At 48.0% G+C, this 63,292-nt stretch overlaps 1 protein-coding gene and 1 pseudogene across 3 annotated transcripts; one reads left to right on the top strand and one right to left on the bottom strand.

The window, feature by feature from the left end:
* Window positions 1-159: 159 nt before the first annotated feature.
* On the bottom strand, window positions 160-778 carry LOC100343693 (ATP synthase F(0) complex subunit C1, mitochondrial pseudogene; annotated as a pseudogene). Its single transcript, XR_016210590.1, has one exon. The product of XR_016210590.1 is annotated as an ATP synthase F(0) complex subunit C1, mitochondrial pseudogene (transcript).
* A 6,060-nt stretch (window positions 779-6,838) lies between these two features.
* DCAF12 (DDB1 and CUL4 associated factor 12) lies at window positions 6,839-46,889 on the top strand. Of its 2 annotated transcripts, none has more exons than XM_002708028.6 (9): window positions 6,839-7,238; window positions 8,276-8,530; window positions 30,660-30,866; window positions 31,784-31,844; window positions 36,761-36,954; window positions 39,227-39,292; window positions 41,117-41,279; window positions 44,111-44,289; window positions 44,763-46,889. In XM_002708028.6, exons 1-9 carry the CDS (start codon window positions 7,161-7,163, stop codon window positions 44,919-44,921), a joined length of 1,362 nt encoding a protein of 453 aa, XP_002708074.3. In that variant the 5' UTR covers window positions 6,839-7,160; the 3' UTR covers window positions 44,922-46,889. The 2 variants fall into 2 exon arrangements, with proteins under 2 accessions (XP_002708074.3, XP_089155991.1); XM_089299865.1 differs by lacking the exon at window positions 6,839-7,238 and adding an exon at window positions 7,246-7,377.
* The last annotated feature ends 16,403 nt before the right edge of the window (window positions 46,890-63,292 follow it).

Raw genomic sequence — 63,292 nt, 5'->3', positions numbered from 1 at the left:
CACACACACACACACACAAACAAAAAATTAAAAAAATAAATAAAAAATAACTAGGGCAGCCAGGACTTGAACTGGCACCCAAATGGGATGCCAGTGCTGCTGGCGGCAGCTTTAGCTGGTATATCACAGCACAGAACCCTCAAATTATTATTATTATTATTTTTTTTTGGGTGTAGAGAAACGTCGTTTAATGGTAAAGTTCAGCGCACTCCAGCACCAGGATCGGCATGGAGTCCAACCAGCAGGAACAGGTGAGCAACTCCCACGGAGCCTCACATGGCGAAGAGGATGAGGAAGGCGAACATCAAACAGAAGAGCCCCATGGCCTTGGACAGCGCGAAACCCAGAATGGCATAGGAGAAGAGTTGCTGCTTGAGAGACGGGTTCCTGGCGTAGCCAATGATCAAGCTGCCAAACACTGTGCCGATGCCAGCTCCTGAGCCAGCCACGCCGACTGTGGCGGCCCCAGCACCGATGAACTTGGCCGCCGTGTAGATGTCCCAGGAGACAATGCTGGTCTGGAATTCCCGCCGGGCGACCTGGAGTGGGGAGCTACTGCAGGGAGGCTGTTTAGGCAAGTCCTCTGGCCTGCTCAGGAAGGAGGCAGACACAGACCTGAGTAGGCCCCTGGTACAACAGCGGACCATAGCCGGAGAAATGAGTAGCGACCCGGTGGCCTGCATTGTTTCAGTCTGCACTCCCACTGCCCTGCAGCCCCTGCTCGGCCCACAGCGCTCGCCCAGCTCAAGGTCCAAATTATTTTTTAAGTTAAAAAAAAGTTACACATTATCTAGTGATCAGAAACCATTTGTTTCACCTATAAGCCATCTTATTTTTCTATCATTAGTTGATGCCTACATGTTTGTTTTTATACTGATTGGCTTGCATCTGTGTCAAAAGTATAGCTGGTAGAAGATTCTTCACCAAAATTCATAGGTACTGGGGCAGGTGTTTGGCCTAGTGTTTTTTTTTTTTTTTTTTTTTTTTTTTTTTTTTTTTTTTTTACAGGCAGAGTGGACAGTGAGAGAGAGAGACAGAGAGAGAAAGGTCTTCCTTTTGCCGTTGGTTCACCCTCCAATGGCCGCCGCTGCAGCCGGCGCACCGCGCTGATCCGATGGCAGGAGCCAGGAGCCAGGTGCTTTTCCTGGTCTCCCATGGGGTGCAGGGCCCAAGCACCTGGGCCATCCTCCACTGCACTCCCTGGCCATAGCAGAGAGCTGGCCTGGAAGAGGGGCAACCGGGACAGAATCCGGCACCCCGACCGGGACTAGAATCCGGTGTGCCGGCGCCGCAAGGTGGAGGATTAGCCTAGTGAGCCACGGCGCCGGCCTGGCCTAGTGTTTAAGATGCCTATATCCTACATCAGAGTACCTGGATTTGATTTCCCAGCTCCAGTTCTTGACTTTCTCCTATTGCAGGCAATGGGAGTCAGGGGTGATGGCTCAAGTAATTGGGCTCTTGCTACCCATATGAGAGACCTGGATTAAGTTCTTAGCTCCCAGCTTTGGCCTGATCCAGTTCTGGCCTTTGTAGGCATCTGGGGATTGACTCAAAAGGTGCTTCACCAATAAATAAAAGATTTTAAAAATCTGGCATCATCCTTTTAGAGTTCTTATATTTAATCCCACATTAGTCACTTGGGAAAAGTATGAAGAAAGTAGAACACCACCATGAGCCACTTTTCTTTTCAATTAGCCATGTTTTGCTCATCTTTTTCAAACACATTATGTAAAGTAGTAAGTAGAAATGTTTCATCACTTCACCTGCCTTCTCATCTCATTGAGATTACAAATAACAGGAGGAGGCCGGCGCCGCGGCTCACTTGGCTAATCCTCCAACCTGGGGCACCGGATTCTGTCCTGGTTGCTCCTCTTCCAGTCCAGCTCTCTGCTGTGGCCCGGGAAGGCAGTGGAGGATGGCCCAAGTGCTTGGGCACCTGCACCCGCATGGGAGACAAGGAAGAGGCATCTGGCTCCTGGCTTTGGATTGGCGCAGTGCGCCAGCCGTGGCAGCCATTTGGGGGGTGAGCCAACGGAGGGAAGACCTTTCTCTCATCTCTCTCTCTCTCACTGTCTAACTCTGCCTGTCAAAATAAATAAATAAATAAATAAATAAATAAATGGAGGAAAAGAAGACAAGGAACCTCAATAATGTGAAAATGCTATTATCAAGTCCTGAATGATTATAAATTGCCTATACTTACAAATTCTACCGGTGTGTGTGCCAAATTAGATCTAATCCATGCAAATACAGGAGAGGAATTACTGTTGCTAAGCAAATATACACAATTTGATTTGTCCACAGCATTTTATAGCCATGTTTATTCTTTCTGGCAAGAGGAAGGCAAAGAGGAGGTAAGAGGAGAGCAGGTCTTCCATCCCCAGCACATTGCACTGTGATCACAAGTGGTCACAAGCACTGAACCAGAGAGTGGGGACAGGAAAGATTGGGATTGTTAGGGATTTTGTTTAAAGCTACAAATAGTCCAGTCTAAAATCATCTTTAAAAACAACTAAATATGTGGGGCAGGCATTTGGTTTAGTAGTTAAGACATTGTTTGGGGGGCCGGTGCCATGACTCACTTGGCTAATCCTCTGCCTTCAGCGCCCGGTTCTAGTCCCAGTTGGTCCTCTTCCAGTCCAGCTCTCTGCTGTGGCCCAGGAGGGTGGTGGAGGATGGCCCAGGTGCTTGGGTGCCTGCACCTGTGTGGGAGACCAGGAGGAGGCACCTGGCTCCTGGCTTCGGATCGGCGTAGTTCCGGCCGTGGCGGCCATTTTGGGGGTGAACCAACAGAAGGAAGATCTTTCTCTCTGTCTCTCCCTCTCACTGTCTGTAACTCTACCTGTCAAATAAATAAATAAATAATCTTTTTTTTTTTTTTTTGACAGGCAGAGTGGACAGTGAGAGAGACAGAGAGAAAGGTCTTCCTTTGCCGTTGGTTCACCCTCCAATGGCCGCCGCAGCCGGCGCGCTGCGGCCAGTGCACCGCGCTGATCCGATGGCAGGAGCCAGGAGCCAGGTGCTTTTCCTGGTCTCCCATGGGGTGCAGGGCCCAAGCACCTGGGCCATCCTCCACTGCACTTCCTGGCCACAGCAGAGAGCTGGCCTGGAAGAGGGGCAACCAGGACAGAATCCGGCGCCCCGACTGGGACTAGAACCCGGTGTGCCGGCGCCGCTAGGCGGAGGATTAGCCTAGTGAGCCTCGGCGCCGGCCTAAATAAATAATCTTAAAAAAAAAAAAAAAAGACACTGTTTGGGATTGCACATCCCTTATCAGAGTGACTGGGTTTAAGTCTGTTTTCAATTCTAGCTTCCTGCTAATGCACACCCTGGAAGGCAGCAGTGACGGCTCAAGTAGTTGGGTCCCTGCTACTCATGTGGGAGACCTGGATTGAGTTCCAGGCTTCTGGCTTTGAACCTGTTGGCCTTGGGGATTAAGCCAGTTTATGAGAGCTCTTTGTCCCTCAAATAATAAATAAATGAATATATCTTAAAAATTTATAAAGAACTAAATGCAGATACTAGAACTAGACACAGGGGTTGGTGCTGTGGTGCAGCTCATTAAAGCCCCATCTCATATGGGTGCCAGTCTGAATACCAGCTGCTCTACTTCTGATCCAACACCTGCTAATGCACCTGGGAAAACAGCAGAAGATGGCCCAAGTCTTTGGCCCCTGTACCCACATGGGAGACCCAGAACAAGCTTCTGGCTCCTGGCTTTGGATTGGTCCAGCTCCAGCTATTGTGGCCATTTAGGGAGTGAACCAGAGGATGGAAGACCTCTCTTTCTCTCCACCTCTCTCTGTAACTCTACCTTTCAAATAAATAAAATAAATCTTAAAAAAAAAAAAAAGAACCAGACACAGATACAGGTACAAATAAAACGGAACTGGAAGATCCCACACCAAGATGTAAATAGTGGGGGTGTGCATTGTGGTATAGTGGGTTTAGCCCCCGCCTGTGGTGCCAGCATCTCATATGAGCACCAGTTTAAGTCCTAGCTGCTCTACTTGTGAGCCAGCTCCCTGCTGATGACTTGGGAAAGCAGTAGAATATAGCCCAAGTGCTTGGACCTGGCAGAAGCTCCTGGCTCCTGGCTTTGGATTGGCCTACCTCCAGTCATTGCAGCTATTTGGAGAGTGAACCAGCAGATGGAAGACCTTTCTCTCTCTCCCTCTCTCTGTCTATGACTCTGCCTCTCAAATAAATAAATCTTTTTTAAAAAATGTAAATAGTGGAATCAAGGATTTTTTTTAAATACCTTTATTCCCCATGATTTCCAAGTTTCTACTTTGAGCACATATTTATTTTGTAATTGGGGAAATATATTTTATAATTTTTTAAAAATACTTAATCAAAGACCCGCAATGTGGAATAGCAGGTTAAGCAGATGCCTGCAATGTCAGCATATCCCATGTGGGCACTGCTCAGCTTCTGATCCAGCTCCCTGCTAATGTACCTGGAAAGCAGCAGAAGATGGCCCAAGCAGTTGGGCCCCTGTCGCCACATGGGAGACGCAGATAAAGATCCTGGCTTCTGGCTTTGGCCTGGGCATTGTGGCCATCTGGGGAGTGAACCAACTGATGGAAGATTCCTCTCTTTCTCTGTCTCTCTCTCTCTCTCTCTCTCTCTGTCTCTTCCTCTCTCTGTAACTCTGCCTTTCAAATAAATACATAAATCTCTTAAAAAATAAATAGGGGCCGGTGCTGTGGCATAGTGGGTAAAGCTGCTACCTGCAGTGCCGGCATCCCATATGGGCACCAGTTCAAGTCCTGGCTGCTCCATTTCTTTTCTTTTTTTAAGATTTATTTATTTGAAAGTCAGAGAGAAGCAGAGGCAGAGAGAGAGAAGAGAGGTCTTCCATCCACTGGTTCACTCCCCAATTGGCTGTACTGCCCAGAGCTGTGTTGATCCAAAGTCAGGAGCCAGAAGCTTCTTTCAGGTCTCCTATGTGGGAGCAGGGGCCCAAGTACTTGGGCCACCCTCCACTGCCTTCCCAGGCCATAGCCGAGAGCTGGCTTGGAAATGGAGCAGCCGGGACTTGAACTGGCGCCCATATGGGATGCCGATGCTACAGGTGGTGGCTTCATTCGCTATGCCATAGTGCCGACCCCTGCCTGGGAGGACAGTGGAGGGTGATCCAAGTCCTTGGACTCCTGTACCTGCATGGGAGAGCCATAAGAAGCTCCTGGCTTCAGATTGGCCCGGCTCTGCCTGTTGTGGCCATTTGGGGAGTGGACCAGCAGAGGGAAGATCTTTCTCTCGCTGCCTCTCTAACTTTTTCAAATAAATAAATCTTTTTTTTTAAGTGTATAAGAGTTACTGTCATTCTACTTCACTGAAACTTTATTATCACTCTTTAAAAGCAACTGTGAACTTTTAAGCTTCTAAATGTGTGTCATTTCTATTTTATTTTCACAGAAATGATGAAATGATGAGCTATGCTTTGGGGGATGCTTCCTTGGGATGTCAAAATGATGTATACCAATTTTGAGAATGAGTCTGCAGCAGTGCCCAGTGTATCTTTTGACTTGGAGAGGGGAGACCAAGACCCAGACCCTGCCCAGCCTGAGCCTAGAGATTCTCAGAAGATTCTAGACTCTTGCCCAATGGGATCCTCTGTCTTCCAGAGCATTGTGAGGCGAGACAGAACTAGAACAAGACTCCAAAAGGAAAGCGACCCACTCCTGAGACACTCATTGTGTGCGTGCCTCTCAAGGGACAGGTCTGGCCAAGTAAGATGGGGATGCCTTTCCCAAGATGGCATTATGGGTTAGTGACAGTTGACTTGGGATGGTGGAGGATCCTGTCTCAATCTAGCCTTTGGTTTAGTTTGGAGAACAAATCCAGATCTCCTTGTAGGTAGAACTTCACAAGGGCCAACAGAGCTCCCTGGAGTTAGGAGGCCTGAAGCCTGAAGGGACCCGGTGCCACAGCTTGAGGCCAGTTGGCCCCAAACCAAGTGCATTCTCCTTCTTCCGAAGGGTTTCTTTGCCTGAGGAGTCTGGAGGCTGTCACTCAAATTCCCTCAGGAGGCAAGGGTGACCTCGAAAAAGCCCTCGTTGGGTGACCAATGCCAGTCCAAACTGGATCGAGAAGCCAAAAACGGCCCCTCTTTCCCGCGGTTCAAATTTCGCCCAGCTGCAGCACTGGAGACGCAACCTGGGATGTGAAAGGCAGGCAGTGACAAATTACAGCCTGAAGCCTACCTCATAAAAAGCACAAGAGGCTGTGGCTTTGACGGCAGGTCACTGGACTATAAAAGGGGGGAGGGGCAGGTGACAGAGGGGCTGTTGCGATCCGCCCAGGCAAAGAGGGTCAGGAGGGGTTGGTGGGCAGTGGCGCAAGCAATAGACAGCGGAGAACGTGGGGAAGAGGGTGGCCAGAGGCTCCCGGGGCAGCCTGGGCTGGTTCCCCGCCCAGAGAAAAGTCCGGCCATACTCCAGACTCCGTCTCGAGGGGCAGGGCAGGTGTCTGCCTCCCAGCCAGTGTCCAGCCTTCGGCTCCAGGGCACGGTTTGTGATAGGTTGGGGGAAACGTACGCGGCTAGATGCGAGGTAACCAAAGGTGTTCGGCGGGTGAAGTGTGGCGCTGGGAGGGATCGCGATCCTAGCAGAGCTGGTCATCCCTCACTTCCGGGTGCCCGCGAATGGGGCCAGCTAGGCTCCAAGGTCGGGTGACCAGAGGCCAGATTCTCCCAGCGCCTGCTCGTCCACCTCCAGCAGCAGTAGAACGAGTGTCAGGTCGCAGCTAGGCAACAGCCGGGAACTCTCCTCCGAGTCCTAAATCCCGCCCCTCTCGTCCCGCGGCGTTTCCGTAGCGACGCGCCGCGAAGTGCGGCTGCGCAGAGGTGACGAAGCGCGGGCGAGGGGGAGGGGGTGTTTTGGTTCTAGTCGCTCGCCGTCCTTTCCAGACTAGGTCGTCGGAAAGCTTCTGGTTCCGGCTTCCCCTTTCCCTTCCCTTTCCCGGCCCCGATCCTCCCCCTCCTTCCCTTCAGTCCGCCTGCCTTGTTAACTACTGCTGCCCCGGGTTCTGGGCCATTTTCCGGGCCGGACGCACTGAGCTGCGCGGCCCCGGGGCCCAGTATATGACCCGCCGTCCTGTTACTCCTCGCTTCCTACGCCCCATGCGGCTGCGGGACCGCGGCGGCGCTGCCCACCATGGCCCGGAAAGCAGTTAGCAGGAAGCGGAAAGCGCCTGCCTCGCCGGGAGCTGGGAGCGACGCTCAGAGTCCGCAGGTGAGGGCTGTGAGGCCGAGACTTAGGCCTGCAGAGCTGGGGACAGGAGTTCGAGGTTCAAGGTCTGTAGTCTGGCGGGACCAGAGGGCCTGGGTCTTTAGGGCTGGGGCTGGGCCCCCAGGAGTTCCCTGGAGGACAGGTAGGCCGGAGGGGTGAGGCGGTAAAAGGGGCCCTCAAAAGAGTGGCATTCCGTAGGAGGCCTTGCAGCCAGGAATAGGACTTGTTTAGAGGCTTGACTTTGGAGGAGGGGAATCGGGAACAAGACCGACCTCCCAGAATGTGCTGAGAGGGAGCGTGAAGTCCGTCCCTAAGGGGCCCCAGAAAGCGGGCATGACCGCGTCCCTCATCGAGGAAGGACACCCCCTGTGGTTGCCCACGGAGCAAGCTGGGCCTTTTGGTGCTTGGACCCCTAGAACAAACATCAGGTCCCTGTCGTAATCCTTACACCGCCCCCTTCGGAGGGGAAGCCTTCACGGGATAGGGTAGGGACTCTGATTTCCTGTGCCTCCCCACCCCGTTGGTGTTTGATTTTTCGAATTTTGCAACCGCCTGGAGCGCGGTCGCGATGCCAAGAGGAGCGGCCATTTATCAATGGCCCTGGAAGACCCGGGACCCCCGTCTGGCCACTTGAGCTGGGCTTTTCATGCTCTGCAGGGAGTTAAGGCTGAGAGGGAGAAGGGTGCGAGGTAGAGATGTAGCCCAGGTCGGTGTGGCAGTCACTCAGCCCCTCTTTGCCTTCCCTGCCCAGGGTAGCTAAAGGGGAATCTAAAAGAGTCTCTCTCCTAAGTCATCTGTCCTATTCTTTGCTCCATTCCCTTATCTTTCAGCCCTTGAACTCACATGGGTGGGTTTGACCATGAGCAATATCTCAGTGTTGGAAGAGTTACACTGAACTTAGTGGATTGAGATTCCTGTTCTTTTGTATTTCTGTTGGATATAAATCCTGAAGGATTAGTTCTTGTTTCCCTAATATGGTAGGATCGCTTGTTCTGAGGAAAGTTAGGCAAATCCCTGATTTCTCACGTTGCTTTCCACAGTTTGGCTGGGACCACTCACTTCACAAAAGGAAAAGACTCCCGCCAGTGAAGAGATCCTTAGTGTGCTACCTGAAGAACCGGGAAGTCAGGCTACAGAATGAAACCAATTACTCGCGAGTGTTGTATGGGTATGCAGCCCAGCAACTTCCCAGTCTCCTGAAGGAGAGAGAGTTTCACCTTGGGACCCTTAATAAAGTGTTTGCGTCTCAGTGGTTGAATCATAGGCAAGTGGTGTGCGGCACAAAATGCAACACGGTGAGTGTCGGGGGCACCTGAGCTTTCCCCTAGGTTCCGGATAGATGGCTCCACATGCTCTAGAATCTCTCTCTCACTGTATGTTTTCCAAATCAATTTTTAATGGAAGGGACTTGCTGTGTTTCTTTCCATTCCCTCCTGTTGATGACTTCTTTGTCATTTTTCTGCTCCTTTTCTCGCTTATGTATTTATTAAAAAATTTTACTTAATTTGAAATGCATAGCATCAGAGAGAGAAAAAGAGAGATCTTCCAGAGACATTGTTCATCCATTGGTTCACTCCCCAAATGGCTGCAACAGCCAGGACTGGGCCAGACAGAAGCCAGAAGCTAGGAACTCCTCCTGGTTATCCCAAATGGATGGCAGGGGTCCAGGCAATTGGGCCATCCTCTGCTACCTTCCAGGCCCATTAGCAGGGAACTGGATGGGAAACAGAGCAGCCAGGACAAGAACTGGCACTGTGATACGGGATGCTGGCATCACAAGTGACGGTTTAACCCATCCTGCCACAACGCCTGTCCCTACATTGATTTTCTGATAAGTATTCATTGCTGTATATTTCTTTAGTCCCTTTGCCCTCTTGGTAGAATCTTCTTGAGATTTTGGGAATTTGTGTGTATATTGTGTGTATATGTTTTCACCTTTTTTGTTGCTTTTTAAGTCAGAGTCATCAAAGAAAAGATTTAGGAAATAATGACGCTCAGAATATCATTCAGGATACATCGTAGTGAAAAACTAAGTGTTACCTGCCAACAGAGGGGCATATGAGTATGTGGAAGTATTTAAAATAGCACTTGGCTGAAGATAAGAATAAGGCTTTTGTGGGGGCTGGTGCTGTGGTATAGTGGGCAAAGCCACCGCCTTGGGTGCCAGCATCCTCTAAGGGCACCGATTCAATTCCTGGCTGCTTTGCTTCCAATCCAGCTCCCTGCTGATGTGCCTGGGAAAGAGTGGAAGATGGCCCAAGTCCTTGGGCCCTTGCACCCACGTGGGAGACTCAGAAGAAACTCTTGTTTCCTAGCTTTGGCCTGGCCCAGCTTCAGCCATTGCTGCCATCTGGGGAGTGAACCAGTGGATGGAAGACCTCTCTCTGTCTGTCTGTCTGTCTGTCTCTCTCTCTCTCTCTCTCTCTCTGTAATTCTGCCTTTCAATTAAATGAATCTTTTTTTTTTTTTAGTTTCTCTAAAAAAAGACTTTTTAATGGAATAAAAATCTAAGGGTTTTTTTTTATTATTATTAGAGATTTATTATTTGAAAAGCAGAGTTACAGAGGAAGAGAGAGAGAAATCTTTCATCTACTGGTTCACTCTCCAACTGGCTGCAATGGCTGGCCATAGGCCAGGCTAAAGCCAGGAGCCAGGAACTTTTCCCAGATCTCCCACCTGGGTGCAAGGGCCCCAGTACTTGGGCCATTCACCGCTGGTTTTCCAGGTGCATTAGCAGGGAGCTGGATCAGAAGTGGAGCAGCTAGGACTCAAATTGTTGTGCACATGGGCTGCCACCATCACAGGTTGCAGCTTAACCCACCATGCCACAACGCTGGCCCTGGAATCTAAGGATTTATAATATAAGAAAGTTCATGTAAGGGAGGCAGGGAATGTGTGTCTGGTGATATAATTCAGGGTGTAACCGTTTGTCCTTTGGAAAGTAACCTTCTGGGAAGGAGTCAGAGAGGAAAATTAAATGGCGTGAATAGGAGAATACTTAAGACAATGACATGAGACAGTTATAAATTAATGAAGGGAGAATTTTAATCAGTGTGCTTTGTAGCTTATGACCTGTGGTCATAGACAAGGATAAAGTTAAGTCAAACAATGAATATGCCTAAAACAGAAGAGCACAAACAGCATGAAATCAGAGGAATAACAAGTGAAAAGAGGCAGGACCTTGAGGTAGGAAATGATTAGACCTAGCTGTTCCCTCCATTTTCACCTCCCCCGTATGAATACGCAAGTAATGTCATAATGACTGAATAAATTGACCCTAGACAGAAACACATCTTGGACCAACTGAAAGGAGAGAAGATTGCTCTCAGTCAGAAAACCTATTTTCTGCAAAAAGCCATTGGATATTTGTAACGTGATTTGTGAGCCATACAAAATTATCAACTTAAAGATTATCCTTCTATAGATTGTGCAGGCCTTATGTGGTCTGTGGACATTCCCCACCCCTACTCTAGATCAAGAAAATCTCAAGTTAGAAGAACTGTTTATGAAGGACATATACAAAAATTCAAACAGTTTTAAGGAAGGAAATAAAACTATGGTGGTTGGGGCCAAGCTTTCATTTCCTCTTCCATTGAAGATTGCTTGTCTTACACAGAAGCCTTTCAGAGCTAAATAATGGTAGCTAGACTCAGCAAAACTTCCTTGTCTTGATCTCTCGGGCTGCCTACTCATGGTTTAGGAAAACTGTCATCGTTGTCACTTAGAATAGAAAAAAAATGCCCTGTTAGGAAGCATTCATTCCACTCTCCACTCATGGATCATTGATATTTTGCCTAGCAAATATTACTAAATTATTAGTTGAATCATCAATATCTGCTTCTTAAATTTATTGATATTATTTTGAAGGCAAACGTGTTAAATGATAATACTTTTTTTTTAAGATTTATTTGAAAGTGTTAGAGAGATCTTTATCTGCTAGTTTGCTCCCAGGTGGCCACAATGGCCAATGCTAGGCTAGGTGGAAGCCAGGACCAAGGAGCTTCATTCAGGTCTCCCATGTGGGTGGCAGGGGCCGAAGCACTTGGGCCATTTTCCACTGCTTTTCCCAGGCAATTAGCAGGGAGCTGGATTAGAAGTGGAGTAGCCAAGATACAAGCTGGCACCCATATGGGTTGCCAGCATCATAACTCACGGCTACCCACTTCACCACGATCCTGACCCCGTAATCTGCTCTTGATACCTACTTCTTTCTGTCTTGCTATATTCTTTTTTTTTTTTTTTTTTTTTTTTTTTTTTTTTTGACAGGCAGAGTGGACAGTGAGAGAGAGAGACAGAGAGAAAGGTCTTCCTTTGCCGTTGGTTCACCCTCCAATGGCCGCCGCGGCCGGCGCGCTGTGGCCGGCGCACTGCGCTGATCCAATGGCAGGAGCCAGGAGCCAGGTGCTTTTCCTGGTCTCCCATGGGGTGCAGGGCCCAAGCACTTGGGCCATCCTCCACTGCACTCCCTGGCCACAGCAGAGAGCTGGCCTGGAAGAGGGGCAACCGGGACAGAATCCAGTGCCCCGACCGGGACTAGAACCCGGTGTGCCGGCGCCGCTATGCGGAGGATTAGCCTAGTGAGCCGCGGCGCCGGCCATGTCTTGCTATATTCTTATGACCTCAAGTGTTTGGAGGTAGAGGAACTTTGCCTAGTTAGTGTTTGTTTCTCTTTGTTTAGTTTTCAGAACCAGATCAGGCAACCAGGAACACTGTTCTTCTCTGAACTTTGTGATATTTGGCAAATGATTCTTTTATTTATTCCATTTGCTTTTGCATGTGTTAACATGGGAATGATAATATCTGGTGAACAATATTGATCATTTATGAGGAATGTTGAGACTCCAGTTTAAAAGGGAGATTGACAGAGGATCTCCTATCTGCTGGTTCACTCCCCAGATAGCCATAAAAGCCAGGGCTGGCCAGGCCAATGCCAGGATCCAGGAACTGTATCTGGGTTGTCCATGTGGGATTTGAGAGTACTTGAGCTAATTATCTGCTGGTTCCCAGGCACATGAGCAGAGAGGTTGATTAGAAACCAGGATTCAAACTGGCACTCTGATATAGGAGGTGGGCATTCCACAGTTTAGCTTAACCTGCTTTGCCACAACCTCCACCTCTGATAAAAGCTTTAGATGTCTTTAAAGAATTGAGGCTGGCGCCGCAGCTCAGTGGGCTAATCCTCCGCATGCAGTGCCGGCACTCCGGGTTCTGGTCCCGGATGGGGCGCCGGTTCTGTCCGGGTTGCTCCTCTTCCAGTCCAGCTCTCTGCCATGGCCTGGGAAGGCACTGGAGGATGGCCCAAGTGCTTGGGCCCTGTACCCACATGGGAGACTAGGATAAGCACCTGGCTCCTGGCTTCAGATCGGCACAGTGCGCCGGCCATGGCAGCCATTCGGGGGGGTGAACCAACAGAAGGAAGACTTTTCTCTCTCTCTCTCTCTCACTGTCTAACTCTGCCTGTCAAAAAAATAAATAATAAAAAATAAGAAAATAAATAAATAATAAAAAATAAATAAAGCAATTGAAAGGATTGAATCATGGAAGCCTTTGAATGTGAAGCTAAGATTTTATCCTGTAAGGAATGAGGAAGAAATAGCCCAAGGATATTCAGTATGCAGTGATGTGGTTGGAGTAATGCTTTAGGAAGAGTAATTATGGGGGGCTAGATAATACAGAGGAGAGGTAATGAGGAGCTAAATCAGGATAGTGACCAGGAGAGACCATATAACATTTTGGGCTGGCTTTGTGGTGTAGTGTGTTTGAGCTGCTGCTTGCAACATCAACATCCCAAATTGGAATGCCATTTCTAGTCCCAACTGCTTTGCTTCCAATCCAGCTTCCTGCTGATACACCTGGGAAGGCAGCAGAAGATAGCCCAGGTGCTTGGGTTCCTGCCACCTATGTTGGGACTGGGATGAAATTCCCAGATCCTGGCTTTGGCCTGGTCCAGACCTGGCTATTGTGGCTGTCTGGGGTGTGAACCAGCCAATGGAAGGTCCCTCTGTCTGACCCATCCCTCTCTGTTGCTCTGCCTTTCAAATAAATATTAAATATAAAAAGAGGTAGAGTCTATGATTGATGAGATGCTCATATTTAATCTGTTATAGGGAAATAAGTCAAAATTGATACTGATGTCTTGAGCCTGAATATCTGGATGGGTGAGGGTATTCAGGAGCAGATTTGAAGAAAAACTGAAATTTTTTTTTTGTCCCCCATAAATTAATTGAAGTTTGGGCGAGAATAAGGATTGAAGTTAGCAATTTGGGAGTCATTTATGTAGAAGGGATTACTGAAATTGTTATGTTACCATGGGAGAAAGGGTGAAGAAGGCTCCCTTGACTTCCATAAACCTTTCCTGAAATTCCAAAAACTGTGATTATGTGTGTATTTTCTGGGCAGGATTATAGGAGGAATAGTTTGGGAGATAGTTCTTAGTTTTCATTAGATTTTGAAAGGGGATGTTGTGATCCAGAAAATGGTAAAGAATCAATACTCAGATATTTGGCCTAGCAGTTATGTCACCTGCATCCCACAGTGCCTAAATTGGGCCCTACCTCCTCCTGACTTCAGTTTCCTACTAAAGCAGATCTTTGGAGTGAGAAGGTGATCGCCCAAGTAATTTGGTTCCTGCCACCCACATGGGAGACGTATGTTGTTCCTAAGTCCTAGCTTCAGTGTTTGCCCAGCCCTGGTTGTTAAGGGTATTTGAGGAGTGAAGCAGGTGGGAGTTCTGTGTGTGATCTGTCAGTCAAATAAATAAAATAATCACTGGTAAGAAGAGAGGCTAAGGACAGAACCTTGGGGAGTGCCTACATTTATGGGGCAAGAAAAACTGCCGTTGGGCAAGTGGGGAACTCAGGAAGACAGAGTACAGGAAACAGTTCAGAAGGGGAGGTGTTGTGGAGGTGGGTGAAACTTGAGGGGAAAGTAGTAATAGGCAAAGATACAATGTACACAGTTTTGAGGTATTCCATTTTAGACATGATTCTTTTGTCCCATCATTGATGCCCTCTAGCCAAAGACTATCAGAGACCTACCTGCAGTAGAATAAGTCAGATACGTGTCCTGCATCACTTAATGGCAGGGATGTGTTCTGAGAAATGCATCATGGAGGCAGCTTCTTTGTTGGGTGAACATCAGAGTATACAAACCTAAATGGTACAGCCCACTACATGTAAGCACTATGCTATATAAATGCTAGTATGGCTCATCCAGCTAGGATGAACAAAACAACACGAGGTTAAATTAAGCACAAGAGAAAATGAAGCCATCAGCAAACATAGTGAACATGAGATATAGGACGCTACTATTGGCTTAACAGCGTTCTGTTTTACAGTTAACTTGAAGAAAGGGGAAGGAGTGCACTCTAAAATAAAAAAAGGTAGCAGATACTTAAGCTATATGGTAACATGGTCAGTTATTATCAAGTGTGTACTATAACTGCTATACTTTTATGCTACTGGCAGTGTAGTAGGTTTGTTTATGCCAGCTTGACCACAAGCATGTAATACATTGAACTATGAGGTACATTGGCTGTGATATCACTAGGCAGTAGGAATATTTCAGCTCCATTTTAATTTTAGGGGACCACTGTCATATATGTGATCCATCATTGACAGAAATGTTATGCATGATTAACTATTTGTTGCAGCTTGGGAGAGCCTACACCATAGGGAAGTGAGGGGCTTCTCAGAGGGTGTTAGAAAAGCAAAATGGGGGTGCTGGGGGCCTGCATTGTGGCACAGTAGGATAAGCCACCATTTGCAACACCAGCATCCCACATGGGAGTGTCAGTTTTGTTTGTTTGTTTGTTTGTTTTTTGTTTTTTTGACAGGCAGAGTAGACAGAGAGAGACAGAGAGAAAGGTCTTCCTTTTGCCATTGGTTCACCTTCCAATGGCCGCCACAGCCAGCGCGTTGTGACCAGCGCACCGCGCTGATCCAATGGCAGGAACCAGGTGCTTATCCTGGTCTCCCATGGGGTGCAGGGCCCAAGGACTTGGGCCATCCTCCACTGCACTCCGGGGCCACAGCAGAGAGCTTGCCTGGAAGAGGGGCAACCGGGACTAGAACCTGGTGTGCCGGCGCCTCAAGGCGGAGGATTAGCCTAGTGAGCCGTGGCGCTGGCTCGGGAGTGTCAGTTTTTGTCCTGGCCACCATTCTGCTTCTGAACCAGCTTCTTTTTTTTTTTTTTTTTTAAGATTTTATTTATTTGAAAGAGTTAGAGAGAGAGGTAGAGACAGAGAGAGAGGTCTTCCATCGGCTGGTTCACTCCCCAGATGGCCACAATGGCCGGAGCTGCCGATTCGAAGCCAGGAGCCAGGAGCTTCCTCCAGGTCCCCGACGTAGGTGCAGGGACCCAAGGATCTGAGCCATCTTCCACTGCTATCCCAGGCCATTAACAGAGAGCTGGATTGGAAGAGGAGCAGCCGGGATTAGAACCAGTGCCCATATGGGATGCCGGCGCTTCAGGCCAGGGCTTTAACCCTCTGTGCCACAGCTCTGGCCCCTCTGAACCAGCTTCTTGCTGTGTCTGAGAAGGTAATAGATCATGGCCCCTGCCACCCACATGGGAAACCAGAATGGAGTTCCTGACTCTTGGCTTTGGCCTGGCCCAGAGCTGGCTGTTGGAATCAGGTGGGGAGTAAACCAGGAGGTAGGAGATCTCTGTCTGCTGTCTCTCTGTCTGCCTTTCAAATGAAAATATACCAGTAAGCTCTAAGGCAATTTTTATATACTCTAACATTTGAAATTGCTGACATTAGACTTTATACTGAAGAACTAAGTTTACGTTTGCCACCTTGTTGAAAATAGAAGTTGTTTGCTTCCGCCTCATATTTTCTAAACCACAGAAGGGCCCAGGTAGGGCATCAGCGTTAATGGATCTGAAAGTTTCTTTGTAGGCACCTGAGTTAATATCTGTTCAGCAGCCAGCAGGGTGTAATGAAGTCTTACTTGAGCATTTTGAGGAAGCCTTTGACAGTTATTTTCCTTATTTGCCTGTTGGTCTCATTTAACCGTCATGAAACTTAAGGGAAGATGTTGGCCAGTTTCTTTTTATTTTTAGATCAGTTCTTAGCTTAGGCCCTTAGTTTCTGAACATTTTGGTCTCTTTTTAGAGAACAGTATGCAAATAGGTGTTTAAAATGTCATATTTATACCAATATATTTGATTAGGCCGTTTTGATTTATGTATTTGCATTGAGATGGGTGGGTTGAGTTTCAGCTTTGTGCCCTTTGTCAGCCAGTTATTTTCCCCTAGTCCTTTCTTCTCTCCCTTTAATACAGAGAGTGTTAACTGCCCAGCAGAGTCATGAAGATTAAGATGCTGATTAGCACAGTGCCTGAAAATATGTGAGTGCTTAGTAGTTTATTGATGTGCTTAATGGTAGTAGTTATTGGTGGTGGTTTGATGTTTCTAGACTTCAGATATATTTCTGTCCAAATTTAGGTACATTTAATACAGGAGGACTTCAAAAGTCTAAGGAAAAGTAGAATTAAAAGAGGAGTTTAGGAACTGGCATTGTGCATAGCAGGTTAGGACACTGCCAGCAATGCCAGTAAACCATATGGGCACTGGTTCAGGTCCTGGCTGTTCCATTTCCAATCCAGCTCCCTGCTGATGTGCCTGGGAAAGCAGCAGAAGATGGCTCAAGTCCTTGAGCCCTGGTACCCACGTGTCAGATCTCTCTGCCTCTCCTTCTCTCTGTAACAGACTTTCAAGTAAATAAATCTTTTTTAAAATGATTTGGCCAGCGCCGCGGCTCACTAGGCTAATCCTCCGCCTAGCGGCGCCGGCACACCGGGTTCTAGTCCCGGTCGGGGCGCCGGATTCTGTCCCGGTTGCCCCTCTTCCAGGCCAGCCCTCTGCTGTGGCCAGGGAGTGCAGTGGAGGATGGCCCAGGTGCTTGGGCCCTGCACCCCATGGGAGACCAGGAAAAGCACCTGGCTCCTGGCTCCTGCCATCGGATCAGCGCGGTGCGCCGGCCGCAGCGCGCCGGCCGCGGCGGCCATTGGAGGGTGAACCAACGGCAAAGGAAGACCTTTCTCTCTGTCTCTCTCTCTCACTGTCCACTCTGCCTGTCAAAAAAAAAAAATAAATAAAAAAAAATAAAATGATTTATGCAAGGAAAAAATTATATACAAGTTTTTTTTGTTTGTTTTTTTTTGTTTTTTGTTTGTTTGTTTGTTTGTTTGTTTTGACAGGCAGAGTGGACAGTGAGAGAGAGAGACAGAGAGAAAGGTCTTCCTTTTTGCCGTTGGTTCACCCTCCAATGGCCGCCGCAGCTGGCACACTGCGGCCAGCGCACCTCGCTGATCCGATGGCAGGAACCAGGTACTTATCCTGGTCTCCCATGGGGTACAGGGCCCAAGGACTTGGGCCATCCTCCACTGCACTCCCTGGCCACAGCAGAGAGCTTGCCTGGAAGAGGGGCAACTGGGACAGAATCCGGCGCCCCGACCAGGGCTAGAACCCGGTGTGCCAGCGCCGCAAGGCAGAGGATTAGCCTAGTGAGCCGTGGCGCCGGCCTAAGGTTTGTTTTTTTTTTAAATGCACAAGTATTTTGCATTTTAGGCATAGTTTTTTCATGATATGCATTTTTCTCATAAAATTTTTAAAGATTTATTTATTTATTTATTTATTTGAAAGGTAGAGTTACAGAGAGATCTTTGATCCCCTGGTTCACTCCCCAAATTACATTAACGGCTCCATGTGGGCCAGGCCGAAGCCATGAGCCAGGAGCTTCTTCATGGGTCTCCCATGTGGGTGCAGGGGCCCAAGGACTTGGGGCTGTCCTCTGCTACTTTCCTAGGCGTATTAGCAGGAAGCTGGATCAGAAGTGAAGCCGCTGGGTTTCCAACTAGTGCCCATGTGGGATGCCAGCACTACAGGTGGTCGCTTAACCCTATACACCACATTGCTGGCCCACCACCTATTTTCTTTCTTTCTTTCTTTCTTTCTTTCTTTCTTTCTTTCTTTCTTTCTTTCTTTCTTTCTTTCTTTCTTTCTTTCTTTCTTTCTTTCTTTCTTTCTTTCTCTTCCTTCCTTCCTTCCTTCCTTCCTTCCTTCCTTCCTTCCTTCCTCCCTTTCTCCCTTTCTTTCTCCCTTTCTTTCTCCCTTTCTTTCTCCCTTTCTCCCTTTCTTTCTTTCTTTCTTTTTTTTTTTAAGATTTATTTATTTATTTGAAAGGCAGGGTTACAGAGAGGCAAAGAGAGAGAGAGGTCTTAAATCCTCTGGTTTACTCCCCCGATGGCCGCAACGGCCAGAGCTGTGCCAGTCTGAAGCCAGGAGCTAAGAGCTTCCTCCAGATCTCCCATGCCCTCACCTATTTTCACACTTGGGAATTTATCCAAAGGAAAAGAAAAGGTTTTGTTTTGTTTTGCTTTTTAAATGATAATCATTAGCAACTGGGAATTTTTGTTTGTTTGTTTTCATGTTTATTTATTTTCATCTACTTAAAAGAGATGGAGTTAGATCTTCCATCTGCTGGTTCACACCCCAAATGCCCACTACAGTTAGGGATGGGCCAGGCTGAAGCTAGGGGTCTGACCTCCATCCATATCATCCATATGAGTGGTAAGGGCCTAAACACTTGAGCCATCATCTGCTGCTTCCCTGGATGCATTAGCAAAAAGCTGGGTCGGAGTAACCAGGACTGGAACTGATAATCTAGAATGTAATATGGGCATTCCAAGAAGTGGCTTAATCCACTGTGCCACAGTGTTTCCTGTTGGAACCTGTTATTTCTAAATGCTAACAAGTAAATTGTGGAAAATCCAATCTTCGTGGTACTATGTAGACATTAACATAAATTTTGGAGATTATGATGTATTTATCCTAATTGGATGCTTGTAAGTGCATAGAAACATCATATGGTACCCCATGAATGTGTGCAATTTTATTAGGTTAGCTAAAATAATATTTAAGTTTATTAATTTTTATTTATTTGAAAAGCAAAGTGATAGGACTCTTCCATCCACTGTCACTTCCCAAATGCTCACAACAACCGGGGCTAGGCCATTAAGAAGCTAATTAGGAAGACAGGGTACTCTGGTATGGGATGCAAGCCTCCCAAGTGACAGCTTAACTGGTTATATCACAGTGCCCATCCCAGTTAAAATAGGAACATGGGTTTGGCCCAGCAGGTAAGATGCCATTTTGGACATCCATATCCCATGTTGGAGTGCCTATGTTTGAATTCCAGCTCTGCTCTCCATTCCAGCTTCGGGCTAATGTGCACCCTGGGAGGCAACAAGTAAATGACTCGAGTAATTTAGTCCCTGCCATTGGCAGGGGAGGCTCAGATGCAGTTCTGGGCTCTTGGCTTTAGCATGGCCTAGCCCTAGCTGTTGTGGGCATTTGGTGAGTGAACTAGCAGCAGAGAGAGCTCTTTGTCTGTGTCTCACTGCTTTTCAAATAAGTGAAGATAAATAAGGATTTTAAAAAATTTGGAAAAAGTAGAAAATACAAAAAATACTAATGTGTGAAGCATTTGATAGATGAAACAATACAAAATTCTGGGACGGGCATTGTGGCATAGCAGGTTAAGCCCCTGCTTGGATACCAACATCCCATATTGGAGTGCCTGATTCAAGTCCCAGCTACTCTACTTCCAATCCAGCGTCCTACTAATGGGAAGGCAGCACATGAGGGCTCAAGTACTTGAGTCCCTGTCACCAACCTGAGAAATCCAGGTGGAGTTCCAGGCTCCTGGCTTCGACTTGGCTCAGTCTCAGCTGTTGCAGGTATTTGGGAAGTGAATCAGCAGATGCAGGATCTTTCTTGATTCTCTCTCTCTCTCGGTGTGTTTTTCAAACAATAAACACTTAAGTAACTGTCCTAATCCACCATAATTTATATATATACACATACACATATATACATATATATATAAATAAAATTATTTCTTTGCTGATTATAGCTGTGAACAATTATAATATACATGTGATTGGGAACTATTAAACAGGAACCTGATTTTTTAAAATGTTTTAAAAAAGCAGCCACCATTGTTGCACAGCACGTTAAGCTGTTGCCAATGCTAACCACTCATATTGGAATGCTAGTAAAAGTCTCAGCTGCTCCACTTCCAATCCAGGTCCCTGCTAATGCCTCTGGGAAGGCAGTGAAAGATGCCCCAAGTACTTGAATCCCTGCTACCAATGTGGCATACCCGATGGAGTTCCTGGCTCCAGGCTTTAGCTTGACCCAGTCCTGGCTGTTGCATCCATATGGAGAGTAAATAAGAGATTGGCAGATCTGTCCCTCCCTTTCTGTTGTTTCACCTTTCAAATAAATAAATAAACCCTTAAAAGAGAGGAATCTTGAGTGGTTTTCTTTCATTTTTAATTTCCATTATTATTGAGAAGTATAGTTTGTACAGTGAACACTCACCTTTTAAAAGTGTTATTTTGGGGGATGTGGACATTTGACTAAGTCATTAAGATACCATTTAGGGTTCCTGCATCCCATATCAGAGTGCCTGGGTTTCAGTCCCAGCTCTACTCCCAATTCTAGTTTCCTACTCGTGTACACTATGGGAAGCAGCAGGTGATGGTTCAAGTACTTGGGTCTCTTTCACCCACATGGGAGACCTGCATTAACTACTGTACTCCTGACGTTGGCCTGGCCTTGTCCTAGCTGTTGTAGGCATTTGGAGAGTGAGCCATGGATGAGAGGTTCATTGCTATATATCTCTGTCTCTCTCTCTCTTTCAAATAAAAAACAACAAAAAAATATTTTTTGTAATATTATTTTGGTTAGATGAATCCTGTTTTTTTTTTTTTTTTTAAGTTTTTTTTTTTTTTTTTTATTTGAAAGGTGGAGTTACAGAGAGGCAGAGACAGAGGTCTTCCATCCACTGATTTACCCCCCAAAATGGCCGCAACGGCTGGAACTGGGCCATTCAGGAGCCAGGAGCTTCTTCCTTGTCTCCCACATGGATGCTGGGCCCAAGCACTTTGACCATTTTCCACTGCTATCCTAGGCCATCAGAGAGCTGAATCAGAAGTAAAGCAGGGGACTGGTGCTGTGGCACAGCAGGTTAACGCCCTGGCCTGAAGCGCCGGCATTTCATATGGGCGCTGGTTCTAGTCTCAGCTGCTCCACTTCTGATTCAGCTCTCTGCTATGGCCCAAATTCTTGGGCCCCTGCACTCATGTTGGAGACCCAGAAGAAGCTCCTGGTTCCTGGCTTCAGATTGGTGCAGTTCCGGCCGTTGTGGCCAACTGGGGAGTGAACCATTGGATGCAAGACCCCTCCCTCCCTCCCTCCCTCCCTCCTTCTCTCCCTCTCTCCCTCTCTCTCCCTCTCTCCCTCTCCCTCTCTCCCTACCTCTCCTCTCTCTGTGTAACTCTAACTTGCAAATAAATAAATAAATTTTTTTTTTGACAGGTAGAGTGGACAGTGAGAGAGACAGAGAGAAAGGTCTTCCTTTTGCCATTGGTTCACCTTCCAATGGCCGCCACAGCCAGCGCGCTGCGGCTGGCGCACCGCGCTGATCCGATGGCAGGAGCCAGGAGCCAGGTGCTTTTCCTGGTCTCCCATGGGGTGCAGGGCCCAAGCACCTGGGCCATCCTCCACTGCACTTCCTGGCCACAGCAGAGAGCTGGCCTGGAAGAGGGGCAACCAGGACAGAATCCGGCGCCCCGACCAGGACTAGAACCCGGTGTGCCAGCGCCGCAAGGCGGAGGATTAGCCTAGTGAGCCACGGCGCTGGCCAGCAAATAAATAAATAAATCTTAAAAAAAAAAAAAAACAAGAAGTGGAGCGGCCAGGACTCAAACCGATTCCCGTGTGGAAAGCAGGTGGCGGCTTTACCTGCTGCACCACAGCAGTGGCCCCAATCCTGCTTTTTCTTAGTCTGAAATAGTTATGAGAAAGTGAGAGGAAGTGAAGTGTGGACTGGAACATAAAATGGTAGGATAGACACCAAAAGTTTCCCCTGTCAGTTACATAGGAGTTTTTAGTAACTCGAAATAATACCTAACAGGTCCAGCTTTGTAGTGTAACCAGATAAACTACTACTTGCAATACATGCATCCCATATCACAGCGCCTGTTTTGAGTCCCAGATGTGCCATCTCCAATCCAGCTTTCTGCCAACGCGCCTGAGAAAGCAGCAGAAGATGGCCCAAGTACTTGGGCCCCAGCCTCCCATGTGAGAGACCTTCAGTCAGTTGTAACCATTTGGGGAATTAACCAATGGGTGGAAACACTTTCTCTTTCTCTGGTGTCACTCTGCCTTTCAAATTAATAACAAATATATTTAAAAAAAAATAACACCTACGTGGGGCAGACATTTGGCTCAGTGGTTAAGATGCTCACATCCTGTACTGGAGTGCATAGGTTCAGTTCCCAGCTCCATTGCTGACTCCAGCTCCTTGCTGATGCCAACCTTGGAAGGCAATAATGATGGACCTATTAATTGGATCCTTGCCACCAGAGTGTGAGACAGGATCGAGTTCCCTGCTCCCAGCTTCAGTCTCAGTCCAGTCCCAGCCGTTGTGAGCATTTGAGAAGTGACTGGAGTGTAGGAACATTCACTTGTGTGCTCCCTCTCCCTCTCAAATAAACTGTCTAAAATTATATATGTGGAGTCATATTTTCATAAGCCAGGGAGGTAAAAGTAGATAAGTAAATTGGATATGTCATGGGGGACCTGGAAAAATACACTAGCTAGTTAATTCAGTATCTCATGATGGTGGGGTATAGTGGTTTTTGTGTGCTGATTTCTACTTTTCTGTCTTTTACAAACTTTTTAGATTATGATGTGCTGCTTTTGTAATTGGGCCCAAAATTATTTTCCTTGATTTCAAATAGCCATGTGAACTTGGACTACAACCAGTGACCTGGACTTTGGGAGTATGATAACCCTTGTAGCTCCTGAAAGAGCTAAAATATTAATAGCTAGATTCTTGATTGTTGAGGCAGTTTATTTTTTTTTTTAATTTTTTTTATTTTTGACTGGCAGAGTGGACAGTGAGAGAGAGAGAGACAGAGAGAAAGGTCTTCCTTTGCCGTTGGTTCATCCTCCAATGGCCGCCGCGGCCAGTGCACTGCAGCCGGCGCATCGCGCTGATCCGAAGGCAGGAGCCAGGTGCTTCTCCTGGTCTCCCATGTGGGTGCAGGGCCCAAGGTCTTGGATCATCCTCCACTGCACTCCCAGGCCATAGCAGAGAGCTGGCCTGGAAGAGGGGCAACCGGGACAGGATCTAGCACCCCGACCGGGACTAGAACCCCGTGTGCCGGTGCCGCAAGGCGGAGGATTAGCCTCTTGAGCCATAGCGCCGGCCGAGGCAGTTTATTAAGCTTAGCCATGCCCCTGGCTCCTGTGCAATAGCATCCAGGTGGGCTGACAACCAGTTTTTTGGAGAGAGGCTGAACAGAGTGCCTGATTCTCCTGTCATTGTTAGAGTACAGCTCCTTACTACTTCAGGGCCTCTAGTAATTTTAATTTTCTTTTCATTTTTTTCCCTCTAACCTTTTTTTCTCCCAAGTTATGGGTTATGTGTGTTCGTTATTGAAAAAAATAGTCTCCTACCTGGATGGCAGGGACCAAGATACTCACCCATCACTTGCCGCCTCCCAGGGTCTGCGGCAGCAAGATGGAATTGGAAGAGGAGCCAGGACCCAACACTCTAGTATGGGATATGGACCTCTTAACTGCTGGGTCAAGTGCCTCCTTGAGCCTCCCAAAATTGTATTTTTAAAGGTTTGTTTATTTATTGACAGAGTGACAGAAAGCATTAGAGTGAAAAGTCTTCCATCTGTGATTCACTCCGCAATGGCTGAAACAGCTATATTTGGGCCAGACTAAAGCCAAGATGTAGGAACTCCATCCTGGTCTCCCACTTGAGTGGCAGGGGCCCAAGAACTTAGGCCATCTTGTGCTGCCTTCCCAGGTGCATTAGTAGAGAGCTACATCAGAAGCAAAGTAGCTGGGACTTGAAGTGGCACTCCAGTATGGGATGCCCCAAGTGGCAGCTTAATATGCTTTGCTTTAGAAAACTTATTCAGGGGCCAGCGTTGTAACATAGCAGGTTAACACCAGCATCTCATTGGTGCCGGTTCAACTCCCAGCTGCTTTGCTTCCAGTCCATCTCCCTGCTAAAGCATCTGGGAAAGCAGCAGCAGATGATCCAAGTCCCTGGGCTCCTGTACCCACGTGGGAGACCCAGATGAATCTCCTGGTTCAGCTCTGGCTGTTGGCGGCCATCTGGGGAGTGAACCAGCAGATGGAAGATCAATCTCTCTCTCCGTACTTCTGCCTTTCAAATAAATAAATCTTTTAAAAATTTTCATTCGTAGCGTAGTATGAACAATTTTCCATACTAGTAAACATCCTTCTACTGCATCATTCATAAAGGCTTTTAATAGTCACTTACCTAACTACGCCTAATCCCTTCTGGTGTGTCACTAGTTTAAAATGCTACATGGGAGCCAGCACTGTGGTGTAGCATGTGAAGCTGCTGCTGGCATCCCATATGAGTGCTGGTTCGAGTCCTGGCTTCTCTCTGCTAGTGTCCTGGGGGAATCACAGCAGAAGATGGCCCAAGTCCTTGGGCCCCTGCACCCACATGGGAGACCCTAATGAAACTCCTGTCTTCAGCCTGGCCCAGCTCTGACCATTGTAGCCACCTGTGAGGTGAACCAGTGGATAGGAAATCTCTCTCAGTGTCTCTCCCTTTCTGTCTCTGTAACTCTGCTTTTCAAATAAATGAATCTTAAAGAAAGAAAAATGCTACACGGTGGTTAAAACTATTCACTTATCTGTATTTCCTTAGTGTAAATTCCTTTAATTGGAATTGCAGGATATACATGGTTTTCCTCTTTGATATACACTATCTCTCTATTTTCTGTTGTCTGCTGGTCTTGGCTCTCTGCTTTCCTCCTCCTCACTTTTTAAGTTTGGGAGAGGGAATGGGTTCATCCACTTTAATTTCAGTTGTCCTTGCTTTCCCTCACTTTGAACAGACACAGGCAACCCACCTCTTTTCTTGTCTAACCACAATATAATTTATCTTCATGTCTATGTGACCTGCTTGAATTTGCTTTTCTTTCCCCATTAGGCTTCAGTTGTATAGAAACTGTGAGGCTCCTCCTATTTTTTCTCCTAAAGCCACCGTGACCTTTGTGTCTACTCATTTATATGTGTCTCTGTACATACCCATTCATGCAGAGATGTGCTTACTTTACCAGTCTTATGTCTACGCCACGGCCTTAGCTTGCTTTCTTCTCTCCTCTGTCATGGAATGTAAGCCGCAGGGAGTCTGAACCTCTGGCTTACCTTGCCTTGCTTGCTAGTTTCTGGCAAGGATCCCAGTGGGTTACTGTTACTGGGGGATGTTAACAGGAGCTTCATGAAGCCTTGCTGGTCCCTTGTCAGAGAGCTGGGGGAGTTTCTGTAGCAGTTCATCCCCATCTCTTCCCCTAGGAGCAGGAAGGCCCTATCCTTCACATGGTTCCTGTCATTCCTCTGCAAGGATGAGGAGAGGTTGGGGGTAAGCTCTGGTTTCTAGAGCTCTCTTCAGACTTACCTGTTCAATTTTCCATCCCTTGTATCAAATGTTTTTCATTTAGTGGAAAAGCCTTTCTTTGAATTGCAAGACTAAACATCAGAAGTGTTACTATTAGCCATGATTAGTTAAAAGTTAAACCACCTATTCTATGCCAGGGTCTGTGCTAGGCACTTTTTATTTTATTGATTTATTTGCAGCTTGTATGAGATCAATTATATTAAAATTTACAGATGAGGGGCTGGTGCCATGGCCTAGTGGGCTAAGCCACTGCCTGCAGCACCAGCATTTCCTGTGGTGCCAATTCATGTCCCGGCTGCTTCACTTCCAATCTGGCTCTCTGCTATGGCCTGGGAAAGCAATAGAAGATGGCTCCTACACCCTCGTGGGAGACCCAGAAAAAGCTTCTGGCTCCTTGCTTCAGATTGGCCCAGCTCTGGCCATTGCAGCCATTAGGGGAGTGGACCAGCGGATGGAAGACCTTTCTCTCTCTCTCTCTCTCTCTCAAATAAATAAATACAATCTTTTAAAAAAAATTTTACAGATGAGTGGGGCCAGCATCGTGGCACAGCCAGTTAAGCAGCTGCCCACAACACTGGCATCCCATATGGCTACTGGTTTGAGTCCTAGCTTGTTCCACTTTCAATCTGGCTCCCTGCTGATACACCTGGGAAGGCAGCAGAAGATGGCCCAAGTCCTTGGGCCACTTTACCACATGGGAGACCGAGTGGAGTTGGCTTCATCCTGACCCAACCCTGGCTGTCTTGGCCATTTGGAAAATGGATCAGCTAATGGAAGATTCTCTCTCTCTCTCTCTCTCTCTCTCTCTCTCTCTCTCTCTCTTTCTCGTGTGTGTGTGTGTGTCTCCACCTCTATTTCTGTAATTCTGCTGTTAAATCTTTAAAAATAATTTACAGATAGAAACAAGATTCAGAAAGGTTAAGTGACTTGTGCAAGCTCATATAGCTACTAGGTAACCAACCTGGACTTCTCCAAACCTGGAGATACTGGACTTGGTTGGAAATGCATAAATGAAACCTTTTTTTCTCACTTGTTCTGGATCCCTCGGGAACTGGCATAGTGGCACAGCAGGTTAAGCCATTGCCTACTATGCCACCATTCCATATGGATGCCATTTAAGTTCTGGCTTTTCCACTTCCAACCCAGCTCCCTATTAATGTGCCTGGGAAGGCAGCAGACGATGGCCCAAGTCCTTGGGTCCTTGCCACACACGTGGGAGACCAGGATGGAGCCCCAGTATCCTGACGTGGGCCTTGTCCAGCCCTGGCTGCTGTGGCCATCTGGAGAATGAGCCAGCAAATGGAAGATCAGTCGATCTCTCTGTAACTCTGCCTTTAAACTAAATAAATAAATCTTTAAGGAAGAACCATTCTGGGCCAGTGTTGTGGCATAGCTTGTAAAACCACCGCCTGAGTTACCAGCATCTCGTGTGGATGCCAGTTTGAGTCCTGGCTGCTCAACTTGTGTGTTTTTGTTTTTTAAGATTTATTTTATTTATTTGAAAGGAAGAGTTATACAGACGGAGAGAGAGAGAGAGACAGAAAGAAAGGTCTTCCTTCTGTTGGTTTACCCCCCAAATGGCCACTACAGCCGGCGCACTGAGACGATCAGAAGCCAGGTGCTTCTTCCTGGTCTCCCATGCAGGTGCAGGGCCCAAGCACTTGGGCCATCCTCCACTGTCTTCCCGGGCCACAGCAGAGAGCTGGACTGGAAGAGGAGCAACTGGGACTAGAACCCGGGGTGCCAGCACCACAGGCGGAGGATTAGCTTAGTGAGCCACGGCGCTGGCCCGCCCCAGTTTATTTTAAGATTTATTTTGGGGGCCGGCTCTGTGGCATAGCTGGTAAAGCTATTGCCCGCAGTGTCAGCGTCCCATATGGGCATTGGTTTGAGTCCCGGCTGCTCCACTTCCAATCCAGCTCCCTGATAAAGCAACTGGGAAAGCAATAGAAGATGGTCCAAGTCCTTGGGCATGGGAGACCTAGAAGAAACTCCTAGCTCCTGGCTTCAGATCAGCCCAGCTCTAGCCATTGTAGCCACATGGGGAGTAAACTAGCAGATGGAAGACCTCTATCTCTCTCTCTGCCTCTTCCTGTAACTCTGCCTTTCAACTAAATAAATAAATCTTTAAAAAAAAAAAAGATTCATTTTTGTTTATTTGAAAAAGAAAGAAAGAGAGATTTCCTATCTGCAGTTCACTTACCAAATGTCTACAACAGCAAAGCTGGAGCCAGGAGCTTGAAACTCAATCTTCCACATGGGTAATAGGGACCCAGGTACTTGGGACATCACCTCCTAGATGAGCAGGAAGCTGGAGCAAAAGCAGAAGAGCCAGGGTTTGAACCAGGAGTTCTAGTATAGGATGCAGGCATCCCAAGAAGCATCTTAATTAACCATTGTATCAAATGCCTGCCCTGATGACTTAAAGACTTATTTATTTGAAAGGTAGAGTACAGAGAGATCTTCCATCCACTGGTCCACTACCTAAATGACCTCAATAGGCTGGGCCAGGCCGAAGCGAGGAACCACTAACTCCATTTGGGTCTCCCAAGTGGTGGCAGGGGCCTAAGTCCCTGGGCCATCTGCTTTCCCAGGTGTGTTTAGCAGGGAGCTGGATTGGAAGCAGAGCAGTGGGACTCAAACCAGTGCTCTGATGCAGGATGCCAGCTTTGCAGGTGATGGCTTAAACTGCTGTGCCACAACACCAGCCCCAGGATTTTATTTATTGAAAGACAGAGGGTCAGAGACAGAGATTTTCCATCTGCTGGTTTATTCCCCAAATGTCCTCAACAGCCAGGGCTATGCCAGACTGAAGCCAGGAGTCTGGAACTCAGTTGAGGTCTGCCATGTGGGTGGCAGGGATCTAACTTGGGCTATCACTTGCTGCCTTCCAAGGTGTACATTTGATGACAGGATTCTAATACAGCTTGCTAGGCTGTGATGTATATGAGGGCAGAGATTTTTTTCTCTAATTCATAGTTGTACATTTGTAGCACCTAGAACAGTATTGGTGGATGAAGGAAGGAAGGAACTGTAGAATCACATGAAGTGTTTGATAATAACTTCCTCTAAGGCTGATATTTTCCAAAAAGCATTTCTCTGAGTTGGAGGATAAAAGAGTTTAGGTTGATAAAGAAGTAAAGGAAGCACTTCAGACAGAGATAGCAGCATGAGCAAAGGCAGGGAGGCCTAGAAGTGAGTGTGTATGCCAGATAAAGCATTACATAGCATTAACTTATTTGTCATGTGTCTCCAGTCGTTCCAGAAAGCCTAGTAATATTTATAGGGATGTTTACAGGGCTGGGCCAGGCTGAAGCCAGGAGCCAGGAACTTCTTCCGGGTCTCCCGTATGGGTGCAGGGGCCCAAGCACTTGGATTATCCTCCACTACTTTCCCAGCCAGGTGTGTTAGCAGGGAGCTGGATCTGAAGTGGAGTAGCCAGGACTAAAACAAGTGCCCATATGGGATGCGGGCACTGCAGGCAGCAGTTTTACCCCTATGCCACAGGGCTGGCCCCTTTTATATATATATTTTAAAGATTTACTTATTTGAGAGGCAGAGTTAACAGAGGAGAGACTTGTTCATTCCCCAAATGGCCACAGTGGCTGGAGCTGGGCCAATCCAAAGCCAGAAGCCAGGAGCTTCTTCCAGGTCTCCTACATGGATGCAGAGGCCCAGGCATCATTCACTGCTTTCCCAGGCCATTAGCAGGGAGCCAGATTGGAAGCGGAGCATCTGGGACTAAAACCGATGCCCATATGAGATGCCTGTGCTGCAGGTGGAGGCTCAACCTATTATGCCACAGTGCTGGCCCCAGGACTTTTCTTGTATTTACAGGTATCTGTGCATGGGTAGGTGAGGATTAGGTGTATAAAATATGCCCAGACTGACAGACAACTGTGTTTTTCTTTGGCTCTTTGTGTCCATAGTCTAATTCAAGGCCTCTTCAAAATCTCAGGTAGTTCTTACTTACACACACTACTGTGTGTCTCCATGTAGCATATTGTACCTATTCCAACATTATATTTACTTGTTTTGTTTCATTTGACTAATAGCTCTCACCATACCTTTAATAATCCCCAGAGTTGGAGCCCGTGTTGTGGCATAGTGAGTAAAGCTACCACGTGACGCTGGCATCCTATGTGGGCACTGGTTCAAATCCTGGCTGCTTTACTTCCTATCTGGTTTCCTAATAATGGCCTGGGAAAAGCAGCAGAAGATGGGCCAAGTCCTTGGGTCCTTGCACTCACATGGGAGACCCAGATGAAGTTCCTGTCACCTGGCTCTGGCCTGGGCCAGTCCTGGCCATTGCAGCCATCTAGGGAGTGAACCAGAGGATGGACGATTCTCTCTCCCATCTGTCTCTCCCTCTCTCTATAACTCTGGCTTTCAACTAAGTAAAATCTTTCAAACAAAATAATAATTTCCTGTGTTAAGCATGTATTGGCATTAATTAAATGTTTGAATGATTGTTGAACAAATGGATGTGTATACCCAGTATCAGTCACATTAAATAGAAACTGTGTTCATGGGGGCCGGCGCAGTGGTGTAGTGGGTAAAGCCACTGCCTGCAGTGCCAGCATCTCATATGGGCACCGATTTGAGTCCCAGCTGCTTCACTTCCGATCCAGCTCTCTACTATGGCCTGGGAAAGCAGTAGAAGATGGCCCACATCCTTGGGCCCTGCACCCACGTGGGAGACCCAGAAAAAGCTCTTGGCTCTGGCTTTGGATCGGTGCAGCTCTGGCCATTGCAGCCAATTGGGGATGGAAGATCCCTCCCCCTCTCTGCCTCTCCTTTTCTCTCTGTGTAACTCAAATAAATAAATAAATCTTTATTTTAAAAAAAGAAAGAAACTGTTCAGCTTCTGTATGCTTTTTCTCTTACAGTTGTTTGTAGTGGATGTCCAAACAAGCCAGATCACCAAGATCCCCATTCTGAAAGACCGGGAGCCTGGAGTCATGACCCAGCAGGGCTGTGGTATTCATGCCATTGAGCTGAATCCCTCTAGAACACTGTTAGCCACAGGCGGAGACAACCCCAACAGTCTTGCCATCTACCGACTGCCCACTCTGGATCCTGTGTGTGTGGGAGATGTAAGTTTTTCCAATAGTTGTACTTTGTGGTAGCCTTGTTTTAAATGGGACCCAGTAGGTAACATGGATCCCCCTGCCCCCACCCCAGCCCACCTGGGAGGGGTAGGATCCTATACATTTCTGCTGACTCTAGGGGCTCGGGGATGGAGAAAGCAGAAGGCAGATTGGGCTGCTTATGGGATGTATCAGGCATATTGACAGAGTGTGTGTATATTTGACAAAGAGGCCATACACTTTGGGGGCCATCAGCAGTGTGTTTCCATTGGAATCCAGTGTCCACATATCTTCCACTACCCATAGTCAGCAAATTTTATGAAGTCATTCATCCAGCAACTATTTAATGAGTCTTCTATGGCCAGGCATTGTTTGAAACTCTAGGGACACAGCAATAAAGGAAACAGACAAGGCCCTTAGCTCTTGAAGCCTGCATTCTAGTGGACTGTGACATGTAAGCCAATTTACAGCTATATCAACCAATAAATTTTCCCAGTACCATGTCAGATGGGATAAGTGCCGTGAAGAATGAAGACAGGCTAAAGGGATAGAGAGTGAGGTGAAACATACTGTTTCAGAGGATCTTCAGGGAAAACCTCACTTGAGCAGGGAGACTTAAAGGAAATGACAGTATGAGTTACATTGATGTCTGAAGTACAACAGTTCCAGATAGAAAATAGAATGCCCAAAGACCTCCCAAGGGGGAAGGCTAGGTAGGGCTGTGTCCCCTGTATGTAGTTAGCACTCACAGAAGGCATATTGCATTCCAACCTTGAGCTCCAGAGAGAACCTAAATATTATAGGATCGTGCCCTGTGGGTTGAGATCACTAGAGACCTGAGTTGAAATTTATTGTTCATGACAATCCTTATTTCACTAATTTCTTGTTTTCCTTCCTGTACATGCCACTTTGTCTTCTTCCAGGATGGACACAAGGACTGGATATTTTCCATTGCCTGGATCAGTGACACTATGGCAGTGTCTGGTAAAGTTGCATTTTTATAGGGAGCCTTTGGGGTGGCAGGAAGATGGATTGAAAGGGGATAGCAGTAAGATAGGAAATAACCCAGTAAGCTGAGAGCACTGGGCGTAGGCCAGGAGGCCTTGTTTCCAGGACTGGCTCTTTCTCAGACTTACCTTGTAGTTTTCTTTGTTTCTCCTGTATTTTTTTTTTTTTTAATATTTATTTATTTGAAAGGCAGAGTTACAGAAAGGCAGAGGCAGAGAGACAGAGGTCTTCCATCCACTGGTTCACTCCACAGATGGCTAGATGTGCTGATCCAAAGCCAGGAGCTTCATCTGGGTTTCCCACATGGGTGCAGGGCCCAAGCACTTGGGTCATCTTCTACTGCTTTCCCAGGCCATAGCAGAGAGCTGGATCAGAAGTGGAGCAGCCAGGTCTCGAATCGGCCCCAATATGGGATGCCAGCACTGCAGGCAGCGGCTTTACCCACTACACCGCAGCACCAGCCCCTCTTCTGTATTTTAAATTCCTAAATTGGAGGTACTGGCATATTTCACTATTTATATTTTGCCTTGGTCCCAAAACCATGTGTGGGAACATGTTAGCCACAATGTTTTTGTAGGGTTTCTTCGAAATAATGGTTGTGAACGCGTTTTGGAAAAGTTGATATGCTCTTTGAAATATTGGAAGCAATTATCCTTTTCTGTATAACTGTTTAGCATGAAGTTTCTTATTAGTAAAGATACAAGATTGCAAGGGGTGAGGGAGGTTGGGATTTCTTCTCCAGTGGTTAGAACAGACAGATTAAAAAGCATGGATAAATGAATTTAGAGAAACTAACCTAGAGTTACATGGCTACTTTCTGGGTACCCACAGCAGCCTAAAAAGTTGGCTCAGAGTGCTCAGCAGCTTTGCTGGGTACCCATTCTACCTCATTCCAGATTACCAAGAAAAATACTTTAATTGAATTGTTGGCAAAGCAATAGAAAGCAGCCAGAAGGGAAGCTAAGTCTAATTAAGAAGCATAGTCAAAGTCAGATGGCCTAGAGCGATTCAGAAGCTTTTGGATACCCTGTCATTTGGTCTACCCAAGGAGTGAGAGCTCCTTGAAGGATGAAGGCTGAGTCATTTCACCTCTGGGGACCATCCCTCTAAGGGTAAACTGCACTCAATTTCATTGTTGGGAACCAAGACTTGTATCTGGCTTTTTGAGGAAACCTGCCATCTCTTCGTTCACACACCCTGCTAGTGTCCTATATACTTGGCTGATAATCCCATGTCTGCATTTACTGAACAATAGAAGGATTTAAAATATTGGCTCTGATATTGGAAACCTGAACATGAGGCCTGATTCCACCACTTATTAACACAGTGACTTTAGGAAAGTTACTCATGCTTTTTGAGACTTGGTTTTTCCATCTGCAGTACGGAAAATGATTGGGTGTGCTCTAGATTGTCATTGAACAGATTAAATGAGATAATGCATAGTGGCTGCCCTGTTGAAAATGCTTAGTAGTTAACTATTAAAAACTCAGCATCTCCCTTCCAAGACCATCCCTCTGACACTGATTTGTGTTGGTGAATGCTCCCATCTGCTTCCCATGTGCTCAGCCAGAGAACTAAGACTCATCTAGGACTCTTCACTCTGTGTGAATACTATTTTCTGAAAAAAAAATTTTTTTTTTTGACAGGCAGAGTGGACAGTGAGAGAGAGAGAGACAGAGAGAAAGGTCTTCCTTTGCCATTGGTTTACCCCACAATGGTCCCTGTGGCCAGTGCATCGCGCTGATCTGAAGGCAGGAGCCAGGTGCTTCCTCCTGGTTTCCCATGCAGGTGCAGGGCCCAAGCACTTGGGCCATCCTCCACTGCCTTCCTGGGCCACAGCAGAGAGCTGGACTGGAAGAGGAGCAACCGGGACAGAATCCGGTGCCCTGACCGGGACTAGAACCTGGGGTGCTGGCGCCGCAGGTGGAGGATTAGCCTAGTGAGCTGCGGTACCGGCCTGAAATATTTCTTAAATCCATCAATTTATTTTCTATTTTCTTTTTTAAAGATTTATGTATTTATTTGAAAGAGTTACACAGAGGGAGGAGAGGCAGAGAGAGAGAGAGAGAGAGAGATTTTCCATCCGCTGGTTCGTTCACCAATTGGCCGCAACGGCTGGAGCTGCGCAGATCCGAAGCCAGGAGCTTCTTTCGGGTCTCCCACGTGGACGCAGGGGCCCAAGGACCTGGGCCATCTTCCATGGATTTCCCAGTGCCATAGCATAGAGCTGGATCAGAAGTGGAGCAGCCAGATCTTGAACCAGTGCCCATATGGGATGCCGGCACTGCAGGAAGCAGCTTAACCCACTAAGCCACAGCATCAGCCCCTATCTTCTATTTTCTCTAGTGCTCATCATTTATCTCTTGAGTTATCATCATTTCCCTTAAATATTTTTTCTTAATATAAATTTTGGAGACAGCATTGTGGCACAGCAGATTAAGCCAGGTTTTTTGTTTGTTTGTTTTAAAAGATTGATTGATTTAAAGGTCAACAAGAGAGAGAGATCTTCCATCTATTGGTTCACTCCCCACATGGCCACAATGGCCAGCCCTGGGCGAGGGCAAAACCAGGAGCCAGGAGCTTTATTTGGGTTTCCCACATGTAGGGGCTCAAGCAAATGGGCCATCCTCTGCTGCTTTTCCCAGGCCATTAGTAGGAAGCTTGATCAGAAGTGAAGCAGGGATGGGGCCAGTCCTGTGGCATAGCCTGCAGTGCCAGCATCCCACTTGGGAGCGGGTTCAAGTCCCGACTGCTCCACTTCTGATCCAGCTCTCAGTTATGGCCTGGGAAATCAGAAGATGGCCCAAGTCCTTGGGCCCCTGCACCTTCATGGAAGTCCCGGAAGAAGCTCCTGGCTCCTGGCTTCAGATCAGTGCAGCTCTGGCCTTTGTGGCCATCTGGGGAGTGAACCAGCAGATGAAAGATCTTTCTCTCCCTCCCTCTCCCTCTCCCATTCTCTCCCTCCCTCTCCCTCTTCCTCTTTTTCTTCCTCTCCATCTCTCCCTGTAAATCTGACTTTCAAATAAATAAATAAATCTTTAAAAAAAAAAAAAAGAAGAAGAAGAAGAAGTGGAGCAGGGGCTGGTGCTGTGGTGCAGCAAGTTAGAGCCCTGGCCTGCAGTACCAGCATCCTGTATGGGTGCTGGTTTGAGTCCTGGCTGCTCCACTTCTGATCTTGCTCCCTGCAAATGGCCTGGGAAAGCAGCAGAGGATGGGCAAGTGCTTGGGCCCCTGTACCCACGTGGGAGACCCAGAAGAAGTTCCTGGCTCCTGGCTTTGGATTGGCCTGCTCTGGCTGTTGGGGCTATTTGGGTATGGAAGACCTCTCTCTATCTCTCTCTCCCTCTATAACTGTCTTTCAAATAAATAAAATAAATCTTAAAAAAAAAAAAAAAAAAAAAAAGGAGCAGCCGGGACTCTGACATGCTCACATAGGATGTCACTGATGCAGGCTGAGACTTAGCCCAGTACGCCACAGCCCTGACCCCGGAGCCTGCTATATCTCTAAGTCATTCAAAGCAAGGTTCTAAAAGCTTAAGCACTGATCTAGAATGGAGAGTCCTATTGACTGGATGCATGCCAAGCACCCTAAGCATTTCACCTGGAAAATAACTGAACTTTATGAAACTGTACAAAATTTTTTGAAAAATCCACCAGGGGCTGACGCTGTGGCCTAGCAGGTTAAGCCTCCTTCTGCAGTGCCAGCATCCTATATGGATAAGGTATGAGTCCCGGATGCTCCACTTCCAATCCAGCTCTTTGCTGATGTACCTGGGAAAGCAGCTGACAATGTGGGTGCACCCAGATGAAGCTCCTGGCTTCTGGCTTCAGCCTGGCCCAGCCCCAGCCATTGTGGCCATTTGGGGAGTAAACCAACAGATAGAAGGTCTCTCTCTCTCTCTCTCTCTCTCTCTCTCTCTCTCTCTCTCCCCCTTTCCCTTTCCCTTTCCCTTTCCCTTTCCCTTTCCCTTTCTCTTTCTCTTTCTCGGCACTGTGGTGTAACAGATAAAGCCAACATCCTCTATGGGCACCGGTTCTAGTTCTGGCCGCTCCACTTCTTATCCAGCTCTCTGCTGTGGCCTGAGAAAGCAGCAGAAGATGACCCCAGTGCTTGGCCCCTGCGCCCACATGGGAGACCCAGAAGAAGTTTCTGGCTTCAGACCAGCCCAGCTCCAGCCGTTGTGGCCATTTGGGGAATGAACCAACCAATCTGAGAGAGATGGAAGGTCTCTCTCTGCCTCTCCTTCTCTCTGTCTCTCTCTTTACCTCTGCCTTTCAAATAAATAAATAAATTTCTTTTTAAAAAATCCACCAGGCCGGCGTTGCAGCTCACTAGGCTAATCCTCCGCCTAGCGGCGCCGGCACACCGGGTTCTAGTCCCGGTCGGGGCGCCGGATTCTGTCCCGGTTGCCCCTCTTCCAGGCCAGCTCTCTGCTGTGGCCAGGGAGTGCAGTGGAGGATGGCCCAAGTACTTGGGCCCTGCACCCGCATGGGAGACCAGGAGAAGCACCTGGCTGCTACCATCGGATCAGCGCGGTGCGCCGGCCGCGGCGGCCATTGGAGGGTGAACCAACGGCAGAGGAAGACCTTTCTCTCTGTCTCTCTCTCTCACTATCCACTCTGCCTGTCAAAAAAATGAAAAAAGAAAAAAAAATCCACCAACCATTTTAAGCTTAAAGGTTCTATTTCGTCTCCTAGACCTTAGTTGAGTTGTCCTCTTAGTATAAGTATTAAAATGCCCACTGCTCAGTTTTGGGTGAGCCACCTGACCAAGTTTCAAACCATCAGCGGAAGATTTGCAAATAGTCAGACTAAGCAGCTCTTGGCTTCTGTGGGATCATCCCATGGAGAGTCCATGTGTTTCTAACATCTGTGTTCTCCCTGCCTGGCAGGCTCACGCGATGGTTCTATGGGACTCTGGGAGGTGACAGATGATGTGTTGACCAAAAGTGATGCAAGGCACAACATGTCACAGGTCCCTGTATATTCCCACATCACTCACAAGGCCTTAAAGGACATCCCCAAGGAGGACACAAACCCTGACAACTGCAAGGTCCGGGCTCTGGCCTTCAATGACAAGAACAAGGTATGGACTCCACAGGGATCCCTGAAGCCTAGTCTTCTCAGCTTATGTCCTGAGAGGGTCACTTCCCTTTCTTCCCCAAGTCAGTGCTTCCTCCACTGTCATAAACTCACAGACTACCTCTTGAAGGCTGAGGGATGCTGTTGCAGAATTATAACTGAGGACCGGCCAGTCACCCCTGGGGTTGCTATCAGCAGTATTGGTTTTCACCTCTTTGGTGTTCCTTTTCTGTTTATTCTTTACTGCCTCCTTTGTCTTCACACAGCTCCTAGGTCTTGGCTGATCATTGAGTCAGATCTTGTGCCACAGAGGTTTTCAGTAGAGTGTTGAGATACAGAGCCAGGAGAGGAGAAAGGCTCCTTCAAAATCTAAAGCAGGCTGCAGTTCCAAGGGGAGTTCCCTTACCTTCCTGTCTTCCGCTGTCCTGTGACCTGGGGTGGATTTCCCTCTCCTAGGTTAGACCCTGCACTTGCAGAAGCCCTCATACTGCAGCTTAATAAAACTGCTGCACCCGTGTGCTCCGTGCTAACTGTCCAGTGGACGCCTTGAGAATGACAGAAGAGTAAGCACTTTTGAACGACGGGGGTGCCTGTGTTAATGCTAGAGCCTGGACTTGCTTCTTGGGTTCTATCAAGAAGCAGCCTTGGGATAGGTGCTATGGTGGAGTAGGTTAAGCTGCTGTTTAATTTCCCCGCATCCCCTGTCAAGTCCCAGCTGCTCTGCTTCTAATCCAACACCTTATCCATATGCCCGGGAAGTTGGCAGATGATGGCCCAAGTGTTTGAGCTCATGTTACCTGGATTTGAGACCCAGATGCGTTCCTGGCTCTTTGGCTTGGCCCAGCCCTGGCTGTTGGAGGCATTTGAAGAGTGAGCCAGCAGAATAAAGGTCTCTGTCTCTGTCTTTCTCTATCACTCAGCCTTTCAAATAATTTTTTTAAAGTGGCTTTAATTTAGTATGCTGTCCACCTGCATTCCACTGAGTGAAGTGGTGAGCTGGTAATTACAGGCACCCCTGCGGATCACCGTGGGATTCCTTGACCTTCAGTCTTCCCCTGTTTCTTTCTTTTTATGTATATAGTTTTTTTATATACATTATATATATTATATATACATTATATATATTATACATTATATATATTATGTATATAGTTTTTTTTTAATTAGTTTTAACAGGTTTTTTTTTTTTTTTTTTTTTTTTTGACAGGCAGAGTGGAGAGTGAGAGAGACAGAGAGAAAGGTCTTCCTTTGCCGTTGGTTCACCCTCCAATGGCCACCGTGGGCGGCACGCTGAGGCCGGCGCACCGCGCTGATCCGATGGCAGGAGCCAGGTGCTTCTCCTGGTCTCCCATGGAGTGCAGGGCCCAAGTACTTGGGCCATCCTACACTGTACTCCCTGGCCACAGCAGAGAGCTGACCTGGAAGAGGGGCAACCAGGACAGAATCCCACGCTGCAAGTGGAGGATTAGCCTAGTGAGCCACGGTGCTGGCCAGTTTTAACAGTTTTATTGTGACTTGTGGATACAGTTCTTTATTTTTATTTAAGATTTATTTCTTTATTTGAGAGGCAGAGTTAAAGACAGAGAGAGGTAGAGACAGAGATCTTCCATACATTGGTTCACTCCCCAAATGGCCACAGCAGCTGGAACTAAGGTGATTTGAATCCAGGAGCCAGGAGCTTCTTCTGGGTCTCCCATGTGGATGCAGGGTGCCCAAGGACTTGGGCCATCTTCTGCTGATTTCCCAGGCCATAGCAGAGAGCTGGATTGGAAGAGGAGTAGCCAGGACACAAACTGACATCCATATGGGATACTGGCACCATAAGTGGTGGCTTAACCTTCTTCGCCTCAGTGCTGGCCCCTTCCTCTGCTTGCTTGCTTGCTTGCCTTTTTTTTTTTTTTTTTAAGATTTATTTATTTTAAGATTTATTTGAAAGGCAGAGTTACAGGGAGCCATAGGCACAGAGAGAGAGAGAGAGAGGTCTTCTGCTGGTTCACTCCCCAGATGGCTGCAACAGCCAGAGCTGTGCCATTCCGAAGCCAGGAGCCAGGAGCTTCTTCCAGGTCTCCCACATGGTTGCAGGGGCCAAGGATTTGGGCCATCTTCTGCCTTCCCAGGCCGTGGCAGAGAGCTGGACTGGAAGTAGAACAATTGAGTCTCAAACCAGCTCCCATATCGTATGCCTATAGTGCAGGTGGCGGCTTAACCCACCTGCTTTCTAATGTGCTGTGGTTGCTATGTGTTGGAATATAATTTGTTGTTCATTGCTGTTGTAGGAATTGGGAGCAGTATCTCTGGATGGCTACTTTCATCTCTGGAAGGCTGAACATACACTATCTAAGGTGTGGTGAACTTGACTCAGTGGTTTTACTTAAAACTTCACTGTGTGGTTGAAATACTCTAATTCTCTCTGAGCCTTTTCATTCTTATCTAAAACATACCAGTTCTCCAAAAACCTGAGCATCTTATTGCACTGGGCATGAGAGTTTGAGTCTCGTGTGCCTCTCTTGGAGAAAAGTCTATTAAAATCAGAGGGGGCAATTTTCAGATTGCACTGGCTTCCTGAGAGACCCCTGTAATGAACTGTATTCCTACCCTACTGCCAGGACTACTTGGCCTGTGTAAGGGCAGGAAAACCTGGCATTAGGAATCACAGGCACCTGGAGATCAATCAAAATAAGAAAATCATCTCTTAAATAATTGTGTAATGTCATGAGAAAATTAATTTCTTGTACTTAGAAGCTACTGCTGTGCAATCAAACCTACACTTGAATCATTTGCATTCTTATTGTCCCAGAAGCCTTTGCTGCTCATTGTTTCTGTGATAAGTGTTGTCTCAGGAGGAAGCAAGGCACCAGGATTTACTGATTTCTTCTTGTCACAGCAGTCTTTGAGCTCCACTCACCTTCTGTGGTGCGTTGGCTATAGTAGGCACCCACTGAGAATTTGCTAATTGACAAGGATTCGGGGTTCAATCTGATTTCAGCTTCTCTGTGCCTAAGCTAATGTCCTATGAGTATGCTTTATGATGTAGTATGCAGTTCCAGTTCATTTTGGGAATTTCAGGGTAGCCAGAAGTCAGCCCTTTATCTGAAGAGTGCAGTGGCTCTTCTGGCACAGAGAACAAGGTCGGACGTTAGCTTTAGTGCTATGGGGTTATTCCTGGAAATAATTTGTAGGTGTGGGCTTTCTCAATACTTCTGATTTTTTTTTTATTTTTATTTATTTATTTATTTATTTATTTATTTTTTGACAGGTAGAGTTATAGACAGAGAGAGAGAGAGAGAAAGGTCTTCCTTCCATTGGTTCACTCCCCAAATGGCCGCTACAGCCGGCGCTACGCCGATCCGAAGCCAGGAGCCAGGTGCTTTCTGTCTTCCTGGTCTCCCATGCGGGCGCAGGGGCCCAAGCACTTGGGCCATCCTCCACTGCCCTCCTGGGCCACAGCAGAGAGCTGGACTGGAAGAGAAGCAACCGGGACTAGAACCCGGCACCTATATGGGATGCTGGCGCCACAGGTGGAGGATTAGCCAAGTGAGCCACGGCGCCGGCCTTTGATACTTCTGATTTTATAATTATAGATTTACCTTTTTCTCTGCCTGGATCTTATTTTTTTTTTTTAAGATTTATTTATTTATTTGAAAGACAGAGTTACAGAGAGCCAGAGGCAGAGAGAGAGAGGCCTTCCATCCTTTAGTTCACGCCACAGATGGCCGCAATGGCTGGAGCTGCATCAATTCAAAGCCAGGAGCCAGGAGCTTCCTCCAGGTTTCCAACGTGGTGCAGGGGCCCAAGGATTTGGGCCCTCTTCTATTGCTTTCCCAGGCCACAGCTGAGAGCTAGATCAGAAGTGGAGCAGCCATGATTCGAACCAGCACCCATATGGGATGCTGGCACCGCAGGCAGTAGCTTTACCTGCTATGCCACAGCACCAGCCCCTGGATCTTATTTTTACAATCACCCTGTCTTTGTCTTGCATACCTGGGGTGAAGCAAGGTGTTCCTTCCTTAGTGTCAGGACTCTAGCTTTCTTCTGACTTCATGTGGTTTATATACCAGGGAATCCCGCAGAGGTGGGGATTCCAAGAATTCCTCTGTGGAATTCCAAGAACAACGTCCTTGCCTTATGCTCTCTAGTGATACCATGCGTTGCTTCTCTGTTTTTAGCTGCTCTCCACCAAACTGCCATATTGCCGTGAGAATGTGTGTCTAGCCTATGGGAGTGAATGGTCAGTGTATGCAGTGGGCTCCCAAGCCCATGTCTCTTTCTTGGATCCACGGCAGCCATCATACAACGTCAAGTCTGTCTGTTCCAGGGAGCGAGGCAGTGGTAAGTGTCCCACTGTGTTCATCAAGCTTACACTATGTTGACCTTCAGTTTCTGTGTGGGTTTCCAAACAAATACAGTCATGCATCATTTAATGATGGGAATACTTTCTGAGAAATGGGTCATTGTGCAAACATCATAGAGTACTCACACAAGCCTAGACAGTATAGCCTACTATACAACTTGGCTGCATAGTATGTACAAGATTGAGTAAGTGAGAGGCTATGTGTATGAGTGTATGTGTGAGATTAATTCTGACAATATTGTGAGAGTAAGTCTGACAGAGGAGAAAATGGTACAATCAAGAAATAAGACATAAGATACATGAGGCTACTGCTGCCATCATGGCATACTGTTTTATAGTAATCTTTTAAAATAAGTAGGAATACACTTTGAAATAACATTAATGATGGGCATTTGGTACAGCAGTTAAGTCAATGGCTAGGATGCCTACATTCCATATAGGAGTACCTGGTTCAGGTTCTGGCTACTCCATGTTTGATCCAGCTTCCTGATAATGCACACCCTGGGAGGCAGGTGATGGCTCAAATATGTTGGTCCCTCTTACCCACATGGGAGACTTGGATAAATTCTGGGCTCCTGCTCCTGGCATCACAGCCCTGGCTATTGCAGGCATTTGGGGAGTAACCAGCTGGTTAAAGATCTCTCTCCATCTTTCTGTCTCTTTGCCTTTCAAATAAAAATAAAAGTAAATGATCATTAAAATAACAATAAAAGGATAGTATTATAAAAATTAAGAGCACAGTGATGTGTTCGGTTGTTACCAGCTATCGTAGGCTCTTCATAATATGTGGCTGTACTACTTTACACAGCTGGCAGCATGGTAGGTTACTTTACACCAACATCACTACAAACACATGAGTAGTAAATGGCACTGCAACATTAAGATGCCTACAGTGGCTGATAGATCACCAGGTGACGAGGTGACAAGAATTTTTCTACTGCATTACAACCTTTGGGACCACCATCATATGTGCAGGAGCTATTGACCAGAGGCTTACAGCCCGTGACACTGTGGTGATCTGCATGGAACATGTGGAAATACTTGGTGACACAAGAGGGGAGCATAAGTACACACATACTGCAGCAGTTTCAAACACTACAGACAAACAAACGTGTTGCCACAGAAGCCTTGGTGGAAACCACCAGGCAGGATATTAATGGCTTCCTGTTTTTCCAAAGAGCCTTGCTTTCTGTCTTGTGGTCATTGTTGCCTGGGGCCCTGCCTCAACTACTATTCTGTTTATGCCAAAGGATCGGCTGGTGGGGTACAGAGGGGTCCACAAATTGTATACTGTAAATATGTGCAGTGTATGGTATGACAATGATACTTCACTGAAGCTGACAAAACACTGAGTTCTGACAACTAGATGAATTAGGCTTCAGTCTCCAGCCTCTCCTAGCATATTCCCTGTAGAGCATCGTTGTTTGTTGAAGGGAAAAGAAGAGAATTTTTATTTTAAAAGGCAGAGTTACAGAGAGGCAAAGGGAGAGAGAGAGAGAGAAAGAGAGGTCTTCCATCCTCTGGTTCACTCCCCAGATGGCCGCAATGGCTGGAGCTGCACTGATCTGAAGCCAGGAGCCAGGAGCTTCTTCCAGGCCTCCCATGTGGGTGCAAGGACCCAAGCACTTGGGCCATCCTCCACTTCTTTTCCCAGGCCATAGCAGAGAGCTGGGTCAGAAGTGGAGCAGTTAGAGTGAACCAGGGAATGGAAGACCTTTCTCTGCCTCTCAAATAAATAAATAAAATCTTAAAAAAAAAAAAAAAAAAGGTGGAGCAGCTGGGACACAAACTGGCATCCATATGCCAGTGTTGCAGGCTGTAGCTTTACTTGCTACACCACAACCCCAGCCCCATCCACTGGTTCATCACTTCCCAAATGACGGTAACAGCCAGATCTGTGCTACACTGAAGCCGGAAACCTAGAATTCCATCCAAGTCTCCTTCTTGGATAGCAGGGACTCAAATCCATAGGCTGTCATCTCTCTGTTACCTTCCTGGGCACATTAGCAGGCAACTGGATCGGAAGTGGAAGAGCCAGGACTTGGACTAATGCTGTAGTATGGGATGTAGGTGTCCTGAGCAGTGGTTTAACCCACTATACCACAAAACATTTTGGTTACTGTTAACAGGGGTGACTTTTATATAAAGAGGAAGTACTGGTTTCACAAATATTTTGGAGCCTCTCTTCTGTGCTAGGAGACATCTTTGTATCCCATGGAATTATTTGATGCCTGGGTACAGCAGTTGTGTTTTCTCAGTGACCCACAATGATTAGATGTCTAAAGTTCACCCTGTGGTGAGGAAGAATGCTCTGGTGTGCTTAAGTTTTGGGCTTTCTGTCACCCTCCTAACACACTTAATACCAGCTACAGACTTCCTGCAGTGCCCTGGTGGTAATTTTATATAAGGAATATAAGGAAGTCCTTGTTTATGTGATGATTTGTACATGCGCAGATCACCCTGAATTGCAGTATAGGCTGGAAACATATACTGGCAAAGAGCGTAGTTGTGAGTGATGATTCCGAAGTGGCGACGCAGGGAAGTTCCAGGCACACTTACTGTCTTTGGCCAAAAGCATCTGAGGCTTAGTCAGCAATCTGGCATTCTCCACGGCTGGTCGGAGGGCTCCTGTTAGTGCGTGATGGCTGCGGCAGCGTGGCACCAGGGTTCCCTGCTGTTGCATGAGCTATGTTTGCCCCTGGAAAAGCATTGTCCGATACTGGGAGGTGCAGTGCAGACTCGGCATTGGAGGAATTCAGGCGAGCAGACTGCTAAGCTAACGCTCTCCCTTCCCTTCTCTGTCTTTCAGGGATCCGGTCAGTGAGCTTCTACGAGCACATCATCACTGTGGGCACAGGGCAGGGCTCCCTGTTGTTCTATGATATCCGAGCTCAGAGATTCCTGGAAGAGAGGCTCTCTGCTTGTTACGGGTCCAAGCCCAAACTGGCAGGGGAGAATCTGAAGCTAACCACTGGCAAAGGCTGGCTGGTGAGTGAGCCCCGCTTGAGTTGATTGCCAGACAGTGGCAGAACAATTATCTCCCCTGTGCCAGCCCCTCCCACATCCTACCTCCAGGCACTCCTTAGAGCAGGAAAGGAATTTCCTCTAATTTTGCTTTTATGTCTCCATCTGTTGCCTGTGGTTGAACTGAGGCACAAGAAATCAAGTTGCCTGGCCCAGGGTTCCCCTGAAGTGGTAATGGAACAAGAAAGGTTAGGAATGTGCTGCCGAGCTGCCGGCAGATTATGAAGAGTTCTAGTCTAGCTGTTGGACAAGATCTGAACTGTGTGTACTTCCTCTCTAATGCTCAGTTGAAAACTGAGGCCCTAGTTCCCAGGAAAACCAGTCTGCCAACATCAGGTTATAGGTGCGGCGCCCTTCCACTTAAGGAGATCGGAATGCATTCATGTTTCTGCCCCATGGCCACAGGGTGCTAACCCGGTCTCTCTGTCTCCCTGTAGAATCATGATGAAACCTGGAGGAATTACTTTTCGGACATTGATTTCTTCCCCAATGCCGTGTACACCCACTGCTACGACTCGTCCGGCACGAAACTCTTTGTGGCAGGAGGTCCCCTCCCTTCAGGGCTCCACGGAAACTATGCTGGGCTCTGGAGCTGATGATCAGTGACAGCTGACTCTCCCAGAATGCAGAGATTTACACTGACTTCCATCCGCAGTTTCCTGGTTTCTTCTTTTGCCCCACCCCCACCCCCCCAACTGTGTGAGGCTCTCATATTTTAGTGAGAACACCAGGGTTTGTCCATAGTTTAGGCACTCAGTAGGAAGAAGCTCTGTACAGAAAGCTGAAGGGCTTTTTATTATTTTTTTTTCTTTTTCCCTTTAGGTAATCAGAATTGTACCCTTTTTTTCTTTCTGGCTTCTCAGCCAAACGTTGCTGATCCCCAGTTAGATGTTTTCGTTAAGTGACACACACTCTCCCCTCTCTTGCTTCTTTAGGCAGAAATGACACAGTCCTTCTCACCCTTACTTCACTCTTGAGAGGTAGGGCTCCTTTATAATTATGTGGTTGCTGTCAGACTTTCTGTGAAAGTTTGAGAGCCGTGTGGGTGTGTGTGTGTGCGTGTGTGTGTGTATGAGAGAGAGCAGGAGAGAGAGAGAGCGAACTTGCATGCCTGTAGGTACTGTGTGTCACTGAAGTTATCTGGAGTGAGGATTCCTTGTAATTAAAATATTTATAAAAGAAACAACTTTATTCAAGTCCAGCTTTGGGGCTAGTCTGTATCTTGTGCGTTAAAGTCTAACACTGAATATAGGAAGGAAAACACATCACCACTGGGAAAATCCTTGAGCGAGAGCACAGCCTTCCTGGGGCTTCCCATGCCGGGACTCCCGAGTGATCCAACCCTACCTGTCTTCCCAGCTGTGTGTCCTCCGGGTGAGGACACCTCTGTGGCTGTCACTTCCACTTCCCAGCTTCCCCTCCACTTAGCCGGTGGCCACTCCTCTGAAACCTGAGTCTGCATCCAGAGGCAGCTCTGCACACTGCAGAGCATCACAGGACTTGGTAAAGAGTTTGCATCCCAGCCTCCCTCTCCCTTCCTCCCCTCCAGCAAGACCTGGCCCATACTTCATGGGCTGGAGCTAGGGGTCTCCAGTCTGTCACGATTCTCATAGCTCCCTTGGCTTTGAGAGAAGACCTCTCTGCCATTCTTCCATTCTCCCCAATGGATTCTGCTGTTGCTTTCTAAACTGGGTTCAGTCCAGGAGGGTGAGGGTGCACAGGGGGTTTATCCATGTATAGTGAGTGTGTCATGCGTGGAATATTCATTTTCTCAGTGCAGTGAAGCTTGGGGTTGAAGCTCTCCCTCCTCTGTGTGGGCTCGGCCCTAGGTCAGTGAGGGGGTGGCTTGCAGCCAGTAGCATTGTGCATGTAAAAGCCTCAGCGTGATTAGTACTTGTCTGTTCCTCCTTTGAAACTGTGTTTTGTCTGAGGTTTTAAACTTGCGGGCAACTGACTCATTGTGAGGTCCTGTTGCTCCCTGGTTTTTTTATGCATTATGTGGAAGATAACAGCTGTCCCCACCCACAGATTGCTCCTCTAAGCACATACTCTGCTTCTCTCAGCATCTCCTGGGGAAAGGAAAAGTCGCTTACTACCGTACCCCAGAGTATTTGCTGCTCTCCCAGATATCCCTCCTCCCTGGGTGTAAGTAGGGAGGCTCATCATGGAACAGGGCAGCGGGGAGAGGAGACAGCAGGTTCCCCAGAGGGGTTGGCATACAGCACGCCCCACAGGTTCTGGAATTCTCATCTTCTAACCTAGAGAAATAGGTGCTATAAACAGGGAATTAAGCAAAATGCTGGATGCTATAAACCTTTTAATTGTCTTAATTTTTTTTCTATTATTAAACTACAGGCTGTAGATTTCTTAGTTCTCACAGAACTTCTATCGTTTTAAACTGACTTGTATATTTAAAAAAAAAATCTCAAGTAGGATGTTTTGTACTGTTTGCCAAGACCCTCTTCTGTGATGGGTAATGAGTTTGATTGTTTGAGATTTTCTGTTTTTAAAAATGTAGCACTTGACTTTTTGCCAAGGAAAAAAATAAATATTACTCCAGTGCAGAGTGGCTTGAGTGACTGTATATAGCCCATAGGTTGGGTGGGGGAGAGAATGAGGGTGCTCAAATGACTGGCAGGAAGCTTGGCTTGGGGTGCTGAGATTGCCGGGGGGGGGGGGGGGGCACAAGAATGTCTCAAGATCAGAGACATAAATAGGAAGACCTGCTTGCTCCTGATTCGCCACCGCACACCTCATCATTGCTCTGGGGTCCAGCTGAGAGTGGATATGCCCGGGGCAGGTAGTGTGGCTCACTGGCTGAAGATGAGGGCAGTGCTCATACACCTTACTCGGACTAGGAATGTAATTTTTTCTTTATTAGAAAGGTAGAAATCTTCCATCACTGGTTCACTCCCTAGATACCCTGAGACAGCTGGGTCAGGCAGAAGCCAGGGACACCAGATCTCCATGCAGGTTTCCCATGTGGGTGACAGGGATCCAAGTATCTGAGCTATCACCTGCTGCCTCCTGGGGTTTGCATTAGCAGGAAGCTGGATCAGAAGCAGAGGCAGGACTTAAACCAGGCACTCCAACATGGGTTGTGGGTATCCATCTCAAATAATATCAACCACTGTGCCAAAGGTCCACCCTTGGCTAGGGGTGTGAGCAAGGTGACCAGCTCCTGTGGTCAAGGTTGGTGATAGGCCCTCTCTGCTTCTGTGGATGATGCCAGGAGAGTGACTGCCAAAGCTGCTGCACAGCATCCTGGAAATAGGATTTTTTTTTTTTTCCTCCAGTTGAAACCACAGATCCTTGGTGCCCTTTGAAAGGGGAGGACCCAGGGGCCACAGTGAGTGATATTCCCAGAACCTGTTTGTGGCTATAGCTGAAAGAAAGGCAGGCTGCTGAGTCATCACCCTCCTTGCCCAGCCATCCCTGTAAACCCACCAGGGCTGGGCCACTGTGGCTGGGAAGGCAGTGCCTATTTCTCTGCCACGTGCCATTTAGTTCTTTTCTAGAGCAAGCTGGCTACAGCTCTTCTTTGCACCTGTTTAGAGACTGACTAGTTCAGAACATGCCCTCAAGGGAACCTGTATGATCAAAACCAAGTTAGGAAGGGGAATGTGAATGAGTTCTAATAATTTGAAAGAGAGCCCTAGAAAATGATGTTAAATTTTGGGAACAGACTGGAACTAGCTTTTCCCAAAATGAACTTAGAATGCCAGATCCGAAGCACTGCCAGTGTTAGCAGGATGTCCCATTGTTTTGGGGGAAATGTAAATTAAAACAGACAACTTCTTTACTCAGAGTTGTGGTATGTTACCATGAGACTCATGTTTCATGAATCATGCTCAGAGAAAGATGACCTAGGGAATGTGGGGTGGACCTGACTTGGGCCTCTGTCCTCCATAGAATCTTGGCCCTCCTCCCATTGTCCAGTCAGACTCTCCAGCAAAGTATAGATCAACAGAAGACCTTTGTGGACTTTATGAGTCCCTGTTCCTCCCAGCAATGCCTACTCCCAAGTCCTGAAAGAACTTCCTCGATCTTCTCAGGCCACATGCCTCATTCCAAATGGACTGCTGGCTCCTCCCATCATCTTTTAGGTCCTTTTGCAAAGGCTTTGGAAGGGAACTGAATTAGTAGCCCTTCAAGCTTCATGTATGCTGCAGGTCCCTAGCCCTGGGTGTCCCTACTAAAAGCTGAACACTACTTGCCATCCAGTCCTCTGTTCCAGCTGCTACCAGGCAGTTCCTACTGCAGGTACCCAGAAATAACAAGTCAGGGTGTTGGGACACTTAGCATTATGGCCCAATCTTGGAAGAGTTCAGCCTATGATCCAAGGTTCTTCCCTTTCTTTCAGTTGGCTAGTATCCAGAGACAACAATAGGGGCAGGGGACAGCATTGTGGCCCAGTGGGTTAAGGAGCCACTTGGTGATGCTGGTATCCCATCATATCAGAATGCTGGTTCCCAGCTACTGTGCTGTGATCCAGCTCCCTGCTAATGCACCTGGGAAAGCTGCAGATGGCCCAACTGCTTGAGCCCTTGCACCTGTGTGGGAGACCCAGAAGAAGCTCCTGGCTCCAGGTTTCCGTTGCTGTCATTTGGGAAGTGGATGGAAGACCTCTCTCTCTCTCTCTCTCTCTCTCTCTCTCTGCCTCTCAGTAACTGCATTTCAATAAAAATAAATCTTAAAAAAAAGAAGAAAGAGAAGCTCATGGAAAATGTGTGTTGTGCAAAAACATGAATTCAAAATGAACTTGGCTTTTAATTCCATTTTTCCCATGAAATATCCTTGTGTGTTGAGAAGACTGGAAGCTTCTGGGAGGGTAGAAACATGGGCTTCTAATTCTAGAAACTGTTGTCACTGGAAGGCTCAGGTTTCTCGGGTTCTCCTGCCGGTGCCTCAGCTCCACCCTAGAGACAGGAGCAGAGCCTCTAGAGAGAGGTAGCACCTGAACTCCAGAGGGGTTGTGCGCTCCCCGTGACTCAGCTCTCCGAGGCAGTGGTGTGAGCTGGCCGCAACTGGCCCTGGGTCGGGTCTCCCTGCTGCACACTCCTCTGGATTAGCATGTAATTGCTGAAGCCAAGTTTTGAAAGGATAATCATACTCATTAACTGAGCCCAGAGTCATGTTTACTGTGCTGTGTCTTCAGAGCTGTAATTAACATCCCTAGTGCTAGGGGCAGGAAGAAAACAAATGATCAAATTCTCTTAAAGAAAATAAACTTCCCTCACTGGTGGCTTTTTTTTTTTTTTTTTTAAATCTACTGGCAACCTGGATGGAGGACTGGAAATGATGAGGCTTCTTTGTTCTCCAAGGTCAAGGACTTGTGCCAATAGCCAAGAAGCCCATTGAGCTGGGTACCCTTGGCCCTGCAATGGGTCACAGGAGGAACATCTCAAATCTTTACACCAGCCCCTCTGCCTTTCTGTGTCCTTAAGCTAAAAAGACAAAATTACTGTCCCTGCCAATCATGCTTAAGGTTCCATGGTGGGCAGGGCTGTTTGGCTGTTTAAAGATGCTAAAGTTGGTTCCTGACAGAACACATGCCACCTCTCACATGCCACCTCTAGTGCCAGCTGTTCTACCCATGGACCAAAAGCGGAAGATGTGGATCCAGGTCTAGTTCTGCTGCTCATGGCCACATGATTTCAAACAAGTTTCTCTCTCTCTCTCTCTCTCTCTCTCTCTTTTTTTTTCTTTTTTGTAAATGTTATTTTTGTGAAAGGCAGAGTTACAGAGAGAGAGGGAGAGACAGACAAAGATCTTCCATCTGCTGGTTCACTCCCCAAATGGCCATAACAGCCAGGCCCTGGGCCAGGCTGAAACTGGAAGCCTGGAACTCCATCTGGGTCTCCCTTGTGGGTGGCAGGGACCAAGTCCTGGAGCCACTGCTCTCTGCTTCCCAGGTGCACTAGCAGGGAGCTAGATCTGAAGTGAGGTACCCATTACTTGACCTGGCACTTGGGGATGGGTGAGGGCATCCCGAGTGGCAGCTTCACCTGCTGCACCACCTGCCTGCCCCCAACAGGTCTGTTCCCCTTCTGGAGTTTTAGTTACTTCATTTTTTACAGTGCAAAGTTCACATTAAACAGATGGTTTCCTGGATGCTTAATATTCACAGAAACTATTTTTCTCCTGCAGGGAAGTCTAAAAAGAATAGAAAGTGATTCCTGTCTTCAGCAGGGAATAATAATGGGGCTTATTAAATTTTTGTACATGAGTCTTATTTGCCTAATGGCTTCCAATAAAACATTAGAAATTCTACAGGGTTGAATAGTGTCTTACCAAAATTCACATCCAGCCAGAACTTCAGAATGTGACCTTATTTGGAAATAGGGTTTTTGCACATATAATTATAATGATGAAGATCAAATCACACTGGGGGTTGACACTGGTACAGCAGGTAAGGCCACTGCCTTCGATGCCAGCATCCCATATGGGTGCTAGTTCATGTCCTGGCTGCTCCACTTCCAATCCAGCTCCCTGCTAATGGCCTGGGTAAAGCAATGGAAGATGGCCTGAGTGTTTGGGCCCCTGCCCCACGTGGAAGACCCAGAAGAAGCTCCTAGCTCATGACTCCTGGCACCTGGCTTCAGTTTGTCCCATCCCCAGCCATTGCAACCATCTAGGGTAGTGAAACAGCAGACAGAGGATTGATCTCTGTCTGTCCCTCTCTCTCTGTAACTCTGACTTTTAAATAAATAAATCTTTTTTAAAAAAGATCATACTGGATTAGGGTGGGCCCTTAAGTCCAGCAAGAGTGTCTTTATAAACGTTACCCACAAGATACAGAGAAGGCCATGTGAAGACAGGAGCAGAGATGGGAGAGCAGCGCTTGCAAGCCCAGTAATGCCAGGAGCCACCATAGCTGGAGGAAACACGGAGACAGTCTCGCCCAGAACCTTGGCAAGGAGCATGGCCCTGCTGGCATCTATTATTGTTGTTGTTGTTATTATTATCTATCTATTTATTTTATTTGAAGGGCAACACAAGAGAGGGGGAGAGAGAATGAGCAAGAGCTCTTCCATCCTCTGGTTCTCTCCCCAAATGCCCATAACAGCTAGGGCAGTGCCAGGCAGAAGCCAGGAGTCAGGAACTCAAGCACCTGAGCTGTCTTCCACTGCTGTCCCAGGCACATTAGCAGGGAGCTGGGTGGGAAGCAGAGCAGCCAGGACTTGCACCGGCACTCGTTGTAGGATGCCAGTGTTGCAGATGGTGGCTTAACTTACTGTTGCACAACGCCAGTTCCCCTTGCTGGCATCTTGAGTTCAAACCTCCAACCTCCAAAATGGTAATAATGAACTTCTGTTGCTTTAAAATCACCAAATTTCCAGCAGCCCTGGCAAACAAATAGAGGAGTACTCTGATGAATTTTTGGATACCAGTTTTAAATCCTTGAGATTTAAGGAAAAATGTTTTTCTCTTATGAGAAGACACATAGCAGTGCTAAGGCTTACAAAAGCAAAAAGCAAAGCTGAGAACCACACTTGAATTGGTTCTGCCTGGAGAAACATGTCCCTCCAGACTGAGGCAGTAATCCCAAAGGTGCTCGCCTCTGGTTGCTTTCTCCTACCTACCTTTAAGCCATCTTCTCACAGTCCAAAGTATTTGGATGCTTCTATCCTTGGCCTATTAGCCACTGATGTGCACAGCTGCCTGGAGTCTTCCATGATGGCAGGGGGGAGATGAAATGGAGACCTGAGATACCCCCACTTGCTTTCCTGTGGCACCTGCTGTGCCCTCCTGTGCAGACCTGGCCTTCCTAGTCGTGCACAATGAAGATCCCAAGGAAGACGGATGAGTCAAGAAGAGGGGAAGTATGAGTCATCGGGTGTCAGTGGTGTGGACTGTTGTTTCTAGGCCACTGGTGGATCTCAGTGGTGGCTGTGGTCTTAATGAGGGACTCTTCACCCATCAAAATGATATTTTTTAAAAATTGTATTTATTTGAAAGAGTTACAGAGAGATGTTCCATCCAAGTGTTCACCCCCTAAATGGCCCACAACTACAGGAGCTAAGCTGCTCCGAAGCCAGGAGCCAGAAGCTTCTTCCAGGTCTCCTGTGTGGGTGCAGGGGCCCAAGGACTGGGGCCATCTTCCTCTGCTTTCCCAGGTGCATTAGCAGGGAGCTAGATCAGAAGTGGAGTAGCCAGGACTTGAATCAGTGCTCGGCTCGTATGGGATGCTGGCACTGCAGGCCGGGGCTTAACCCACTATACCACAGCACCAGCCCCTATGATATTTTATTTATTTGAAAGTCAGAGTTACAAAGAGAGATCTTCCATCTGCTGGTTCATTCCCAAATGGCTACAACAGCCAATGATGGACAAAGGCAAGGCCAGGAGCCAGGAGCTTCTTCCAGGTCTCCCACATGAGTGCAGAGGCCCAAACACTTGGGCCATTCTCTCTGCTGACCTACCAAGACACATTAGCAGGGAGTTGGGTCTAAGTGGAGCAGCCAGGACTCAAACCAGCACCCATATAGGATACCTGTGCCACAGGCTGTGGCTTTACCTGCTACATCATAAATGCTGGTCCTCCAAAATAATATTTATTGTTTTGAAAATGTATTGATTTGGGCTGGCAGTGTGGCATAGTGGGTAAACCACTGCCTGTGATGCGGGCATCCCATATGGGCGCTAGTTTGAGTCCCAGCTGCTCCACTTCCATCTAGCTCCCTGCTGATGTGTCTGGGAAGCCATCAGAAAATGGCCCAAGTTCCTGGGCCCCTGCACCCACATAGGAGGCCAGAAGAAGCTCCTGGCTTCAGATAGGCCCAGCTCCAGCTGTTGCAGCCATTTGGGGAGTGAACCAATGGATGGAAGATCTCTCTTGCTGTGTCTCTCTCTCTCTCTCTCTCTCTCTCTCTCTCTTTCTCTCTGTAACTCTGCCTTTTAAATAAGTAAATAAATCTAAAAAAAAAAAAAAAAGAAAAAAATATTGGTTATATCCATTGGCCCAACATTTTCAATTCTAGGAATTTAAGAAAAGATTCTAGGCAAGCACACAATGACAGATGTCTAAGGATGGTTGTTGTAGGATTAATTAGCAACAAACAAAAACATTAAGTATCTAAGCTTATTAATAAGGAAGTTGTTAAATAGAAATTAAAAACACTCATGAATCAGTCTCATATATAAAAAAAAGAACACCAGATATTTTCTGCCTTCTAAGACATGTTGGTACAGCCGTTAGGACACCATTTGGCATACTCGCATCCCATATGTGAGTGCCTGGATTTGAGTCCTGGCTCTACTGCTTCCTATCCAGATTCCTGCTAGTATGCATCCTGGGAGACCCAGTTAGAGTTCTTGGCTCCTGGCTTCTGCCTGGCCCAGTCCTGTTTGTTGTGCACATCTTGGGGAGAGAACCAGCAAATGGACAATCTCTCTTTCTTTCTCTTGCTCTCATTCTAGCACTCTCTCACTCTGCCTTTCAATTAAATAAAATCTTTTTAAAAATTAAAATATTAAAAATAAAGGGAGAGAATGGAGATAGAATATTTATTGGTTGCTCCTTTGCTCCAAACCTACAATAAGGGTGGGCATTGCTGTGCAGTGGGTTAAGCCACTGCATGGGACATCTAACATCCCACATCAGAGTGCAGGTTTGAGTCTCAGTTCTTCCACTTCCAGTCCAGGTTCCTGCTAAGGCATCCTAGGAGGCAGTGGATGATGGCTCAAGTGTTTGGGGCCCTGACAAGCATGTGGGAGACTTAGATGGAGCTCTTGGCTCCTGGCTTCAGCCTGGCCCAGCCCCAGCTATTGTGGGCATTTGGGAAGTGAACCAATGAATGAAAGGTCTTTCTCTCTTGCTGTCACTCTCATTCTTGCTCTTGTTCTCACTCTGCCTTTCAAGTAAATAAAAATAAAAACTAAAACAAAACAAAACAAAAATCCTGCTACAAAAATTCCTCACTTCCAAGGCTGACCTTGTGGTACAGTGGGTTAAGTTGCTTGCAACACCAGCATCCCATATTGAAGCAACAGTTTTAGACCTGGCTGCACTGCTTCCAATCAAGTGCCCTGCTAATGCACCTGGGGAAGCAGCAGAAGATGGCCCAAGTCCTTGGACTCCTGCACCCACATGGGAGACCAGGATGGAGCTCCAGGACCCTGGCTTTGGCCTGGCCCAGCCCCTGCTGTTGAGGCCATTTGGGGAGGGAGCCAGTGGATGAAAGATATATATATCTCTCTCTCTATTACTCTGCCTTTCTCTTCCTTCCTTCCTTCCTTCCTTCCTTCCTTCCTTCCTTCCTTCCTTCCTTCCTTCCCTCCCTCCCTCCCTCCCTCCCTCCCTCCCTCCCTCCCTCCCTCCCTCCCTCCCTCCCTCCCTCCCTCCCTCCTTTCTTTCTTTCTTTCTTTCTTTCTTTCTTTCTTTCTTTCTTTCTTTCTTTCTTTCTTTCTTTCTTTTTAATTTATGGCTGGCGCTGCGGCTCAATAGGCTAATCTTTTGCCTGCGGTGCCAGCACACCGGGTTGTAGTCTCGGTCAGGGTGCCGGATTCTGTCCCGGTTGTCCCTCTTCCAGGCCAGCTCTCTGCTGTGGCCAGGGAGTGCAGTGGAGGATGGCCCAAGTCCTTGGGCCCTGCACCCACATGGGAGACCAGGAGAAGCACCTGGCTCCTGGCTTCGGATCAGCACGGTGTACCAGCTGCAGCGCACCGACCGCAGTGACCATTGGGGGGAAAACCAACGGTAAAGGAAGACCTTTCTCTCTGTCTCTCTCTCTCTCACTGTCCACTCTGCCTGTCAAAATAAATAAACAAATCTATTTATTTATTTGAAAGAGTTACACAGAGAGAGAAGGAGAGGCAGAGAGAGAGAGAGAAGTCTTCCACCCGATGATTCACTCCCCAGATGACCACAATGGTCGGAGCTGTGCCAATCCAAAGCCAGGAACCAGGAGCTTCTGGGTCTCCCATGTGGGTGCAGGGGCCTGAGGACTTGGGCCATCTTCTGCTGCTTTCCCAGGCCATAGCAGAGAACTGGATCGGAAGTGGAGCAGCCAGGACTCAAACCGGCACCTATATGGGATGCCAGCACTGCAGGCTGAGGCTTTAACCTGTTGTGCCACAGCGCCGGCCTCTCAGCCTTTCAAATAAATAAATCTTAAAAATAAAACAAAAACTTTTCTAAACCAAAAAAAAAAAAATCTTTTTTTTTTTAAACTTTTTTTTTTTTTTTTTTTTTTTGACAGGCAGAGTGGACAGTGAGAGAGAGAGACAGAGAGAGAAAGGTCTTCCTTTGCCGTTGGTTCACCCTCCAATGGCCGCCGCTGCAGCCGGCGCACCGCGCTGATCCTGGCAGGAGCCAGGAGCCAGGTGCTTTTCCTGGTCTCCCATGGGGTGCAGGGCCCAAGCACCTGGGCCATCCTCCACTGCACTCCCTGGCCATAGCAGAGAGCTGGCCTGGAAGAGGGGCAACTGGGACAGAATCCGGCGCCCCAACCGGGACTAGAACCCGGTGTGCCGGCGCCGCAAGGTGGAGGATTAGCCTATTGAGCCACGGCGCCGGCTCAAAAAAAAAAATCTTGCTGTTAAAAAACTGTCAACATCTTTCAAGACGAACATCAGGTTCCAGATCTTCTAGAAAGTCTCTCGTGGTCCCACCTTTCCAAGGAGCTTGCCCAGCATATAAGATTGTCTTCTATTATATTAACATATATTAATTATATTATATTAATCTTTTAGCTGTCTTATTGACAGCTATAAGATTGTCTAAGGTACCAGAGAATCTTAAGGGATTCCTTTGGGTCAGTGATTCCATCACATGTCCAGAAGGGGGAGCCAGAGCTCAGCTTGCAATCTTGTGCAGCACCATTCCTGCAATAACCAAACTGATGTTCAGTGTGAGAAAAACAAAGATAAGCACAAACCAGTTCCCAGGCAGAGCTGTATTACCAGTCTTCGAAGGAGATAACTTTTTGCTAAAATAAAGACCTCAGATTAGCAACCCAACCCTTGATCCAAGCTTGCCTGTACATTTATGCATGGGTTTGATTTACAAAGATACACACAAACAGCTTCTCAAAAATGCATGGGGTGGGGGCTGTTGTCGCACAGTGGGTTAAGTGGTCGCCCCTATGAGCAACAGTTCAAGTCCTGGCTGCTCCACTACCCATCCAGCTCCCGGCTAATGCACCTGGGAAAGCAGCAGAAGATGGCCCAAGTGCTTGGGCCCCTGCCACATGAAGGGAGACCTGGATGGAGCACTAGGCTCCTGGCTCCAGCTGGCCAGGCCATTTGGGGACTGAATCCACAGGTAAAAGATCTCCCCCTCCCCCTTTTGTAACTCTGCCTTTCAAATCAGTAAATAAATCTTTAAAAAAAGGAGTGAGGAGCAGGCATTGAGGCCCAGCGGGTTTAGTCACTGTGGAAGATGACTCGAGTGTTTGGGCCCCTGACACCCATGTGGGAGACCTAGATTAAACTCCAGGCTCCTGGCTTCAGCCTGGCCCATCCCTGGCCAATGCGGCCATTTGGGGAGTGAATCCGTGGATGGAAAATCTTTCTCTCTCTGTAACTCTAACTTTTAAAATAAATAAATAGAGGGGGCCGGTGCTGTGGCGCAGTGGGTTAGAGCCCTGGCCTGAAGCACCAGTATCCCATATGGGCACCAGTTCTAGTCCCTGCTGCTCCTATTCTGATCCAGCTCTCTGCTATGTCCTGGGATAGCAGTACAGGATGGCCCAAGTCCTTGGGCCCCTGCACCCTTGTGGGAGATCCAGAGGAGGCTTCTGGCTCCTGGCTTCGGATTGGCGCAGCTCCAGCCGTCATGGTCATCTGGGGAGTGAACCAGTGGATAGAAGACCTCTCTCTCTGTCTCTGCCTCTCTCTGTAACTCTTTCAAATGAATGAAATAATCTTTAAAATAAATAAATAGAGGTTGGCGCTGTGGCGTAGTATGCTAAGCCTCCACCTATGATGCCGGCATTCCATATCAGCTCCAGTTCATGTCCTGGCTGCTCCTCTTCCAATCCAGCTCTCTGCTATGGCGTGGGAAAGCAGTAGAAGATGGCCCAAGTCCTTGGGCCCCTGCACCCACCTACATGGAAAACCCAGAAGAAGCTCCTGGGTCAGCAGCTGCCATTGCAGCCATTTGGTGAGTGAACCAGCGGATGGAAAACCTTTCTGTCTCTCCCTCTGTCTGTAAATATGCCTCTCAAATAAAATAAAATCTTAAAAAAAAAACTTTACAATAAAATTTGTTTTTTAAAATAAGTGAATGGGGCCTTCACTGTGGTGCAATAGGTTAATCCTCTGCCTGCAGTGCCAGCATCCCATATGAGCGCTGGTTCATGTCCTGGCTGCTCCTCTTCCAATCAAGCTCTCTGCTTATGGCCTGGGAAAGTAGTAGAGGATGGCCCAAGTCCTTATGCCCCTGCACCTGCATGGGAAACCCCAAAGAAGCTCCTGGCTTCGGGTCGGCACAGTTCCAGCCATTGTGGCCATTTGGCGAGTAAACCATTATATGGAAGACCTTTCTGTCTCTCTCATTGTAATTCGACCTCTCAAATAAAAAAAAAAAAAGTAATAAATAAATAAATGAATAAATTTTTAAAAAGGAGGGGGGTGGTGCTGTGGCATAGTGGGTAAAGCTGCTGCATCCAGTGCCGGCATCCCATATGGGCGCTGGTTCGAGTCTGGGCTGCTCCATTTCCGATCCAGCTCTCTGCTATGGCCTGGGAAAGCACTGGAGGATGGCCCAAGTCCTTGGGCCCCTGCACTGGCATGTGAATGTTAGGTATGAAGTCAGAAATTTAGCCTACTTGTGTATGAGAAGGGCCTGAAGACCAGCACCTACTGAAGAAGCTCCAGAAGCCCAGCATTTTGCACTTCAAAGGCCTGCTCAGATCCTGATAACCTCCCAGGTGGTCCCAGCCCTTGCCCCAAGGAAAGCTCCCTGGAGAATTCTCTCTCCTCAGGACCAAGTGGGTTAACTGATAACATGGGGCAATAAAACCTTCTCAGATGCCCTAAGGGAAGCCCCTCTACTCTGCCCTGGGCCAGCAAATCTGGGGAGGAATTCGCTAATTTTCATACAACAAACCCTTCCACTAGGACTCCCCATTCTTTGTCCGGGAGGAGAGGATAGTTGGGTAAATAGTCCCTTAAAACCCAGACTGCTTGCTCAGCCCTCTGCCTCTTAGCTGAGCTGTCCGTCTGGCCTGCCCAGGTGTATTCTCTCCATTCAACCATCATTCAACCATGTGACCTCGCTCTCCCCCAGTCTGAGTAACTGGGCACTCTGTCCCTTCCGTTCTGACAGATGCCCTATCCCCAATAAAGCCCTATCAGTCTGTTCTCTGTCTCACAATTCTTTCTTGCATGAAGACAAGAACCTCACACTTCCACAGCCTTTTCTCCGGTGACAGGAAGACCCGGAGGAAGCTCCTGGCTTCGGATTGGCGCAGCTCTGGCCATTGCAGCCGATTGGGAATCAGCGGATGGAAGACCTCTCTCCCTCTCTCTGCCTCTCCTTTTCTCTCTGTGTAACTGACTTTCAATTAAATAAACAAATCTTTTGAAAAGAAAAAGTGTGTATGTGTGTGTTTTAAGATATATTTATTTATTTGAAAAGTCAGAGTTACACAGAGAGAGCAGAAGCAGAGAGAGAGAGGAGAGGTCTTCCATCTGCTGGTTCATTCCCCAACTGGCCTCAATGGCCAGAGTCACACCGATCCAGAGCCAGGAGCTTCTTCCAGGTCTCCCACATGGGTGCAGGGGCCCAAGAACTTGGGACATCCTCCACTGCTTTCCTAGGCCACAGCAGAGAGCGCTGGATCAGAAGTGGAGCAGCCAGAACTGGACGGTGCCCATATGGGACCACCACACCACAGCACTGGCCCCTGTGTGTGTGTTTTAAAGCTCCTGGCTAAAAATCTGATCTCTAATCATCAACAAGTGCTTTGACTGTAGGGCGGTCGCTAAATCTCTCTGGACTGATTGTAGACTTTTTTTTTTTTTTTTTTTTTGACAGGCAGAGTGGACAGTGAGAGAGAGAGACAGAGAGAAAGGTCTTCCTTTGCCATTGGTTCACCCTCCAATGGCCGCCGAGGCTGGTGCGCTGTGGCCGGCACATCGCGCTGATTTGATGGCAGGAGCCAGGTGCTTCTCCCGGTCTCCCATGCGGGTGCCAGGCCCAAGGACTTGGGCCATCCTCCACTGCACTCCCTGGCCACAGCAGAGGGCTGGCCTGGAAGAGGGACAACCGGGACAGAATCCGGCGCCCCGACCGAGACTAGAACCCGGTGTGCCAGTGCCGCAAGGTATTAACCTGTTGAGCCGCAGCAGCGCTGGCCCTGATTGTAGACTTCTTTGATAAGGGATGTGAAAGTGTTTTACAAACAGCCACACCTGTAAGGCATTGTAGGGTTCCCCACAGCCTGAGCCTGAGTCATCTGTTGAGAGGATTTCAGTCTCCTGGAAATGGCCGACCTCCCTCACTTAAACTCATCCCAAACAACGGTGACCTTCTGGGAGCTGGGGGCAGGGAGAGGGGTTGGAGGTGATACACAGAGCCCCGAGCCCTCCAGCTTCCAGCCTGCCCCTTACCCAAGCCCAACCAGAAGCTTCTTCCCACATCCTGGTTGTAGCTGCCCCTGAATCCACAGCCAGGTGAGAGGCCCAGGTAGGCTGTCCTTGCCGGTGGAGAAGCCAGGTGAGGCCTTTCCCCAGACGAGGGGCACCTGCACAGGCAGGGAGACGCTGAAAGCTGGGCATCCCGAGCCAGCACAGCGAGGTGGCTTCTCAGAGCTAAGGACTCCGCCCAAAAGCTGAGCTGGCGTGGTTGGAACGAGGCCCCAGGAAAGAGGCCTTGCTCCCAAGGAGATACCCTCAGGCACACGTCGCCACCCTGCTGATGGTGCTGAGTGCAGGTTTTGCCCTGCAGGCCACGTTCCCAGAGCCTGAAGGTCGTTTGCTTCTGTCTGTGCTGGGAGGTGCTGGTGTGTGTTTTCTTGTTCTCTCCCCTGCCCAGGGTTTCTGCCTGCTCTGGCTGTAGCTGTGGTGGCTACAGCTAAGGATGACGCTTTTCGGCAGGGGCCATTCCTCGGCAGGACTTGTCCAAGCTTGCAGGAACTGGTTTAACCTGCTTCTGAGAGTTCTCACTCCACTGGACTCCTCTGGCTTCAGGGCAGGGAGGTGGAGGGATACCGCCACAGGGAACAGTCTCCCTGGGGAGAGGTGACTTTATTCTGAGGAAGAAGGAGCCGGTCCCGGAGTCCCACCAGACTCTCTGCCTGGCACTTCTGACAGTTAGCATCACTACTGATCCTCCAGGGAGTCACCCGCTTGGAGAAATCTTCCCTGCCTCGTCCACACAGCGCCCTCAGGAAAGATGCAGTAGATTCACCTCCCCTTGAGGGCCGGCCCTGAGCCCTTGTCTCTCTGCCAGGTCTGTGCAGAGAGCAGAGCAGCCCCTGGAAATTCCCATGGCTCCAGTGCTCTGCTCCCACCAGCACGCGACAGCTTGGTGCCCTAAGCTGACTCCTGCTGTATCTTACGTTCCCGTGACTCACTGCGATGTAGGCTTCCAGGCTGACTTGTGGGGGATAAGCAGCGCATGATGGGTGTGCCTCCCCAGATTTCCCCTCTGTCCTGCTCAGTAGCTCAGGCTTCCTTGGGCCCGCCCAATGCAGATTAGGAGAGAGGAGTGATATGAGGTCATTATTCCTTTTTTTTTTTTTTTTTTTTTTGACAGGCAGAGTGGACAGTGAGAGAGAGAGACAAAGAGAAAGGTCTTCCTTTGCCGTTGGTTCACCCTCCAATGGCCGCCGCGGCCGGCGCACTGCGCTGATCCGATGGCAGGAGCCAGGAGCCAGGTGCTTATCCTGGTCTCCCATGGGGTGCAGGGCCCAAGCACCTGGGCCATCCTCCACTGCACTCCCGGGCCACAGCAGAGAGCTGGCCTGGAAGAGGGGCAACCGGGACAGAATCCAGCGCCCGACCGGGACTAGAACCCGGTGTGCCGGCGCCACAAGGCAGAGGATTAGTCTAGTGAGCCGCGGCGCCAGCCTCATTATTCCTTATCACACATCTCACTTACCTGAAAGCAAGGTTTCTGCCCCTGCGGGGACAAGGTCTTCCCACTGTCACCGGCCCTGGGATCCTGTAGTCTCTTGTTGCTTTTCCTTGATCAAATTAACCTGTTATCCACATGGTTCTTGCTTGGGCCCTGATGGAACAGCCTGACTATCGCTGTGTCAGCCAGCTGTCACTTGGCGGTTTTCTCAGATATGAAGTGCTGCAGGTCACTTTAAGCTCTTGTGGTCTTTGGTTCTAAAGTGACAAGGGTGCGATTGTTCCAGCTCCTATACAATTTAATGAGGAAAATATGGCTGCCCCGCCTCCAATCCAGCTCCCTGCTGATGCTCCTGGGAAGGCAGTGAAGATGGCCCAAGTACTTGGGTTCCTGCCACTCATGTGGGAGACCCGGATAGAGATCAGGACTCCTGGCTTCGGCCTGGACCAGCCGTGGGGAGTGAACCAGAGGATGAGCGATCTCTTTCGTGCTTGGTCTCTCCCTTTCTTTTTTTTTTCTTTCTTTCTTTTTTTTTTTTTTTTTTTTGACAGGCAGAGTGGACAGTGAGAGAAAGAGACAGAGAGAAAGGTCTTCCTTTGCCGTTGGTTCACCCTCCAATGGCCGCCACGGCCGGCGCGCTGCGGCCGGCACACCGCGCTGATCCGATGGCAGGAGCCAGGAGCCAGGTGCTTTTCCTGGTCTCCCATGGGGTGCAGGGCCCAAGCACCTGGGCCATCCTCCACTGCACTCCCTGGCCACAGCAGAGAGCTGGCCTAGAAGAGGGGTAACCGGGACAGAATCTGGCGCCCCGACCGGGACTAGAACCCGGTGTGCCAGCACCGCAAGGCGGAGGATTAGCCTAGTGAGCCGCGGCGCCGGCCGGTCTCTCCCTTTCTCTGTATCACTCAATAAAAATAAATACTTTATAAAAACATATAGAAGAGTTGGTAGGAGAAGAAGCACAAAATGCTCCACCTGTGCTACATGTATATTTATTCTGAACATGGTCCCTTCCAGAAATCTTCCAGCCGGCGCTGCGGCTCACTAGGCTAATTCTCCACCTAGCGGTGCCGGCACACCAGGTTCTAGTCCCGGTCGGGGCGCCGGATTCTGTCCCGGTTGCTCCTCTTCCAGGCCAGCTCTCTGCTGTGGCCCAGGAGTGCAGTGGAGGATGGCCCAAGTGCTTGGGCCCTGCACCCCATGGGAGACCAGGAGAAGCACCTGGCTTCCGCCTTCAGATCAGCGCGGTGCGCCAGCTGCAGCGCACCAGCCGTGGCGGCCATTGGAGGGTGAACCAACGGCAAAAGGAAGACCTTTCTCTCTGTCTCTCTCTCTCACTATCCACTCTGCCTGTCAAAAAAAAAAAAAAAAAAAATTCCAGAGTATTGGTAGGAATTAGCTTTATCTCCAGCTCTGTTTGTATCTGTCTTCTGTTAGAAAATGTAAAAACAAAAAACAAAACAAAACAAAAACAAAAACACCTCTCCTAGTGGCTTTTGTCCCTCAATCAATCTCTCTACTTCTGTTAGCTGTATGTCTATTCTCCTTATATTTCTGTTCCCTTCTTCCTGTTTCTCTTTATTCAAAGAAAAGAAAACGAGAGAAAAAGAAGCTGCTCTCCCTGCCCCCACCAGTAAGTTCCAAAGCAGGAGGATCTGGCAGGCTTCCAAGTGAGGCAGCCAGAGCCCACCGCACCTGCAGCTGCCAGTCAGAGGCAGAGTCACAGATGCTGGAAAGTTCTGGCCCCAGAGAAGTTTTCCCAGACTGTGAGGCCAAGGCTGACAAGTAGTTTTAACTTCACACTTTGGACTGGGGCCACATTGGCCAGAAGCCACCTGGCTGTCGCCTGCACCAGCCAGGTGCCTTGTACCTGCGATGTCAGGGAAAATTCTTATAAACTAGAGGAGGAGGTTAAGGTTTCGCTTTAACTAGAGTCAC

The sequence above is a fragment of the Oryctolagus cuniculus genome, chromosome 1 (assembly GCF_051225735.1).
Source record: "Oryctolagus cuniculus isolate XC-2025 breed Fujian yellow rabbit chromosome 1, ASM5122573v1, whole genome shotgun sequence".
In the NCBI taxonomy this organism is placed as follows: Eukaryota; Metazoa; Chordata; class Mammalia; order Lagomorpha; family Leporidae; genus Oryctolagus; species Oryctolagus cuniculus.
Note: the sequence above shows the minus strand (reverse complement) of the source record. Positions and strands in the feature narration are given on the sequence as shown.

Bases quoted from the DNA above. Each gene is read 5' to 3' on its own strand.
- DCAF12 (XM_002708028.6), top strand. From the start codon at position 7,161: ATGGCCCGGAAAGCAGTTAGCAGGAAGCGGAAAGCGCCTGCCTCGCCG. The intron at 31,845-36,760 runs GTAAAGTTGCAT...CCTGCCTGGCAG, and splicing joins TGACACTATGGCAGTGTCTG to GCTCACGCGATGGTTCTATG. The intron at 41,280-44,110 runs GTAAGTGTCCCA...TCTGTCTTTCAG, and splicing joins TTCCAGGGAGCGAGGCAGTG to GGATCCGGTCAGTGAGCTTC.